At 46.6% G+C, this 70,036-nt stretch overlaps 6 protein-coding genes across 7 annotated transcripts; 2 read left to right on the top strand and 4 right to left on the bottom strand.

Moving 5' to 3' along the window:
• Positions 1-10,908: 10,908 nt before the first annotated feature.
• Positions 10,909-15,973, bottom strand: LOC136477893 (U-box domain-containing protein 33-like). The gene is made up of 8 exons (XM_066476150.1): positions 15,645-15,973; positions 14,301-14,422; positions 14,044-14,165; positions 13,722-13,826; positions 13,044-13,464; positions 12,805-12,951; positions 12,204-12,728; positions 10,909-12,094 (listed from the first exon to the last, which is right to left on the bottom strand). The coding sequence occupies exons 1-8, from the start codon at positions 15,937-15,939 to the stop codon at positions 11,114-11,116; spliced, it is 2,718 nt and encodes a 905-aa protein (XP_066332247.1). The 5' UTR covers positions 15,940-15,973; the 3' UTR covers positions 10,909-11,113.
• Positions 15,974-21,071: 5,098 nt separating this feature from the next.
• Positions 21,072-23,603, bottom strand: LOC136474531 (subtilisin-like protease). Its single transcript, XM_066472103.1, has one exon. It carries the CDS (start codon positions 23,590-23,592, stop codon positions 21,223-21,225), a length of 2,370 nt encoding a protein of 789 aa, XP_066328200.1. The 5' UTR covers positions 23,593-23,603; the 3' UTR covers positions 21,072-21,222.
• Positions 23,604-39,535: 15,932 nt separating this feature from the next.
• On the bottom strand, positions 39,536-40,995 carry LOC136470475 (subtilisin-like protease 1). The gene is made up of 2 exons (XM_066468311.1): positions 40,291-40,995; positions 39,536-40,225 (listed from the first exon to the last, which is right to left on the bottom strand). Exons 1-2 carry the CDS (start codon positions 40,993-40,995, stop codon positions 39,536-39,538), a joined length of 1,395 nt encoding a protein of 464 aa, XP_066324408.1.
• A 959-nt stretch (positions 40,996-41,954) lies between these two features.
• Positions 41,955-46,147, bottom strand: LOC136474530 (mitochondrial aspartate-glutamate transporter AGC1-like). 2 transcript variants are annotated; one of them, XM_066472101.1, is made up of 9 exons: positions 45,912-46,147; positions 44,207-45,464; positions 43,971-44,089; positions 43,743-43,867; positions 43,426-43,525; positions 43,250-43,327; positions 42,946-43,029; positions 42,691-42,776; positions 41,955-42,576 (listed from the first exon to the last, which is right to left on the bottom strand). In XM_066472101.1, the coding sequence occupies exons 2-9, from the start codon at positions 45,396-45,398 to the stop codon at positions 42,453-42,455; spliced, it is 1,908 nt and encodes a 635-aa protein (XP_066328198.1). In that variant the 5' UTR covers positions 45,399-45,464; positions 45,912-46,147; the 3' UTR covers positions 41,955-42,452. The 2 variants fall into 2 exon arrangements, with proteins under 2 accessions (XP_066328198.1, XP_066328199.1); XM_066472102.1 differs by lacking the exon at positions 45,912-46,147 and adding an exon at positions 45,590-45,795.
• A 3,992-nt stretch (positions 46,148-50,139) lies between these two features.
• Positions 50,140-58,653, top strand: LOC136477894 (uncharacterized). The gene is made up of 3 exons (XM_066476151.1): positions 50,140-50,519; positions 50,800-50,854; positions 57,966-58,653. The coding sequence occupies exons 1-3, from the start codon at positions 50,232-50,234 to the stop codon at positions 58,340-58,342; spliced, it is 720 nt and encodes a 239-aa protein (XP_066332248.1). The 5' UTR covers positions 50,140-50,231; the 3' UTR covers positions 58,343-58,653.
• Positions 58,654-63,554: 4,901 nt separating this feature from the next.
• On the top strand, positions 63,555-67,800 carry LOC136474529 (uncharacterized). Its single transcript, XM_066472100.1, has 10 exons — positions 63,555-64,247; positions 64,581-64,649; positions 64,861-65,198; positions 65,285-65,387; positions 65,473-65,547; positions 65,636-65,768; positions 65,941-66,389; positions 66,492-66,562; positions 67,049-67,132; positions 67,385-67,800. The coding sequence occupies exons 2-10, from the start codon at positions 64,620-64,622 to the stop codon at positions 67,488-67,490; spliced, it is 1,389 nt and encodes a 462-aa protein (XP_066328197.1). The 5' UTR covers positions 63,555-64,247; positions 64,581-64,619; the 3' UTR covers positions 67,491-67,800.
• The last annotated feature ends 2,236 nt before the right edge of the window (positions 67,801-70,036 follow it).

The following is a 70,036-nucleotide window of genomic DNA, read 5'->3' as shown; positions in this document are numbered from 1 at the left end:
ATCGGTGCTGGAGTTCAGCCATCCGTGGCCGAGGGCCCTGTGACTAGCGACGATGACTTGGTCGCGGCTGGGCTGTCCCCGGAGCACGACGACGACGGCCGTGACCCCTTTGCGGTGTTTGATGACGCCACCCGTGGGACACAGCCGGTGATCGACGTCGATGCCGTCGATGTAGGGGCAATGGTGACAGGGATGGTGGACTACACCCACTGTGTTAATGGTAATGCTGATGGTAATGGTACTCGTACTCCTTCCTCTGGTGCTGTTTCTGGACTTGGTAAGCGCAAGTCTAAGTGCTGGGGTGACTTTGAGGAGGTTTATGAGAAGATTAATGGTGTCGATGTGCGTGTTAGAGCTATATATAAGATGTGTAGAACTGTGTTGAGTGCTAGATCTGCTGCTGGTACTGGTCACATTCTTAGGCACCAAAAATCTTGCAAACAGAAACTTGATAATGCTTCTAGGGTTCAGTCTCGACTAGCTTTTAATGCTGATGGGTCTTTGCATAATTGGAACTATGATCCTGCTGTTGCTAGAACTGAACTGTGTAGATTGATTGCTAGGCTTGATCTTCCTCTTGGTTTTGGTGACACTGATGCATTTGAGGAATATATTAAAAATTCTCATAACCCAAGATTTGTTAGATCATCTAGAAGAACCACCACTAGAGATCTGGATAAGTTATTTGCTGAACGTCGTGCTATGATTAGGAACTGTGTGCATGCTTTTGCATCTGTTGCTTTGACTTCTGACATATGGTCTGGTAATGCTAAAGAGGATTACATATCTGTTGTTGCTCACTATGTGAATGCTGATTGGGAATTACAAAAGAAGATTGTTGGTCTTAGGTTGATTCAAGTTAAGCATTCTGGTGAAAACATTTCTGCTTCCATTGCATCTGTTGTTGAGGAGTATGGCTTGGTTGATAAAATCTTTTCTATCACTTTAGATAATGCATCTTCTAATGCTAAGGCTATGGAAACTTTGACACCCATGTTTGCTGGTTATCTTGGTTGTGATCCTGCACCTGATGATCCTGCACCTGGTTACAGTCTTGTGCATCAACGCTGTGCTTGTCACATTATTAATCTGATAGTCAAATCTGGACTAAAAAGAATCAAACCTTATATAGAGGATTTTAGAACTGCAATTAATTTCTTGAACTCCTCTAATCAAAGAATTGCTATGTTTAGAAACTACTGTAAAGCTAAAGGTATGAGACCTAGAAAATTTGGCTTAGACATGGATGTTAGATGGAATGCTACTTATCTCATGCTAAAACACTTGGTTCCTTACAGTGAAGTATTTTCTGTGTTCATAAATTCAAATTATGGTTCTACACTGTTGTCTCCAGCCCATTGGCACATGGCTGGGAAAATATTGGAGTTCCTGGAAGTATTTTATGACTCTACTGTTACACTATCTGGTGTTTATTATCCTACCAGTCCTCTTGTGCTGCACCATATTCTGGAGATTGCAACCCATTTGCATGCATGTGAAAGGGATGTTAATCTTAGATCCTTTGTGTACCCTATGCAGCATAAATTTCTTAAGTATTGGAAGGACATTCCTCTCTTATACTCATTTGCATTCATTCTTGACCCTAGAGCTAAGCTCAGAGGTATGCAAATGGTCCTCCATTTACTTACTGAATATACTGGTACTGATTACACTACTTACTATGCTGATTTGAAAACTGAGTTGCATAAAATGTTTGAGAAATATTTGAGAAAGTTTGGTGCAACCAGGTCACAAAGGGTTGCTGGTCCTACCCCACCCACTGGTAAGAGAAAATAGGCTTGGGGGGTAATTTTTGGAGGATCAGGTCTGCCTGGTCCTTCTAGTGGCATTGCCTGTTCTTCTTCTCACTCTACTGCTTCTGAACTTTCAAGCTATTTGGACAGCGACTGCATAACTGCTTATGAGGATGGTTTTGACATTCTTCTGTGGTGGAAGGACTACAAACTAACCTATCCCATCCTAGCTATTATGGCCAGAGATATCATGTCAGTTCCTGTTTCCACTTGTTCTTCAGAGTCTTGTTTCAGCTTAGCAGGGAGGATCCTAGAAGAATAGCGCCGGAGCTTGAAACCAGAACATGTTGAGATGCTGACCTTGTTGAAGGACTAGGAGCTAGGAGAGAAGAGGGAACAACATGAAGCTGCTGATACCAAGGAAATTGAAGATGCATTCGAGAATCTGTTCCTGGATGAACCAGAAGGTGAAGATGATGCATCTGGTGGCTGAGAGTGGCATTGGTTGGCTAGGAGTGTTGGAGTACTTTTGTGTGAGTTGAGAGTGGATGTGTCCCTCACTCACTTGCTTAGTTTTCATTTGAACATTTGAACAATGGTCTATAATAACTATGTAAGATTAAGACATTTGGAGCTGGCTGCACTCTTTTTTCCTACCTAGGGTTTCTCACAAGGGTGAGTTTTACCTAGTTGGTTTTTAATGAGGCAGCATTGCACAAAACAGCTCTTTTTGATATTTAAATGGATTGAGATGTTTATTTGGAGGTGTTTTAGATTTAACGGGCTGTGGGCTGGCATGGCCTGCTATTTTTGCCGTGCCCACGGGCCAGCATGGCACAAAAAATGGCCCATAGGCCCATGCCTGGGCCGAAGGCCAGGCCCGCAGGTCGATGAGGCACGGCCCGCAGGGCACGGCGTGCCTCCTTGGCCCGATAGCCATCGTGCTGTGCCGGCCCATGACCGTGCCGTGCCAGGCCGGGCCAGCCCGATGCCTAGGTATACCAGTCGCTGACAGGCGAGACCCACCTAACAGGGGACCCCACGTGTCAGTGACACAGACCAAGGCAGCGGCGCTGCTTGATACCGTGCGGCCATGGCTCATCGACGGCAAGCTTCACCGGTGATGGCATCTACACATCATGACCCCCACGACCTCCCAGACCTATTGACCTACTTGATCGAGCCTATCGTCGGAGTTAAGCATGGTGGCGGCATTCATGGCAGCACGACGGAGCCAGACAACGGCGTTATGCCGGCGGCGGCCATGGTGACTCAACCTAAAGCTCGGATGAGCATCCACTAACCCTGGCAAACCTAGCGCACAAGATTACACGGAGAAAGGTGGACTGAGGCTCTCCAGCCACGGTGACGGATGCGGCGGTGATGCTCCGGTGAGGTCTGCACGGCGAAACGGCTTACCGAGAGTAGCTAGGGGAAACGATTGCGGGCACGGCGTGACGGCAGGATCACGGAAGAGCTATTACGGTGGCAATTGGCGACGAGGAGCGAGCTTACGCTGGCTATGGCGATGGTGGAGGTGGGGAAGTGCTCGGCTACTGCTGCTGCGGTGCTTCGGTCGGTGAAGGAGGGGGGCAAAAAAGTGAAATGGTGCGCGGGGCTTGAGCGGGCGAGTGTAGGGAGTGATAAGGCGCGCTCTGGCCTGGCTTGGCCGCACGGGGCAGGGCGTCGGCGACACGTGGCGTGCCTTGGCTCCATGTGGCGTGCGAGCTCTGCTAATGTCGGCCACTGAATCGGCGATTCAGATTGTTCAGTCACGCGATGGTAATGCCTGACAGAGTGTTTTTGTGAAGCCCAATCTCTCAAACCGTGTAGCCAAATCGAAAACAGTCAATAACAAACTTGTAGCTCTATGTACCAGCTCCATTTGTTCTTAAAGGATCATGCTCCAACTCTCAACCGAGACCGAGTTGAATCATCCCCAAGGTCAGCTCGTCAGACTGTCTAAAATCTAGACTTAGAAAATTTTTCTAAGTGTAGAAATTCGTGCATTAGTGATTTTTGTGAGCTCCAAAAGACTAAGCTATGCACCTTATCATCACATGACCCAAAAATAAAAGTTGTTCCCCATATCAAATACTACAACTTTGCTTTAGTGACCACCTACATGCAAGGTCTCTAGCACATAGTTCAAACTTGGTCAAACATGCTACATTCAAAGGATGACTTGTACTTGAACTCTGACCTAGTGACCTATTTACCCCTAACCATGAATATCAAAGTTGTTCATAATAATACTCTAAACATATTTAAGCTATTTGCAAGGTCACACAATCATTTCATGCATTGGTCACACATAGGGCTATCCAGGTCAACACATAACAATACTTAAGTGCTTGGTCATGAAAGGTGACCTTCATGAACAATGTTCCATTTGCTAACCTAAGTGTTGCTAATATGTTTTTGTGACTCATATTAACCAATTACATGTTTACACTCATGATCATATGCATGTACACATGGAAACATGAAATAATAAGCAATGTTGCATATGTTTCAATCAAATGTTTCAAGTGTAAATGCTTATATATGAATGCTTGATGCTCATGCTCATGCTATGCAAGTCAATTTATGCAAGGCTAACACCTAGGGTGTTACAATATCAAAGGGCAAGAGACAACCAATTTTCTCCTGAGGTTCACGTACTTGCCAACACTTGGTGGTTCGGTGGCTAAGAGGTGTTGCATGAACCTTGTCCACACAATTGGACACCGCAAGAACCTACCCACAAGTGAGATAACTCAATGACAAGAGCAATCAACTAGAGTTACCTTTTAGCGCTCCCCCGGGGAAGGTACAAATCCCCTCACAATCACCGGAGATAGCCACAAACAATCACTAACTCGTGCCAATCCTCCTCCACTGCTCCAAGCCATCTAGGTGGTGGCAACCACCAAGAGCAACAAGCGAATCCCGCAACAAAACACGAACACCAAGTGCCTCTAGATGCAATCACTCAAGCAATGCACTTGATTCTCTCCTAATCTCACAAAGATGATGAATCAATGATGGAGATGAATGTGAGGGCTTTGACTAAGCTCACAAGGTTGCTATGTCAATGCAAATGGCCAAGAGGGTGAGCTTGAGCCGGCCATGGGGCTTAAATAGAAGCCCCTATGAAATAGAGCCGTTGGCTCCTCAGTCCACTAAAAAGCAGGGCGACCGGACACGCCGGTCAGATCGATCGAACGCTGGACCCCAGCGTCCGATCGTGCGATGTGTGCCACGTGTTCCCTGCTTCAAACGCTGATCACCCAATCTCAATGATCATCAGTACATTTAAGTTGTGATCGGACGCGCTGCTTCAAAGTGACCGGACACAGGATCTCAGCGTCCGGTCGTTTCCAGTAAGCATCCAAAAGCAAAAAATCACGACCGGACGCGTTCGGTCATGCCCAACCGGTCTCACCCAGCGTCCGGTCACTCAACGTCTCCCCTGTGCGCCACATATGTCATCATACATCATACTAACCGGACTCAGGCCTTGAGCATCCGGTCAATTCTCGCGCCAGCGTCCGGTCAAGAGACCAAGGGCGGACTTCACTATGCTACTGACTGGATGCAGGACCCCATCGTCCGGTCCTTGCGCCACCAGCGTCCGATCACTCTGTGAACCCCTGTCTTTTCTGTATGGGGCGTCGGTGGCACCGTCGGACTGTCCGCACTCTACGGGTGGACACTCCGCCGATGAAGTTTCTAACCCTTGCTCAAATGTGCCAACCACCAAGTGTATCACCTTGTGCACATGTGTTAGCATATTTTCACAAATGTTTTCAAGGGTGTTAGCACTCCACTAGATCATAAATGTATATGCAATGAGTTAGAGCATCTAGTGGCACTTTTTGATAACCGCATTTCGATACGAGTTTCATCCCTCTTAATAGTACGACTATCGATCCTAAATGTGATCACACTCGCTAAGTGTCTTGATCACCAAAACAAAATGGCTCCTACAACTTATACCTTTGCCTTGAGCCTTTTGTTTTTCTCTTTCTTCTTTTCAAGTCCAAGCACTTGATCATCACCATGGAATCACCATCATCATGTCATGATCTTCATTTGCTTTACCACTTGGAATAGTGCTACCTATCTCATAATCACTTTGATAAACTAGGTTAGCACTTAGGGTTCCATCAATTAACCAAAACCAAACTAGAGCTTTCACCTGGCTTAGGGCAATATAATGCCCCTCTCATTTCTTATTTTCATGGTGGATTCGTAGAGTAGCCTTGGTTGCTAAGGTTGGAAGGAAAAACTTTATTTGGAAAGAGATGCAAAGTATTTTAGGTAGATCAAATATGTTAAGATAGTTGGGTTTAGTGTGTGCCCTCGATTTTTATGTGTACATGTAGTTGCATTTGCTCTATGTTTAGGTTAGTAAGTTAGTTAGAAATTTTAGTTAGCATGTTTAAGTGTAGGTTAAGTTTGGTTAGTACCTATAGGTTTTAGTTTGTTAGTTATTATGTTTAGGCTACGTTTAAGTTTAGTTAGTTAGTTAGTATGGATTATCTGTCTATATTAATATTAAATGTTTAGATTAGTGATGAAGGCAATTGGATATGTTTTCTTAGTACCCTCCATTTTGATAGATGAACGACATGTGGCGTATGGCAAAGTGGCAAAAACTAGGTCGTCCCAAAGCTTTATATTCCGATGTGTCTTGCAAGGATGCACCTGTCCATACCGAACTACTCATGCCTAACTGTGATTGTGTTAAGCTGGCTTCACATGTATCAACCTAGGCATCCAGATACAGTTGCCCGCGCCTTCTACACATGTGGTGATCAACGTGTAAGTAATTGTTTCTAAATAGTTCATTGTGTCTTTCTTCATATTTGTTATGAAATTACTGGTAAGTTGGTGGCATTGTATTGAATACCATCCCCTAGCTAATGATCCCATTCTAAGGGAAGTATGATGATTTCCTACACATCTGCAGCTCTGTCATAAATAGCCTTATCGATCATGCTAATGTCCTTGTAGTTGGAATGCCACGAAAAGGTACGTTCATTGACCTTAGTGGCTGTGCAAGGCTCTAGGTCCATGTACCGCCGTGTTAAAGTACAAGAGAAAAAAGAGTGGAGAAGATAAAGTAATTTGCGAATAGTCTAGGATTCCCAATGCAAAAATGTCTACTAGTTCTACCTTATGTGACCAAAGCGTCAATTCTAGAATGCAAAATAAATGACAGAAAATTTCAAAAATACCAAACTAAATTTGGTAGGCTTATATTAACTGGATCTACACAATAGAATTCAAAAGTTACATGCCGCATACTTTATATCTCATGTGTAATTTATGATTTCCTTAGCATAGTTTTGAAGGAAGTTTATGTCTTCTATAAACCTTGAGAAAAAATACAGTAAGATCTAATTTTAACCCCAAAGGTAGTGGCAGCGCTCCCTTAGTCATGCTCTCGCCTTTGACCTCCTGATGCACCCGTACAAGTCGTGTATCAGTAGGCGGTGCTACTGCATTCATGGTGTCTCGGCTAGGCGGCTCCCGTACCCCAGACGGCGGCCCTGCATGATATAGTAACGTGGCCATGTGTAGGGTCGAGATGGCGGACTAGAGGGGGGTGAATAGTCCTTTCTAAAACTTAATCGTGCCAGCTAACCGAAACAAATATGGAATTAAAACTATCGGTCTAGCCAAGACTACACCCCTCTATCTAAATTCACAAGCACCTTAAAAAGATCCTAAAGAAGCAACAAAGGTGTCTGGCTAGCTAGAGCTCACCTAATTAATTCTAGACCAAGGTCACATAAACCTATGCACTAGTACTCAAGCAACCGGGGGAGCTCCTACACAACTAGTGATGCAAAAGCATAAAACCACCTAAGCTCACTAGCAATGCTCAATAACAAGGCTACACAAGCCAAATTATAGAGCGCAAATTACTTAGCTATACAAACTAAACAATGTGACTAACAAGGTTACTAAAACCAAATTAGCCATATAACGGAGCTACTTCTATGCTACATAAGCAAGAAGGTAACTAGCAAGCTACTAAAGCTAAACTAGTTACAAGAGCAACTACACAAGCACAATGTAAATAAAAGTAATACAAGCTTGTGTTTCATGGAATGCAAACCATGAGAAGATGATGAAGACAATGTTGACACGGTGATTTTCTCTCAAGTTTCACTTGGTTGCCACCAAGCTACGTCCCCATTGTGTCGACCGCTCACTTGATGGTTCGGCGGCTAATTGGCATCACCTGCTAAGCCCGCACGTCGGGCACCGCAAGAACCTACCCCAAAAGTGAGGGTAGCTCAATGACACGCTCAACTAGAGTTGCTCTTTGCGATCCTCACGAGGTGACCACAATCCCCCACACAAATCCTCCTCTGGAGCTCCGCACAATCTTCTTGCGTGCTTCAACGGAGTCACAAGCCACCAAGCCATCTAGGAGGTGGCAAGTAACAAGCACCACCGGCTTGCAACTCAAACACCTAGTGCCACTCGATGCAACTTCACGATGCAATCGCACTAGAATCGCTCACTCATTCGATTGGATGAACACTATCAAGCTTAAGTGAGTTAGAGGGCTCTCAAGCACCACCACATAAGCCACAAAGGCTCTAGTGTGCTCAACAACCAGCCAAAGGCCGACCAACACTTATATTTATAGCCCCACAGGCTAAACTAGCCGTTACCTCTTCACTGGACATTCTGCGTACTGACCGAACGCGTAGCTCGTGCACACCAAACACGCAGCTCATGCACATGTCTGGTCGCTGTACCGCCTCCACGTGGCACTAGCCGTTTGAAATAGCTATTGCCGCCAACGGCTAACTCGCTCGCGCACCTGACAACATGACCGGACGCACCTCCTCGACATGACCTGACTCCTAATGACGTAGCGTCCGATCGAGTCCAGAGAGCTTCTGAAACCTCTTTTTTGAAACTGGATGCGTCCAGTCCTAGGTGACCAGACTCGCCTCCGCGTCCGAACCCCTTTGGATCAACTCTGCGTGCTACATCAGCATACGTCACCACTGACCGGACGCAGGCCCTGCGTGTCCGGTCACTTTTACCGTGCAGCGTCCGATCGAGTCAGCACTTCTGCCCGCGTCTGGCCAGAATATCGTACGTGTTCGGTATCGATATCGGACGCGTCCGGTCCACATGTCGGACGCGTTCGGTCACCCCGTGACCAACGCTTTCAACTCTTTTTCTTCACCAACTTCTTCTCTTTTGCAAATGTGCCAACACCATCATATGCAAGTGTGTTAGCATTTCATAAATATTTTTCTAAAGGAGTTAGCCACTCAACTTGCCATGACACTCGATCCTAGCAACGATGTAAAGTTAGATCACTCGAGTGGTACTAGATGACCGATATGCAAAAAAGTTTGCCCCTCTTGATAGTACGGCCATCTATCCTAAACCCGGTCTTCAACTTCTCTACACACATATGACCGGTGAAACGAAATGCCCTAGGTTATACCTTTGCCTTGCGTATTCTATTCCATCTCCTACAATGTCGATGCAACACATGCACCAACATGATCAACAATGATATGATCCACTCTATATCATCACGTGACCATATTGGTTCATCGATCTTGACTTCACTTGCTCTTCATCGTTGCTTCGGTCCATCAGTGCCAAGTCATCACTCAACTTGCCCTTCACACTTGCAACCGGTCCGTTGAGCCAAGTCATGTCTTGATCTTCTCCACTTTGATCACATGACTCAATGTCATGTCTCATGTGCAATGAGCTCCTTTATCATCACATATGTGAGCTTTGCAACATCTCCGAGCCATCTTCACCGTCACGACATATGTTACTCACACACATATACTTGTAGACTAATCACCTGTGTATCTCACTCAAACACATATAGGGCATGTTCGCTTGGAGGAATTTAGATGAATCTGGATGAATCTGAAGAAATTTGTGAGAGAGTGAACAGTGATTTTCAGCCTCAAACAGTGAAATCCGGCGGAATTCTTTACCATCCAAACGGCCCCATTAATTCACCTAAGGTTGTCACTTAATTATTAAAACCAAATAAGAACCTTTCACCATGCCAGAGAAATTTTGTAGATTCCAAACAGATGGGCAGGCTACAATATTGTGATCGTTAGCGACCAAGAAGTCAGCCCATATGTGTGCTTGGTGAATCCTGTGATCGGTCAGTCGATCTAGTGCAAAACATCTGGCATCATGTTGTTGTCGAACCCTTAGAGCAACCACAATATCGTAGAAAAGTATTTAATTTTAATAAAAATACTCTTATGTTCAAAAAAAAGAATAAAAATACTCTCTATCAAGTAGCTAAAATATTGTGGAGGTAGTCTAAATAGCTATCCATAGCCATAGATATATTTTCTCTGTGCTCTCTCTCACGCTTTCCAGCCATTGATGTGATTTCTGCTCCCACCGGTCCCACCACTGGTCTGTCTACTCCCACTATCAGATCCAAGAGGATGGACGGATTGGTGTTTTTTTTATTTCTTGTGGGACCCGCTACACAGACTACTTTATGATGTAACATTGCGAAGCTAAAACAATAGCTAGGCGATTGTAAAAAATTTTAACCCAATGAATAATAGCACTTTCGTTTTATTTGGTAAATATTGTCTAATCGTGGACTAACTAAGCTCAAAAGATTCATCTTGTGATTTTTAACTAAACTATACAATTAATTATTTTTTTTACCTACATTTAATGCTCCATGCAAACGGCTAAAAATTGATGTGATGAAGAGAGAGTGAAAAAACTTGGAATTTGGAGGTGATCTAAACAAGGCCATAGATGGATCCAACACCAGTAGTCTTTAGGGTCTTGTTTAGATCACCTCCAAATTCTAAGTTTTTTCACTCTCTCTCCATCACATCAATTTTTGGACGCATGCATAGAGCATTAAATGTAGGTAAAAAAATAACTAATTGTATAATTTGGTTGTAAATCACGAGACGAATCTTTTGGGCCTAATTAGTCTATGATCGGATAAAATTTGTCAAATACAAACGAAACATGCTACAGTGTCCAGATTGCAAAAATTTGCAATCTAAACCAGCCCTATATAGACTGCTTGGTCCGTATACATTGCTCATGTCCTGCCACGCCTGTTTCCGATTGAACTAACAACAATCAAAGAGAGGTAAATGGAAAAAAAATTTCGAGCATGCTGGAGAGCTACATGTCAATACTAAGGTAGGAGAGGTAACATTGGGATTCCTATGTCTAATCTTCCAGAAGACTAAGAATTTTCCCCTTTATTTTTCTTTCAAATTTAAACAAATTTTGACCTATGGAATACAAAGTTACAAACATTATGTGCAGTTGAAATTAGGTTGTTAGCATCAGCACGCTTCGGTAAATGGTTATCTCCGCTGCTGCTGCAACTGCTGCTGCCACTCGAGAATCGCCGAGCGGAGCGCCCTGTTGGGCGTCAGCTCACAGTGCTCGAGCTTCAGATTCGTCATCGGCGACGTGTCGCGCCCGCTGTCGAACCACCCCGTGATCGCCTCGGCCTCGTACGTGAACCCGTCGGCGGCGATGTGGGGATCGCTCATCACCTCCTGGAAGATTGGGCAGACGAAGTAGGATGGCGCGTGCGCGTCATCCAGCGACGACGGCGCGAACGACAGCCGCCCAGCGTCGAGCGAGGCGGCCTTCATGAGGGGCTCCACCACCTTCCACACCTCCCCCACGAGGTCAGGCCGCCGCCGCCGGCTCATCTCCGCGCACCGCAGGCCGATGTGCGCCAGCTGGTTGGCCTGCACGAACGGCCAGTCCCCCGCGGTCGGGTCGAGGACGGTGTGCAGCTCCCCCCGCTCCACCGCGTCCTCCACCACCTCCGCGATGCTCTTGGGCGGCCGCCCCGTCAGGAGCCGCAGGATGATGATGCCGAACGAGTACACGTCGGACCGCGGGGTGAGCTCGCCGGTGGACAGGAACTCCGGGTCCATGTACGCGAAGGTCCCCTTCGGGGTGGTCGTCCTGTGCAGCTTTGTGGTGATGGCCCTGGTGGTGGTGGTGTTGGACTGGCTCAGGAGGCGGCAGATGCCGAAGTCCCCTAGCTTGCTTACGAAGTTGGCGTCCAGGAGGATGTTGCCCGGCTTCAGGTCGCCGTGGACCACCGGGTGCGGCTTGTTCGAGTGGAGGAAGATAAGGGCCGAGCACATCTCGCAGATGATCTTGGTGCGCACCTGCCATGTCAGTGGCAGCGTGTTGTTGGTGCACGCGAGCCGGTCCTCGAGGCTTCCGTTGGGGAGGAACTCGTACACCAGGCCGAATGCCTCCCGGCACGCGCCAATCAGTGTGACAAGGTTTGGATGCCGCACTCTACCGAGAACAGCAACCTACAATGGTGACACGACATTTAAGGGTCAGGTTCAGCCGTTCAGGTATGATAATTGCCTATTTGATTGAATGAAGAGAAAAAGAGAACGATCTGATGAATTGTTTCACCTCTTGGTTGAATTCTGACTGTCCTTGCATACTCTGTGGATTCAGCAGCTTTACAGCTACAGTTGTGTTGCGGAGGAAGCCTTTGTAGACGCTTCCGAAACCACCCTCGCCAATCTTAAGCCTCTCATCAAAACCTTCAGTGGCTTGTTCTAGCTCAAAGTAGGAGAACTCGGTGTTCAGTATTTCAGCTGGCAACGGTGCTGAAATCTTATTGTCATTCTTCTGGCGCAAACCTTCAGCTTCAGTTACAGCTGCGTCGCGCTCTTGTTGCAGCTTCTCATTATCTGTTTGCAGCATTTGGGTGAGGTATTCGTTTGCTGCCATCTTCTCTTCGTAATCTTTGATAGCAGATGCCATCTCTGTTATTTGTTGCTCAAGGACGAGTTTCTGCTCTTTGACATCATGCAATTCGTTGGATGTCACATCATACTGTCTTTTTATTTCTTCAATCTCCTGTTCTTGGCTCGCCAGTGTTTCCTCGATTGTTTTGCGCTGCCTTATCTCTTGCTGATATAACTCGTATAACTGTAAAAGCAGTAGTATGTGACTTTGTTTGGTTCAGTATTTGCAATCTCAATCATGGATAATGGAGAACACTTACATTTCCAAGAGCTGAAGCCATATCTAGTTCAGCTCTTAGGCGTTTGGCTGATTCTTCATGTGCTTCTTTCTTATACCGTTCAGCTTCACTGAGAGCCTCTGTGAGTCTTCTGTATATGTTAGCATTAGCATCAACGCCTGGATTTTCCTGTGTGGCACCAAACTTACTTCAGTCCCCTGTTATACTTCATTTATGATAGTTTTGTTTACCTTGAAGTTATGTCTCTTCATGATACATACCAGCTCATGAGAAGGGGATGAAAAGTTCTCATCATCAGGTTCTTGCATTCCATGCGGCATTGCTAATCCAGAGATAGTGACTGCATCATCATTTCTTGATAGATCGTGCCATGAGTTCTGCGATCTCCTCCCAAATTCATCCCAAGAATCAATAGAACTTCTTGATGTTCTTGTAGGCCTGCCACAGGATTCATATAGCCGAGACGGTGTATTGATAGATTCTAGAGATGGATACAGCCCCACTTCTGTTCTCGATCGTATCAGATCGTGCCTTGGACTTCCGTTTGAGCTTGATGCATCACTCTCTGAATGATGGATTGTCATTGATCTCAGACGGCTACCAACGCTGGTTACTGATGACTCTGATGCAACCGTGAACGCAGGTGATGGTGGTATTGCAGGAACAGTTGTATTTGCCTCCCTGCAGCGTTTAGAGGTATGGTTTAATCTCTTTCTTTGGTATCTTTGCAATGAACTTTACTGACATTAACTCTTTTGCAAAATATCAAGTTGGTTGTAATAGTCGACGTTAAGACTCGAATAAATGAGATGTTACCGCATCTAACTCTAGTGGAACTCAAACCATAGCCACAATTGTTGACCACTTCACTGATACTAATGTCCTAGAAAAATAATATTTATCTTAGGAACGTAATAGCCTTCTTGGCTTAATCATACCTGGTGCATATAAGATGCCCTTTACAAGTAAACCATATCTTACACGATGATGCTGCTGCCTCTGTCAGTCTGAGTGCCGTCTTGGACTTCAGTGATTTCATTTTCCTACGATAGGGGAACACTTATATTAGGTAGAATAACCATTTTTTCCCCTTCTGTTTCCCTTTTTACTTTTAATTCAGTGAGATTTAGCTCCACAATATGGAACTTTGTGTGCTAATATGGAATTATATGCTTTGTTTGATGATGTTTTTTTGTAGCCATAAACTACAACAAATAAAAACGTGAGAAAGACACAAATCGTTAGGTGTGTAATCCATACTTTGAGTGATGTTTGTCTGCAGCTGCACCCATGACAAGCCTGGTGATGCCGTGAAGAGCAATTAGCTCCTCAAGCCCTTTAGCAACATCCTCTTTGTCGATTATGATTTTCTCGCAGCTGACCTATGGAAGGTAATTTGGCAGAAATTTGTCATTTAAGATACATATATGTGTTCACTATATTCTCCAATTCAATATTGAATGGATTATGTGGTTCATTAGTTTTATTCATGGCATGAGAGAGGTGAGGAGGAGCACCTTCTGCCTTATGCATATCTTGACGTATTCATTTAGTTTCTCTTCTGCCTCTGCTCGCACCTTCTTCCTATGATCATTGACCTGTTTTGCATTCACCATAGTGTAATGAACTTTTCCTCCCACTGAAATAACAGAATAATGACAATTCTATGAAGTCTAAACTCATGAGCAGTATATATATCATCATCGAAGATTTTTTTTTACTGCATCTAGTAAAGAAATTATGGTCTTAAAACTGCTGGCAGACTCATAGATTGAGAGCGTTTATGCCAGTTTCTTTCAAGGCATAATACTTGTTTCAAAGAGCCAATAACAAGAGTATGTCCGGCATATATTAATAGAGAAGAAATATTTTATAATTATAATAAATAAAAAAGCAAGCAAAAACAACAGGCAACAACAAAACTACCACGGCAAAATCAGGGGCGGAGCCAGGAAGTTAATTTTTTAAATGTTAGGAGGGGCCAACAGTGTTGAATTTTCAAAATTTATTTGGATTTTAAATTTTTTTGTGGAAAATTCACATTCATAGGGGGGGGGGGGGGGGGGGGGGGGGGGATATACAATAGCAATAATTCTCAGAAACATTGGCTGTCACACGTCACTTACACACCACAGAGAACAAACGATGTAAACTAGGAGGATGAGTAGGTTTTCACAGCTATTCCTCCAAGAAGAAAAATGACATCTGCAGATGCCATCAACGCCGAATGAAAAAACAAGGTTTTTCAACCAGACTCCTGGGTAAGGGGGCTCACGACAATACTACCTCCAACGAGGGGTGTACCACCAAAGGCATCACCATCAATGCATAATACTAGTTCGGCGAGTTTTTTCTGCAAGCAATCATGGTTTTCAGAGGACGGAACCGTGCGACACGAATTCAGAAGATGGAAGCGCCTTTTTGGAACGGTGAAAACAAGTTTAGCACCTCAGCTAACCAAGAATGAGCAGGTAAGCAAGTGAAGGTATGTTAAGAGGACGAGGCTTCGTTTTGCATGATAAAACGTGAAAAATCCCTTTCAGCTGTGCTGTGTGTACAGAGTATATATGAAGCCTTATGATTGCCTGACCCTGACTGCTATCTAGAGTCAGCGAACCATTGCCCTGTTCATTTAGCTGATAAGCCATGACTGAAAGTATTGTCGGCTGATTTATTGTGAGAAAAAAATAATATTCGTTAACTGAAAAAATATGTCTAATAAGCCGAGCGAACAGGGCGACATATCCCTTGTTCCGGGAACAGCAAACCGAAGGAGATGCAGATGGTAGCAGCATTCAGATTCATGGATACAAACTCATCTGAAAATCGTCCAAACGGTGCGGGTATTAAGGAAGTCTTACTCATGGGGATCATCTGCGCGGGGCAGTGGACGTGAGCGATGACGACCCCGGAGCCGGAGCCGTCCTTGGCCAGGTTCTCCAGCGCCCACAGCAGGGTGCTCTTCCCGTGCTTGACGTCCTCCGGGACGGCCACGAAAACTCTGTTCTCCACGGGCGGTGCCGCTCGGCTTGCCTCCATCTCATTCTCATCGCCGCCGGTGATCTCCGCGGCGCTGCTCACGGACGTCCTGAAGCTGTACTGCGACGACGACGACGTGCCCCACCGTCTGTGCGCCGCACTGCCGGCGCCCTCCATCCTTCCGCCCGCTGTTTGCGCTTCTCACGAGATGGTTTGGAGCGGATGAGCAGCATTAGATACCTTTATCGTTGCCATGGCGTGACTTTGTATTTGTTGGTCAACTCTACGCGGATTATTAGTTGGTATAGTTCCTCCTGCCTCTCTTTCAAAATACTCCGTCTGTTTCTGAATAAATATATTTTTAAAGTTGTCTTAAATAAAAAATTTTAAATTTTGACCGAAATTCTAGAGAAAAACATTAAGATTTATAGTATCAAATTAGTATCATTAGATTTATCATAGAATATATTTTCATAAGATGTTTATTTTATTTTATAGATGTAATTACTATTTTCTATAAAATTAATCAAATTTGGCACGAATTCTAGGAATTGATTTATTTAAGGACGGAAGGAGTATATATACCCACGACCTCCTTTGGCTCTGTCCACTAAAAAAAAAAGGTTGATAGCTGAGTGTTGTCTCGTTTCTGGATTTGTAGTATTAGCACATAACGTGCGGTCCGTTGCACGGGCTAATAAACAATGAAAAAAAACACGAACAAAAGTATGGCCTCATTCGGCTTACCCTATTCGGTTTTTTTGGTTTGTTTTTTTCAGTCGGAACAGTGTTTTTCTCTCACAACAATTCAGCCAGAACAGTGTTTTTTAGCCAGTTTCAGTCAAGATTCAGCCAGCGAACGGAGCCAATATGTGAACAGGAACAACAAAGCCAATGGTAATAAACAGCTATTGACATTGATAAACAGGAAAAAATCACTAAGGAAAAATAGTACTAATAGTGGTGCACAATAAAGTGGACAGAGTAATGAAAAATGGTAAAATAGCGACTGAGGCCCTGGATGACTTCCAATTTATTCCTCGTCGAGGGATAAATATACTAATAGTGGTGCACAGTAAAGTGGACAAAGTAATGAAAAATGGTCAAATAGCGACTGAGGCCCTGGATGACTTCCAATTTATTCCTCGTCGAGGGATAATAATAATAACTATCTATCATCTAGAGTAAGTTTAATATAAGCTTATCTTGTAAATAAAGTCACATCAACAGAAGACAAGCCATATAACAGTTGGTTTTTATTTTATTAGGCCATGTTTAGAACTATAGTTAGTTGCTAATAATTAGTTCCTTAGGTCCAAACATGTTAGCTAATTGCTAGCTGAATACACGACCAATAACTATTTCACTAGTTGAACCGAACTAGCTAATAACATCTAATATTAACTATGAAGTATTGGCTATTAGCAGCTAATAGATTCAGACAACGTCTTATTTAGGTTTTATTTTTCAGGGCTCCAACTCTTTGTGCCATGCAACACTATCTAGCGGTTCCAAAGCTGCTTAAAATGAGCTGGCCTATAGTGGGAGCATGTCATGGCACTCTTAATCCACAGACTAAGATAGTTTTTATATTTATTAGATAAGTGAAATGATAATATAACATTAAAATTAAAAAAGAAAGGTGAGGAAATAATTTCTTAAAGAAGAAACTATATCTACACAAGAATCAAGATATGAAGAGATGTGATGAGTAGATGATCGGTAGTGCTAGCGTCCGGACGTCCGGACGGACGCCCGCGTTTGGAAGCCCACGCGCTGCACTCCGTTTCGCGCGTTCCACGTGGGGCCCACGTCGCCCGAGCGACAAGAGGGGAAGGGGCGCGGCGCCTCCGATTCGGAAGGACCCGGCCACGGCGTCGTATGGATGCCCTATCGGCGCCGGGAGGAGGACACATCGAGACGATGCAACAGAAGGTGGGGATGAGAGATGCAACACTAACTTTTGAAACATCCAAATACAACAGTTGCAACATATGTCTGAAGACAGTTGAAATACTTAAAACATGTTTCTGAAACATGTGAAAAAAAACACCTAAAAACACTTGAAAAACCATTGCAACCATACGCAACATCCAAATAAACACACTTGCAACATGCGATCGGAAAACACAGATGAAACATACTTCTGAAACATCTGAAACACACGGAGCATACGCTTGCAATATGCCTCTGAAACAATTGCAACATCCCCCGATCTACTTTTGCAACATCCCTATTAAACAATTGCAACATACATCTAAAACGTCTGAAACACTTGAAACATACATATGCAACATAGGGGAGGAGAAGGCTGGGCCGGTCGATTCCGGTCATCGGGGTTGGAGATGGCGGCGAGCGGCTGCGCGCAAACACCAGCGCCACTGGCGCCACCAGTGTGGGGCTTGGCTCAGCGGCGATGGTGTGGGATAGGGGGCGAGGAGCGTCATGGCCGCCGGGGTGGAGGGAGGTCGGTCGTTGGCGTGAGAGAGGGCGCCACACTAGGGTGGAGGAGAGCCACCCACTCCCTGCAACACCGCCGCGCTACCTCCATGGATCTCGCTCGTGCTCCATGGATCTCGCCGGGGTGGGGGGAGGAGCCGCCGGGGTGGAGGGAGGAGGACGCCGGGGTGGAGGAGGGCACGCGCCGGGGTGGGTGAGGGTCGGCGGCGGCGGCGGCCAGGGAGGCAGCCATGGCTACACGTCGGGGTAGGGCATGTCATGAACGCCGAAGGAAGGAGGAAGCGAGGGATAAAAATTTTTGGGTGCGGGAGTGAGGAGAGTGAGACGTCCGTCCGTCCGCGACGCCTTAATTGGAGCATTATCGGTAGATGATGTAGAGAGAAGATATGATAAAAAATATTTTATAAAAACTACTCATTAGAAATATAGTTTTTATATATAGTGGACCTGTTCGTTTCGCTAAAATTTGGCCGTTACTGATGCTTAATTGTTGTGGGAGGAAAACACCGTTGCTTCGCTGAAAAGTACTACTGAAGTAGTGCTGAAAAATAGAGCGAGTCTATGGTTTGACAAGTACATGGACTATCTTATAAAAAGAGCAAAATGCACCATAGATCTTTTGAACTTTTTATGAATCTTACTTAGGTTCTCCAACTAAAAAATGACACTATATATTTATAATGTACCCAGGATTTTCACCTAGGTCATCCAGGTAAAAAAATAATCATTTGGGGTCTCCGGAGGCTGAGCTCGAGCAGAGTTGGGTTATACACAAGTTCCAAATAATTGTATCCCAAACGCGTGAGTAGTGACGCATGACTGCATGAGCACATCTGCGCATGCATCTGGTACCAAAAGCCGTTCAGGAACTTCAGGGGCCAACGAAACAACGGGCCATTGGCGCATAGCAATTCGCAAGCTGTAGGCTGTAGCAGCTCAGGGCGTGTATCAAGCTTTGCCAAGCACAAAACTCGGTAGTATAGAAGAGTTTTCAGAAGAACTGAAGAAGCGACGTTACGTCTAAGAAAGCGGGCCATCGTTGTCCTCCAATTGCGGCGAGACATTCTGGTCGCTCGGCTTATAAGCCGTATTTTTTCAGTCAACGAACAATATTTTTTTATCATAATAAATCAGCAAACAGTACTTTCAGTCATGACTTATCAACCAAACGAACAGGGCATCTGATGTTGAAGATCGCTTGTTGAAGAAGCTGCCAAGTGGTGGAAGGCATGCATACGCATGATCAACTTTATGGCCTCGTTCGGCTTACCTTATAATCCATACTATTTAGCTTGTTTTTTTAGCCGGAACAGTATTCTTCTCTCACAACAATTCAGCCAGAACAGTGTTTTTCAGCCAATTCAACCAAGTTTCAGCAAGCCGAACAGGACCTATAGAAAAAGAACGCAATTATTAAGTTACAGAAGAATCATCCTTAATACTCCCTCCGTTCAAATTAGCAAAATAGATGTATCAAAAAGTTAAAACGGCTTAGAATTTGGACGGATGGAGTAGTAAGAAAACATATATGATATAAATGTAACATAGAGTAGTAGGATGGGAACAATATATATATGAGACTGATTTCAGAATATGCTGCGTTGCGCGTTACTTGTCGGAGAGACTTTGACCAGTCCAACAATTAAAGTCAACTGCGATTTTGGCCCATTTGGTGTTAATGAATTCAGCTGGGCCATCTATGGTGTGCCCCACGTCTTCTGCACCAGTATCGTCCTCGGGGCCTCCTGCCTGCAACTGCAATGAAATTAAAGAGAACTGTAGCTCAATTTAAAATTGTACTACTACTATATGCCGAGGCAACTAAAATCAGAGCGCGGAGACTTTGACCAGTCTTTTGTGTCAGGGACCAAGCGCGTTTTTGCCCTGGTAGTCTGGTAGTACGATTGTAAAAGAAGCACAGGTCATGCCTGGTCAACGTGCGCGGGCATACGGAGACTTTGACGAGTCTTTTGTGTCAGGGACCAAGCGCGTTTCTGCCCTGGTAGTCTGGTAGTACGATTGTAAAAGAAGCGCAGGTCATGCCTGGTCAACGTGCGCGGGCATACCTGTTCGCTTGAACTATTTTTTGGCAAATAAACAGTTAAATTAGCAAAAACATCATCATAAGCCAAATTCAGGATAAGGTACCTGGTGACTTTATTTTGCGTTGTGCTCTCCATGCCTCCTCCATTTCGCCTCTAGGTCTAGGAGATTCCACAGAATCTTCATGTTAAGTATTATAACCTTCTTTGACATTCTTACATTTAAATATTACACCGATGTGATGTTCTCCATTCTCGATTTCTTTTTTTTTTCTGTTTAGGTCCCTTTTCGTCTTTTGCTTACTATATTCCAAAATGTAGGTCATTTTAAATCATAAGTGAAAGTTCTTTAAATTTTATCAAGTTATTAAAATACATCAACATTTCTAAATTATCCACCACAAATGTGTCTTCTTGTCTCGTCCATAGAAGTTGGCCCCACCCACCGCCCACAAGTAAATTTAGAGCAAAGGGACAAGGCAAAGGACCCCATGATGCAAATTACAGAATGATCATAGGAGGAACAGAATTGGTAGAATAGTTAAAGCCTAGTTAATAATTAGTTGTTATATTAGCTGGGCGTTCTAGATAATTTTGCCGGCTATAGAACAACCCATATGTGCGCCGTCTCGACGAGTTTCTTCGAGAGACATTTTTTGGTTTTCGCCACGACTGACCTGTAAAAGTCTGCTAGGTTGGGTTTCTAGCTCTACTGCGAATTCGATCCTATCTTCGGATCTTGTTTGGATGTTTCGATTCACCTCATGTAACTGCATTAAAACAAGGCCCGGAGTGGTCCGTGCAATCCTTGTACGATCCGGTCGTACTAGCCCTTTGCTGTGTGACCGAGGGTCAACAGTTCAACGCACAGCCAAGAGACGGTATAGCTGAAGATGATATTACATCAATGTAATCAACCTCTGGTTTCTAGTCTGCTGGTCTTCAGGAGCTATAATAATCAATGTCTAAGATGAGCTGCGGTGGAGTTATCCTTGACGAACTTCTTGAACGACACGAGGATCGGGGTGCGCACCACGTTTTTGGGCGAGACCCACGCGAGCTGCCCCTCGGCGATCCCCTCCTGGATACTTGTGTCCATAGACCTGATGGTGACCGTGAACCTCTGCGCCTCGTTCACCTTCTTGAACAGGAGCATCTCCGGAGTCACCGTCACCGACACCGTGCTCGGCACCTCCACCTTGGCGACGTACACGGAGATGGCGCGCCCAACGTTGGTCACGACGCGGGTGACATTAACGACGTAGGGCTCCTGGTCCAGGAACGCCGTGATGGACGGGTAGTTGAGGTCCTTCTGCTCCACGACGGCCATCTGCGCGCACGACACCGGCGGCAGCGGGTGGATGATCGAGTTGATCTCTTGGTCCGTGTACCTGAGCCCGCACAGGTAGGGGATGTAGTCGAACACCGTCAGGTTGTACACGAGCCCCGGATTCAGGGCCTTCATGGGGTCGACGAACCCGGCGCCCAGCGTGAGCAGGTTGGCAGGGTACCCGTCATGGGCCGCTATCGGCTTCCCGCGGCGGTCCTTCGGGTCGGCCGTCGTTATAATGGCCGATTTGATCGCCGCCGGCGTCCATGTCGGGTGTGCTTTCTTGAGCACCGCGGCGATCCCGCTGAGGTGCGGCGTGGCCATGGACGTGCCGGACAGGACGTCGAACTTGGCCGCCAGTGGATTGGGTGGCGTCATGAGCCCCGCCGGCTTGGGGACTCCGGCGATGATGTTCACTCCAGGGCCGGTGATGTCGGGCTTGAGGATCCCCTGGTTTTGCTTGCTTGGCCCCCGCGACGAGAACGCCGCCACCACCGGCGAGTCGCGGTTGCCGATCACGGTTCCTTTGAAGATCAGCTCGCCCGTCGGGATGTCTGTGGAATTCATGTATGCCCTGATCTTCTGCCCTATCGAGTAAGTCACCTGCGACGCCGGGAGGGCATGCGCCTTGGGTTGGATCACCGAGCCGAATTCCTCGATGGTGATGACAACCATACCGGCTGCGCCGCCTTCGCGTAGGGCGGCGCCCATCTCGAGGGAGGTGAAGTTGCCACCGGCGTCGCAGACGACTATCTTTCCTCCGACGTGCTCCGGCGTAAGGACCTTCTCGTCGGAACATGTGCCGTCGCTGAGGTCTCTTACCAGCGGGCGCGGCACGCTCAGGAAACCCGCTGGCTGGAACAACGACTCGCCGTCGAGCTCGACTCCATTGCCAAGCCTTACGGAGGCGACGAACCTCCGGTCAGTTGTCGCTGCTGCCACGGTGAGCAGCCACGGCGCCTCGTTGGCGACCGTCGCCGGGTCCGGGCCCATGTTCCCACCCGCGGCGCTGACGAAGATGCCTTTCATGATGGCGGTGTAGCCCCCGAGCGCGATGGGGTCGTAGGCGAAGTCACCGGCCTCGTCGTCGCCGAGCGAGAGCGAGAGCACGTCGACGCCCTCGTCGACGGCGTCGTCGAGCGCTGCCAGTATGTCGTCGCGGTCGCATCCCTTGTCCTCGAAGCACACCTGGTAGAGCGCGATGTGCGCGCGGGGGGCCATGCCGGCGGCCGTTCCGATCCCATTGCCCATGACGTTCGCGCCGGGCACGAACGCGCCGGCCGCCGTGCTCGACGTGTGCGTCCCGTGCGAGCCCTTGCTAACGGGCAGCACCGGGTCGTCGACCCCTTGAAACTTCCACTTGGCCGACTCGTAGAACGACCGCGCGCCGATAAGCTTGTTGTTGCACACGGAGCTGTTGAAGTCGCACCGGCCCTTCCACTTGGCCGGCGGCGGCGGGACGCCCGTCCCGTCGAACGACGGATGCCCGGGGCTGATGCCGTCGTCGAGGACGCCGACGATGATCCCTTCGCCCATGTTGCTCTTGTTCCACAGGCCGCCGTGGGAGCCTTTGCTGTTGAGCCCGAGCATCTGCGGCGTGTGGGTGGTCATCAACCTGTACGTCTTCTCCGGAATGGCCTTGACGAACCAGTCCTTGCCGGCCATCTCGCGGATCTCCTCGACGGTGAGGCGGGCTGAGAAGCCATTCACGACGTGCCGGTAGGAGTAGATGAGGCGCGCCATGGCGGCCGGATCCTTGTCGAGCTCCTCCTCGGCCATGTCGCACACGGACGCGAGCAGGGACGCGTGCCAGTCCGACACGTCCTTGAACATGCTCCGATCGTACTCGTACGGCGTGCGCACGATGATGAGGTAGTTCTTGTGCACGCCGTGGTCATTGTGGGCGACGGCGGGGTTCACCAGAAGCAAGGCGAGGAAGAAGACGGCAGCACGGAGGGAGACAAGTGCCGCTAAGCGCATTGGATTTGGAGGATCCATTGAAGAACAAACTAAACCAAGGAGAACTGATGATGGCCAGCTACATGCTCGGAGATTCCTGATTTGTATCCTAAAAATGGCATTGTGCCTAATGGGAATGATGGATGAACAAGCTTAATATAGCAATGGCAAGCAGGATTGAGGTTGCTTGCTTGCGGCCACAAGCTCAGTTGTGCTTCATTTGAGCTCCAAACGTGGAGGAAATGGAAGAGGCTTCTGCACCTCACATTTCTGCACGGTTGTGTGCAGATGCCAGTCTAAATTCAGTCTTCTCTTCATTCTTGATACGTACCCAACCGACATCTCGATTCCTACCTACAACGAAGGTTTCAATGCGTCGGCAGGAATCATATAGATCGCTAGAAAACTCAGCGCGGCTTTGCCACGCCCTCCTTGGAGTTAACCAGCGTAGCATTTTTTTTTTTTTTTTTTTGCAAAAAAAAAAAAAGGTTTAGCACTTGAGCTACCAGATTAGATATACGATGATGATGATTTTGAAGTTGAACTAAGTTGTTGTTACTGGAGAAGAATACAACAACATCTTGCATTATAACATTACTGAGAAGACCTGATCATCAAATTAGTGATTCAATTCAGATTTCTTAGTATGGATTCATATGCATTGCTCTCACTAAATCGTGCAACTCCACAGCTGTATGCCAACTCTACAATAGTTATGCTAAAAGAACACTATGTCCAAGGGAAAAATTGCATGGCATTTCTCTATGAAATGTAACATCCTTGCACTCCCAAATATCTACAGGCAGAGTTTCATTTCAAGAGCCTACATGGAAACAAAGAATACATGATGATGTATGAGAATGGGAGTGATGTAGAGATATGTTTACACCAAAATTTGAGAGAAAGAACGCGGGAACTCGTAGGCTTTCAAGGTTGTGCCAGTCAAGAAAGATCGATGTCAGCCGATTCAAATACAACTCTGGAATCGGAAATATTAGGGTGACGACAGCAGACAGCAATGATGAACTACGGTTGGCACCGGAAAATTACATATCGGACTCTAAAAAAGGGAAAGATTAGAGTCCAAGTTATCTTAAATTAGGAATGTTTTCATTGTACCAAAGATTGTATTGAGTCGTACTCGAGTAAGGTTCATTTTTAGGCTCCGGGTATAAATACCAAACCCCGGCTATTGTAAGGAACAACCAATCAATCAAATATAAGTCAATTACTTTTTTCGGCTCTGGACACCCCTTAGGAGTAGGAGTAGAGTAGATCTCGGCGAGTTCTTCGGTAAGTACGGCTGCATCGATCCGGTCGACATCCACTGCTTGTTGTAAGTACCGTCATGATTTATACCTCTGTTCGTATGGCTGCATCGATCCGATCGACCCCCACTGCGGCTCTGGTATAAGCTAGTTATCGACTCTTGCCTAATTCAAGTATGGCCTGTGTGATTCTGCCTCACACCCCGCTGTTTGAATTAGATCAAGGTCAAGTTATCGGCTCTACCTTAGTATGGCAGTCTTTGGTAGATTCATTAAGTTACCGATATTGCTTATTGCTTTTATTGTTTATCTAATTACAGCAATATCACTCTACCCGATTGAGATTGATCTAGATCGGCCTTATATCGTGTTTAACTCATCGTTTGCTAATCTAGAACTGATCTAATCTGCATCTTAAGCGATGAGTTATGTTTTTATCGGCTGTTTTGCGTCAATCTTAATCGTGCATAGCGTGCGGTTAAGGCATGTTCGATCTTGAGTAGATCTATCGGTTAGCGAGAACCGTTTCATGGCCCGTCATCACGGCCTATGGGATTCTGCCTCTCACCCCACTGTTGGCACCATGGAGTGGGGATCGTTAGTTGATAGACCCGTTACTGAGAAGACACAACCTTAACTGTGCGCTATGCCTGAATCGGCTGTTTAGCCGATATCGAATGCTTTCACGAACAGTTCATATCACGAGATCGTTGAAGTAGGGATAAGTTGAAAGATGTGTTAGCCCCATGATCTTGTTATTATATTACGGCCTGTATGATTCTGCCTCATGCCCTACTGATATTAGTAATGAGTTAGAGTCGTCGAGTCTATTGTTGTTTCTACGGCCTGCATGATTCTGCCTCATGCCCCACTGGTCATGGTAATAGATGAGATCTAACATGTTCATTAGATTTATCTTTATTAAACGATTAAGTGATGTTGAATTATTTCTTTATATAAGAAAGAGTTCGGTTACTCGTAATCATTGGCTCAGTATGGATCGATCATCGTTAATATCTTATTGCCATTGATTAATATTCATTTAAATGATGTTTATCCTGAATGATAATCAATTCTCTTCACACGACCCCATGAGTTCTAACTGGCTTATTCTCATGAATATACTAGAATCGACTATTTAGCCGATTTCCTTTCATATCGGCTCTCACAGCCGTACATTCGGAACTGTCTGGCAACACCGGCAAGTTTCACCCTTAATTACTGATGAACTTTCTTTCCTTGTCAATTGCAGGGTCAAATTGACTGGCACGCCTCGGGAGGATTGCGCAGGATCGACCACCCCTGCACTAAAACTAGGCAGATCTGCTCCATCGAGCGGACCCTTCTGGCTTGCTGCGTGTGTCCTCGGCACGGGACGAAATTTTGTGTCGACAAGATACAATGAAGAAACATTTAATTTAGCATATCTAACTTTTGGAATAGGTGAGCCCTACAAAAGGAAATAAATTTCTTCTAATAGAATAAAACTTGATAGAACACTCATATTTATAAATGGGTGGATTACTAATGATGATTTACATTTTAGAGTCCAGAACAGGTATGTAGCTGACCTTGTTCTTAGCGTCATAGGTAAATGTGATCGATAATATACTTTCTTAATCTGTTTAGATCTTCTTGAGATGTGCCTGTGAATTAATCATCTGCGGTGCACATAGAACACAAATAACCACATTTTGTTGTAAGATCAGTGCTTACATAATATAATTATGCTAAATATAATAATGTTTGCAGGTGAGCTAGTAGCCTGGTACATAAGGTTGGATCTTGTAAAAAATTTAGACCGGCTATAGTACATGGATGTAATTTAAAAAATGATAGCCTTACATTTTTAGAATCACAAAAGCAGTATATGATGCTGGATTGAATTAATTACCATCTACATCGTAAGCAACATAGAAGACATGATCATCAGATACCATATCAGAAATTTTTCAGCCCTGCAAAATTGCCGGTGAGTAAAAGAAATAAGAGTTGATGCCTTTAGCCATTTCATTGAACACCTGGTATGCATACAATACGTACAATACGTGCTTCAGTTCCTGTGCTACATGATTGAGTCCTCCTCCCTCGCAGCTCCACATTTTGCAAGCGCCCAGCTTCCAATGGACGGGCAAGACATGATCGTGTGGGGCAAAGAGAGGCTTGGCCAGCTCGTGTAGAATTTGGTGTTTGTGCAGTGGATAGCAAGACAATCAATATATCAGGAAGTCTAGCCATTGGCGTTGTGCGAGACTAATTCAATAGCATAGTTCACGTCTACTAGAGGCAACTGAATTTCAGGTCTCTCGAATTTGCTCTTTGAGGCAATATAATGTTTTGTTCATTAACAGAGAAGAGGGGGTGGTTCAGATAATATTTTCCCCTTTCTAGCACATGAATTTTGTAAAGTTGCTTGACCTCTAGAACTGAAGCCATCAAAGTATAGTAATTGATAGCTAGCAAGAACATATGTAGGGGATAAGTGCAGTTATGTAAATGGGCCCTGTTCAATTTTCTTGCTCAATGTATTTTCAATAAACAAATGTGGTTAGATTTTACTATTCAACGGTGAGGGGAGATTGTTAAAAGACCTAAGGAGCATAGGAAGGAACTATTAGTGAAAAAAAGCTTTTACACCCGATATTTTCTTTACTATCTTCAAATACTTCAAGATAAGACATGTCCACTTTTTGAATAATCCCTTTATCCTACCTAGGAATTCTTTGAAGATGTGTCACCATTTCTCTACTGCAGATTTCCCATTCACTGCAAAGTAGTATATAATATGTAACTGAAATTACTTAATGTGTAAAATATTTTATGAAGGTAATATTAAATTTTGTGCCAGCAGAAGATATGGAGCATCGTAGGTTGATAGAGATTTCTGCAATGATATGTAATGTAGGCATAGCCCTTCTCACAAGCTTGCTATAAAAAAAGTTCGAGAAAGAAAGATGCGCATAGAACCTCTATGGGTACCACTGGACATGGTTACAAATCCGCTAATTACTACAAATGAGATAAGATGTAATTTTATAAAAAACTAATGACATAGTAGTTTCTCCAGGAACTATGCAGAACTTGTAGTCAGTTTAGAGCTTTCACACAGAGACTTGAAATATGATGATTTTAAGGAAAAAAACATTGTTCCGGTCTTCCAAACATAAATCGGTCATCCTCATAAACTACTGACTGAGTCTAGTGTCAACTAAACCACATATCACAGTTGCATTATTTTATTTCAGCACATACTAACAAGAGAACAGTAATTTCACCTGTTGTGTGAGGTTATGAATCTCGTTTGGTTGGATAAGATCTGCAAACTCGAATTTCAGCAGCACATGAGAAAATTAATAGTATGGCATCCCTAATACTATTTGTACTTCAATAGGTTTTCTAGTGCCATTTTCTTTGATCTAACACTCAGTTAAACGGAGAAACTTGTAAAGCTTCAAAGGGTTGTTATATTAATAATAATAGTTCAACATAGTCTGTTAAGTGGAATTAGTAAGCTATCAGCAGATTAAACATTTGAATAATGTTACTGATCTGTTTGGTGGGAAAAATATTTGGGACTCAACCTGAATAACATTTTTGCTCCTTCACCAGCATCTCCTTCAGTTAAAACACACAAGGCGCAGGGAAGATGGGTATGGTGTTTGGTACTGTGCTTCTGTCGACGCTGCTAGTGCTTCAAGGCGATCTTCTTTGCATCTTTGATTTGGTTGAGTTTGAGAAGCTGCTTCTGTGTTCATGCCGGCTCCCAGGCCTACGTTGAAATTAGATTGGGAAAAAAATCTACATAGAAAATTTCAAATTGAGGACACAAGAAAGACATGGCCAAGGATAAAGTTGCCACCTCGTTCTAGGCCTCTCGGGTCGAGGACGTCTGGGCCTGGTGCTGGTTTGGTGAGCGGCTTGCCTTGGAGTCATTTCGTCAAAAAGCTGCTGGGCGTCGTGGATGGCGTCAGCTACTCCGGCTGCTGGAGCGCTGGCCCATCCGCTATGCGCGGTGGCAGGTCACACAGGGGCGCGGGGAGCTACAGAGCGTCGGCGCGGAGGAGGTCCCGGAGGAGGGCCGTGGCGAAGGCAAGCGCGGGCTACGAGGCGTACCAAGTGAAGAAGCCGGTGAGAGACGCGGCTGGTTGGAGCATGCTCGTCGTCGCAGCCAACCCTTGCAGCGGAGGTTGCTCGCGCCGAGGACGAGGCTGAGCGGACGCGGCATGGCTGGTTGGCGCATGCTGTGAGGAGAGGGGGCGCTGCTGCAGGGGGAGAGGCGTCTCGAGAGGGGCTGCAGCGCTCGAGCCCCACGCCCGCTCCGGGGTGGCCGCCGTGCCAACGCCCGCCGCCCGCTTCGGGGTGGCCGCAGCCGCCGCGCCACAAACCGCCTACGCCGTGGTCGCCGGGGCCGCTGGGGATCCACCCGCGCCGGGAACGCCAAGCCTGCACCCCGCCCGCGCCGTGAGGAGGAGGGAGGTGCCAGGGCGGCAGAGGGCAGCCGGAGGATTGGAGGATAGAAATGCGCCGCGGAGAGGGCTCGCGAGCGGGTTCGCGAGGATTCGCGACTGTCCGGGTTGATGGCTTAACGGGAGAGAGACCCGCTACGTCCCCGATCGGACAGTCCATATCACGCGTTTGCCGGATCCTACGGTTATTAGGCTAACGGGTTACTTGGCTTAATCGGATGCCTGAGTATGAACTCTGGATTCGAAAGTCTGGCATTCCAGCATGCAAATGCAGTGGTCACCCTATAGAGCGTTTACTTTTGAATGCAAGACGTATGATGAAATAATTATGATGAATCCATCGTACTCGATAGCTAATGCTCAGAAGTAACATGTATGGAAGCCTTGTTATATTGTACGACATGGAAACAGAATTGAAGCCTATCCACGCACGTTGAGTTATTATTAAGGGCGTCCCCGATGGTCATCGAGGTCGCTGGTTGAATAGGTTCGGATGCAGGCTCGGAATGACGTGGAGGAGAGAGAACAAGCAAAAGGTGAATCACTATCAATTTGTTCGGAGCTAAACGATGCCGGCGGAAGCCAATACGTGATGGACGCATACAGCTTTTTTACTCTAGCGTGTCCATGTGTTGCAAGGAGACAACAAGATTTTTTTTACTAAAAACACACAGATCACACAATAAATAACAATACTGTTTATTAAAGGTACTTTCGATTATCATGGAAAAAGTATTAACAGGCAATATTATCTTGTCTATAGAGCTAGAACCTCTTTATAAATGATATTCATTGGAAATATTATCATTTAACAGTTTCTTCCCCTTGTTCATGTTCTTCTCGACAATTAACACCGCCAAGATCCTGATATTAGATCTTGCTATGGATATAGGTAGCGCTACGTACAATTAGCTATGTAAAAACACTGGTAAGATGAAGAAACCTAGGTCTATGCCCGTTGCAACGAAACAACATATACACAAGAGTTTGACTTGTTCTCGGTAAGGCGAGACCAGCAAGCAGCCACAACAAGCACATTGCGACACGAGGGACACATGGCGAGTTACGTACACAAGGGGCACATGGCAAGTTACATGCCTACTAACCCATCTCCCCTCTCTAATATTGCAGCACGAACTTGTGGCTCCAATGATATTTCAAACCTTGTCTAATATTTTTAAACATCAAATATTTGCAAACCAGAGGGAGTACGACGAAAACTTATTGCAACAGAAAACTTGGATGACATAAATACAATCGGAACCTTTGTATAAAGTTAGTAAGGTTCATAACAAAAACTATCAAAAACTATTAAGACACTCAAAATAGATATTGTCTACTGCAAAGTCTTTAAACCAGACTCTCCATTTTTTGAAGTATCTGTGTCAGCACTAATTAACCGGAAATGGAAACGTGAAGCAGATCACTAAGCACTGCCACCTTATCGAGAAGATCGTGAGCTTGTGAATGCTGCCGGTGAAGAGGGACGTCATCTCCTATGCGGTTTGCTGGTCAATCTCCTCAAGGTTGCCAACATCTTGAGCGCGTCCAAGGCAGAGCTGGTAAGGAGGGTAGGATGGCAGCTCGAGGAGGCCATCGTTGCAGACCTGTTGATTCCATCGTTGTCCTACAACCAATTCAAATGTAATCAGACATGCTGCAATCAATTGTTTCATAGCACCCTTATGTCCAACCAAAGGAAAACCAATAACACTCTTCAGTCAGCTAGTGCAACTTGCAAGAAAATCTTAACCTGATGCGCTGCATATTCAGACTCTTGCACATATCGGTCTTTTTTTAGTTAGACAACATGGTGGTTTTAGTGTTTGACCATTCAATTTATCACAAGTAATACTCCTTTCTAACAGGCCACTATTTCAATTAATTAAGCTTGCAAATAGTTCAAGTACCGCTCAAGGTTACTAAACTTGCAGTTCAGTAACTGGGATACTATTTCATTTGTAAAATCTTTTGATAGGTACAAGGTTAATGAACCGAGATTTCTAACCATGCAAATATTACAAGTAACAAATAAAATCAAAGTTAGCATACAAGAGCATACTAATCTGAAAAAGAGCAGATGATGTAGGGAATTAGAAATTCATGAATGAAAAAACAGATTGAGTTTACTACCAAACTTGATCAAACAAGGCACTATTTAGACCACAATGCTAATATCAAAGCTTTCATAAACCAAATGAATTAACAAGACCTCACTGGAAGACATCTTGGGGACAAGAGACTCATGCATTTACCTAAAACAATACATTATTCAGACGGCGCTGCACGGGCACAAGATCAACTCCTGGCAGGCATAGGGGACATGGTTGAGTAGGAATTCAGACTATCTTTTGTACCACTTTAATTATAATAGGATCAACTCATATTAAAAGTGTTTATGCAACACCAATAATCCAAAGATATGACTGTTTCAAGATCTCAATTTCAGAAACATATAATAATCCAAAAGCAAAAGGAATGCACAATGTTTTCTACCATGAAAAAATTAGAAAAAAAAATTCGGCATTGCAGGCTCAAAGAAGATAAGTTCATAATCACATATTTGAACCTGCACAGAGCAACACAAGTTCAAAATCATATATCATTGACTCCACTTGATTAATAAAATGATATGGATAAAACCAGGGTGAATCATCCCTGCTGATACTAATTTATCCTGTCACCACAACACTAACACAGTCCACTTCAACTCACACGGTCAATCTGCAACATTCAGTTTCAGAGACACAAAACCAATGGACAAAAGACCTGAGCACATTCGCGAGCAATCCAAGAAGGGGGGAGAGGGGGATCAATCTCAGGTGGGTGGGAAGAAACCAAACTGAGAGGTGGTCCCCATGATTTCCTCGTCCTGCCTGTTCCAGACCAGGTCCTCATGTGGAATCAAAACCTGCAAATCATTCTTCATAGTGAAAGTAATTATTTTTGTTTGACTAAACATGCTGAAATTCATCCATGTTTGCTGGTTAAATGGGTTAATTAGTATTCGTGCAGAGTTGCATACTAAAATTATTAGTCGTATGCACGAAGAGTCATATCCACATAGTCACGTACTAAAATTTTCAACTTGCAAGCCTTACATTTTAGTAATAACAAGAATATTATGTTTCATTATTAAGCATAGAACTTTGCATCGAAACTATCCAGAAAAGAAACACCATGTTGTGATGTCAACAGAGAAATCATCTCTAACACCAAACCTGCAAGCTCTCAGATAACATTAACTTAAATTACCAACTCAAGGTGATATACCTACAATTTTCCAAGAAGACACAGCAAAGAATAATCTGAGAGCCTGCGAAGAAGACACGACAATGTTGAATGAGCAAAAGTTGTAAAAATATGTCATGCCAGTTCACATATATACACATCATTGGAAATAAATCCCTACTACTACTAAGACAGATGGTTGTCTTTCTTTAAATTGTCAAAGTACTTTACTCATAGGCTCAGATCTAGCCTTTTACTTTTAATTGTATATTAATAACAATCTGGTACACTGATGTAGCAACAACAAAAGTTCCCTAGTATGCAATTTGATTAAATTGGTTTCAATCGTCCGTTCAAAACTTTGATGTAACAATATAGCTTCAAATCTTCTAGATCCTATTCAACCTTTCAAAATGGTCTTGTAGTTCTAGGATAAAAAATGTCATATTCAAATAAATTGTTATCTATGCATCGAACTCTCTCAACAAAGAAAATTCGTTAAAAATATTGAACAGGCTCTCTAGCAACTTAACCAAAAATTCAAATAAATTATTTATCATTATTTATATGGAAAACCCATTTATTATGAAAACCTAAAACTCATGTATATTTAATTTAAGGGAAAACAAACTACAAATGGCTAGTTTGATGATAACACACATCAATATCATATTAATTGTCTTATTCTGCATGCAACATATAGTACAGATAAAGTTGGATGGCTCTTTGCACATTTGGTTATTATAATTTGGAGCGTTGGGGTAGTGAGCATACACAAATATAACAGTTATGTTTTAAAAGCATATAATCCAGTGTACGGGTCATGCTTAGCGTCACAACATTCACATGTCACTGGCAATTGAGCTTTAACTTTTGCATCAATTGTAAGATAAAACAAAGTTACCTATATGCCTTTTCTATCAAGGGACTGAAGCATTGTATGATGATCTATGTTAGAAAATGATCAACCAATTATTGTTCTCCTTCAATCTACAACTTTTCACTTTTGTTTTTGATCAGATTGCTCCCCTTCACTTTTCTTCTCCTCCAATCTACGAAATAGAGTTACTGTAATATATGTATTGGCCCGTGCATTGCTACAAGCACAAAAATTCATATTTTTAACCAAAAAAATCATAAGCATGGATCGAGGAACACCACTGAGTGGTCCTAAGATACCTGCAATAGTACAAATGATACAACTGGCACACATCTCTTTTTATATATTAGAGGATCACATGGTTCTATGTTGTTTAAGATCTATCTTATTTTGAGTTAAATACTCTGACTCTTTTTAGATAAGCCAAAAAAATTAGCATATCAGTTAGCACTGATTTCTCTCTTTATACCGAACAAAATCACTGTTTTGGAAAGATAAATTTATTCCGTAGTAAAATGAAGAAGTGAAATCATCGATTTTGTTTAATTTCCATGGAGTAGTTAAAAAATATTTTGGATACCACCTCAACCACCCATATGGCATCCAAAAACTGATTATAAATGACACACGGTCTCAATTGTCTATTGTTCACTGCTTATCTAAAAAAAGAGACAACTACACATTAATAATACTTGGAGTCACATAGCACATGAAAACACTCTCTGTGGTAATAGCTTACGGGCTTTTCAACAATCTGTTATTTAAAAAAGATAATAAAGCATTAGGAAGTCTACCTTTACAAAGCATTAGGAAGACAACGAGGATTCCATACCATGCAATGTTTTACCTCCTGCAGAGTAGAAAATTGATTCACACTGTATTGTGGGCACACCAAAAAATACACATCACAATTAACACAACTTTTTTTCATCATTTTTTGACCATATAGTAAGAGAAACCGACCTTGCTAAAACAACAACTGTAATTTGAGGACACTATTTTCTAAGAATTTTTTTATCTACATAACTTTAACAAGTAGATAAGAGCATACAGTTTGACACACTTTAGAAGCTCTACTAAGGCATGACATATTGGCATGAGCATGAGAGGAAAGCAGGAAAGCATTGCGATATCCTACTTCTCAGTGACCACCACTGTAAATTGTTCATATGCATCTTGCTTTTCTAATGCCTTTTCAAAAACACATGACCACTAGTGAAAATAGAGAGAATTCATCCATGCATCTGCAAAGTTCCCATTTAATATATATAGGTAGGTTTCATCCACTAATTATGTGCAAAGAATAGCTCTTTTATCTATTTGTCAACAAAAGATGCTCGGCAGTCCACCGAAGGGTATCCCACAATGGTAGATTTATCGTAGAGGTGAGCGAGATCAGAAGCGAGATGGTAATACAAGCACCAAGATACAAGATTTAGACAGGTTCGGCCGTCAGTATGACGTAATACCTACATCATGTGTTCTGATGTATTGCATTAAGATGTATAAATCGTGTCCACTAGGGGACCCTTGCCTCTCCTTATATAGTCTAGAGGGGCAGGGTTATAAGGAAATTATCCTATTTGGTAGTATACAATAGCTTGCGGTGCACGTCGATCAGCGCCGTGCACGCCTTGATCTTGTGGGTTGGGCCACCTCTGATGGTGTGGCCCATGTCTTGTCTTGTGGATACCGGGGGCCGTACCCCCACAGCTAGTCCCCGAGCCTGACAGTAGGTGACATAGTCACGTGGTGCTAGGGTCAGAAAGTAGAAGACCAGCCGAGCAGGCAGCCAGTCCCTAGGCGTAGCCTCGAGATGAGAACAAGCACATTCACCGTAAGGTGAAGTGTGCCCACTTAGTCCCCGAGCCTGCTAGAAGATGAAGAATGAATCTTGTAGCTGGGTCAAAGAAAAAGAAGTCTAAAAGCTTTGCCGACGTCATTCGACATGCGCATATCAAGACCCCAGACGTGCTGCCCAAGATTAGCACCCTGATCCAAACAGCATGCAGCAGCTTGATAGCACACCGATAAGACGTAGCAAGATCTGACCACCAAGGGAGCACCAAGGAGTCCCCGGTGTCGCTAGCGATATCCGAGCACCAAGGAGCGAGGAGTCCCCGACGTTGCTGGCAATATCCGAGCACCGAGGAGCGAGGAGTCATCGGCGTCACTGGCGATGACCGAGCACCGAGGAGCGAGGAGTCCTCGGCGTCGCTAATGATGACCGAGCAACGAAGAGCGAGGAGTCACCGGCGTCGCTGGCGATGACCGAGCACCGAGGAGCAAGGAGTCCCAGCGTCGCTGGCGATATCTGAGCACCGAGGAGCGAGGAGTCCCCGGCGTCGCTGGCGATGTTCGAGCACCGAGGAGCGAGGAGTCCCCGGCGTCGCTGGCGATGTTCGAGCATCGAGGAGCGAGGAGTCCTCGGCGTCGCTGGCGATGTCTGAGCACCGAGGAGCGAGTGGTGATGTCCGAGCACCGAGGAGCGAGTGGCGATGTCCGAGCACCGAGGAGCGAGGAATCCCCGGCGTCGCTGGCGATGTCCGAGCATCGAAGAGCGAGGAGCCCCCGGCGTCACTGGTGATGTCCGAGCACCGAGGAGTGAGGAGTCCCCGACGTCGCTAGCGATGACCGAGCATCGAGGAGCGAGGAGTCCCCGGCGTCGCTGGCGATGACCGAGCACCGAGGAGCGAGGAGTCCCCGACGTCGCTGGCGATGACCGAGCACCGAGGAGCGAGGAGTCCCCGGTGTCGCTGGCGATGTTCGAGCACCGAGGAGCAAGGAGTCCCTAGCGTCGCTGGCGATGTTCGAGCACCGAGGAGTCCCCGGCGTAGCTGGCGATGTCTGAGCACTGAGGAGTTCCCGACGAAGCTGGCGAGGTCCGAGCATCGGCGTAGCTAGCGACGTCCGTGCGGTGAAGTGTGCCCACTTAGTCCTCGAGCACGAAGAAACTGAGCGCCGAGGAGTAACCAGCATAGCTGGCGATGAAGCACGAGCGACGAACAGTCTGGTCAACTGGTTGGTGGCGAAGTGAGCATTGAGTAGAAGCAACTGGCGAATAGTCCGATCAACTGGTCGGCGCCGAAGTCCATGAACCTAGCGGTCCGACCAGTTGATCGGTGGAGAAGTCCGAGCACCAGGTGGTCTGATCACCTGGACGATGATCCTACAATACAAACATATAGAACATGTAGTACATGATGTAAAAATATATGAACTCCGGAGAAAAAATAACGTATGTAGATTGGCGATCAGTTGGAGCGAAGATGTATTTAATATAAACCGTCTGAACAGTTAGTGTGTAGCTGAGTCTCCAGCCCTAGCTAGCCAGTTAACCATAACGCGGAGCGTGGAGCCCGTGCACGTGTAGGAGGAACAAGTGTCGTTAAGGAGCCGCTGCCGACCACCCATAATGCAGAGGGCAGACGCTCGTGCATGTGTAGGGAGGAGCCGGAGACAGGGTCATCTCTGGAGGCGTCCGAGCATCAACATGACTGTTCGGAGGTTCAGAAAATCATTTGGAGAGCAAATATGAAGAAAACAACTTGGAGAAACATCATGGCGATTAACGAAGATTGAAGAATATTTAGAAAAATATTAAAGCGTGACTTAGCTTTAGACAGAACGTCTGGTCGGCGGCGTATGACGCTATCTGGTCGGTGAGAGGATGGACGTCTTCAACCTGGTCGACGAATCTGCCCCTCAGGGCATGTTGGTAAGCGACGGCGGCGTTGGTGAACCCGAAGGGTAGGGTCGTAACCCCTAGAGTTTTCTGAGCAGCCTCCGATAGATCTAGATCAGAGGGTGGTCGGCGCTAAACTAGAGTGTCCAGAGCCGATTCAGCAATGGAGAGGCAATCGGCGAGCTTCAGACCGACCCGATCGATGGACACGATCAGATCGTCGTTGTTGATCTGCCTCCTCTGGTAGCGAGGAAGCGGACGACGAGTTGTTGATGAAGGTGACCTCAGAGGTGGTTTCGAGATCGGATCTGTAGTCGCGGGGGCTGATGTAGCCAGCGATGAATTGTCATCATGGACCGGCATGGATCTCCATGAGATTGATGATGAGAACGCGCTGTTGATTTGAGGTCCATCTGGCTCACCATGGATCAAGCGCACACCCCTACCTGGCGTGCCAACTATCGATAAAAGATGCTCGGCAGTCCACCGAGGGGTATCCCACGATGGTAGATTTGTCGTAGAGGTGAGCGAGATCAGGAACCGGATGGTAATATACCTACATCCTGTGTTCTGATGTATTGCATTGAGATGTATGGATTGTGTCCACTAGGGGACCCCTGCCTCTCCTTATATAGTCTGGAGGGGCAGGGTTACAAGAAAAGTATCATATTTGGTAGTATACAATAGCTTGCGGTGCACGTTGAGCAGCGCCGTGCACGCCTTGATCTTGAGGGCTGGGCCACCTCTGATGGTACGGTCTATGTCTTGTCTTGTGGATACCGGGGGCCATACCCCCACACTATTGCAAGAAAAGCCTGGCAACCTGTAGCAGGGCAAAGCATATCAAGCAATTCATCCAAAAAGATGTGACATATGAAAAGGCCTTCTTGATTTGGAAGGGCAAGTTAACTCCCATACTGGTTGGTGGCTATAGATGGATCGGAAGATGCAAGCACTGACCTAGGCATGTGGTGTTGTCAGATTTGCTAAAGTAACGCAAGGCTCGGGTGGATTCGTGGAGGAGGCGGTCCACGTACCTGAACATGCTTTTCTTGGCCAGCGCTGAATGCTCTTGTCCTCGTTTTTTTCCATTCCGATCACTGTCGCTGCCACTTCTAGCCGACGTGTCCATGAAGCTCGGCAACAAATGGTTCTCGGAACAACACAAACAAATCACCATCAAAACCACAATCAACACGGACCAAAACAAAAAACCAATGAGAATGGGGAAGAGACGGTCAAATCGAATCGTACCTAGAGTCGAGAGTCGCAACTGCTGGATCAATGTGGGCTGTTCCAAATCTCGGACTCCAGGCAGCGACGGTGCCAGCCATCTTCCGTCACGCGTTGAGGCCATGGTTGCACCCGCCCCCTTGGCCACTGTGTCTCCAGGCGACGGCACGCCCCTAGGCCGCCCGCGTGCTGAGGCCACAGCAGCGGCACTAACCCCTACGTCGAGTCCCGTGCATCGAGGTGGGAGTGGGACTGCAACTTCCCCTCCGATGCAGACCTGAAGGAGGAAGGCAGGGTAGGCTGCAAGTGGAACGCTCAGTCCACGATGGCGGAGGCTGGCGAGTCTACGGGCTCCTCGTCCTCCATGGCCACACCGCCGTCGCGAGCTCCTCTAGCGTGAGGCCACGCAGGGCTGGCGGCAGCGGCCGTGTCCTCCCCCATGGGCGGAGATGCGGTCGGCAGGTAGAGCGACGTATTTTTTTTAAAGAAAAGAAAATAGGGCGCGGGGCATGGGAATCGACCCCTGGCTGCCCGAGAACGTGGTGCGGGACCGCAGGCTTGGCAGAGCGTGGGGCGTGGGATTGCAAGAGGCAGGACGATGGACCCACGGTGAAATGTCGCACCAAAAAGTATCCACACTTTGTTTTTTAGTTATATAGGAGATAGTGGCTAACCAGAAGCTGCTGGTGGAGAAAATTGCTTTGATTAATTAATTCTGATGTTTAGGCCCTTAGCTGGTCATGTCCATCTCAGCCGTCGAAATCGACGGCACCACTGCAGATGCCCGCCAGCCTGTTCGCTTGCTCGTAAACGATCGTAAATTTTCAGCCGGGAACAGTGTTTTTCTCTCACACCAAACCAGCCAGCAGTAAATAATCCACGATCGTTTACGGCCTCCCGAACAGGCTGTTAAGGGCTTGTTTGGTTGTGAGCCCGTCAAACCTGGTCCAAGCAACCAATTTTGGCATGGTCCAATCAAACAGTCCCTAATAAAATCATAATATGCAGTTAATCAGGGCACGTGCTTCAAAAAGAAAGACTGTCAGATCTCGCTAGCCTTGTGTCATGTATTTCTCCACTATAAATTATAATTCACACTAACATTTTTTAAGTCAAATTTCTCTAATTTTGATCACATTTATTAAAAAAAATACATCAATACATATAATTTCTCTAATTTTGATCACATTTAACTACTCGATTGAAGCGTACATCAGAACTAAGCAGAGATGGATATCGGACTACGCACGACATGTGCTCTATTCGCTAGGTTGGCTGTGGAGACCCCCTCCGGTGCACTCACGTCCACCCGGTACACCGACCTGGCCGCTCCGACGTTGGTCACCTTCCGTATAACCGTCACGGCCGGCCCGTCCACCGTCAGCGCGACCATGATCGACGGGGCGTTGAGATCTTTCGCCTCGGTGTTCTCCATCTCGGCGCAATGGACCGCTGGTGCAGGGTAGATGATGAGGTTCACTTGCTCGTCGGTGTAGCCCAGCCCGCAGAGGTAAGGGATGTACTCTTCCGGCGAGGTGTCGTACACTAGGCCCGGGTCGATGGCTTTGGCCGCGTCGACGAGGCCGGCGCCCATGGCGAAGTAGCTCGCCGGCGTGCCTGTCGCGTCCGTGAGCGACGCGTCGGCCGTGGTCATTATCGCGGACTTGATGGCCGCGGGGGACCAGGTTGGGTGGGCGCGTTTTATCAGCGCCGCGACCCCGCTGAGATGCGGCGCCGCCATGGACGTGCCGGAGAGCGACGCGAAGCTCGGGCCGCGCGCCGACCCTGGCACCGCCGCGAGGATGTCGACGACGGGACCCACGATGTCCGGCTTCAGCACGCTGCCGTTGTTGCGGCTCGGCCCCCGCGAGGAGAACGCCGGGATGGTGGCGGAATGAGGAGTGCCGCCCTGCTGTGAGTCTGTGACTGTGAGCTTGCGCCGACCGTGAGTATCCACGGCGCGTCGTTTGCGACCGACCCAGGCGTGCGTCCCTTGTTGCCCGCCGCGGCGCAGACGAAGACGCCCCTCACGACAGCCGAGAACGTGGCCGCAGCTACCGGGTCCTCGTGGAAGCCGAGGCCGTCGTCGTCCCCGAGCGACAGCGAGAGCACGTTGACGCCGTCGGCAAGCGCCGCCTCGACGGCGTGCACGACCGAGCCCCTGGAGCACCCGCGCGCCGCGCCCGCGCACACCTGGTAGAACGCGAGGTGCGCGCGCGGCGCCACGCCGGACACCACCACCACGGGGGCCCCAGGCGCTCCGCCGCCGCCCGGTCGGCGCACGAACGCGCCGGCCGCAACGCTGGACGCGTGCGTCCCGTGCGTGCCCGCCCTGGGCGCCGTGCCGGGTCGACGCAGGTGCCGCGTGAAGTCCCTCGCGCCGACGAGCTTGTTGTTGCGCGACGCGACGCCCGCGTGCTTGCACCGGCCCCGCCACCTGGCGGGCGGCGGCGGCATCCCCTCGTCGCCGAACGACGGGTGCCCCGCGTCGATGCCGTCGTCGAGCACCCCGATGACGACCCCTTCTCCCATGTTGCTCGTGTTCCACACCGCTTCGTGCTGGCCGCCTGGCAGCCGCGGCAGCGTCAGGGTGTCGTCGTCGTCGTGGTGCAACGCGGTTGCCGCGAGCAGCAGTTTGGAGGAGAGCACGAGCAGGAGAGCGATTCTTGAGGAATCCATTTGAGATGGAGAGTGTGCAATTCACAATGTCGCTGGAATGGACGTGGAGATTCATGTGGGGAAGGGAGGAGGAGGAGCAGAGATATATACGTGCCGGGGCAGTTCGGTGGCGAACAAGCGTTGCCACTCCTGGGCTAAAACTGAGCTGGTCAAGCAGTTGAGCTCGTACGTTGTTCAGTTGAAGAAGTTTGACTGTTTGTGCAGGTAGGTCCAGTTCATCTGTAGCCCGCTGAAGCCCAGCTGAAACTCTGCTTCAACGTTCTGTGCGGTTGGCAGTTGCAACTGGACTGGGCCATTTTTGGAAACGGCGTAATCAGACGAACTCGTGCCGCCGTAACCGATTAAGCAGGTAGGAATGCCTCTCTCGTGGAAATGTTTTTCGTGTCTCCAGAAATAAGGGGAGAAAAAACCATCCATTTCACGCTTGTGCTCTTCTGAAACACCAATGCGCGCGGCGGCACAAATGTTACATCATGAATCGAGATAAAAAAAAAAGCAATTCTGCGTCTATGTTGTAGTGCGCCGAAGAATTTGATGTGGTTCTGCGTGGAGTCCATGACGGCTGAGCACCCTTGTAGCAGTAGCTGGGCTCTCATTGCAACGATCCCTCTGCGCGAAACGAGCACGGGCCACATGCCCGGCACGGCACAGTCGCACAGATCTCTCCCACACACAGGAGCCACGCCACGCGACGGACGGCCCAACGCTGGCATCTCCCTGGCGGGCGCGAGGACTGGTAGCCGGCGACGCTGTATAATTTTAACTCAAAGTAAGTACACATGTACCTACACCTACACGGCTACACGAAGTATGTACCTACTAACCTACTACACGAAGTACCATCATAAGACTAAACTATCGCCTACATATAAATACAAAACTGCCTCCCAAGTTGCTTAGTGCCAGATTCCCCGGGCCATGCATGCATATACAATGTGGATACTGAGCAAACAGGATACAAAACTGGCCATTGTTTCTATATATAAATATAAACGAAACTAAAATACAAAACTAGGTTCACCGAAGCCCGAAGGGAAACCAATCACCTTCACCTTTTTACTGATAGTACAAAATTTTCTATCGCCTAGCTCGATCTGAGATTACCCAAAAGATGTACTGCATTCTGCAATACACAACTTCGTTAACAGCACCCAAAAATTGGATTCTGCGGTAACTTCAACTAAACCCCTCAAAACCAAGCTCCCCGAAGCCCGAAGGGAAGTACCAATCACCTATATCTTTGCTGATAGTACAAAATTTTCTATCGCCTAGCTCGATCTGAGATTACCGAAAAGATGTATTATGCAATCCTAATGCACAACTTTGTTAACAGCACCCAAAAATTGGATTGTGCGGTAACTTCAACTAAACCCCTCACAAGTCAGACTATCCCAGATCCGCATACCGATACCAGTTCTGTACTTGCAGTGTTGCTGCGCTATCTTCTCATTTCACGATCAAAAGCTCCTCGCAGGAACCTCCTTTTCGGGTTCAGGAAACATCAATGTATTGAGAAACTCATAGGACGTAAAGAATATAGCACCTTGAGACATATACATAGCCAGCCTTGGAGTCAAACCCCTGTGAGAAAACATGTCACTTGATAATTTGTACTTACAATAGGGTCTTTTTCAGACAGGAATGAATAATAATTGAAATTAACTAGCTTGGTATGCCTCTGGCAAATCTTTGTACCTGTAAAGACCACACAAGCCTTCATGCCGAAAAATTTCTTTTAGTGCATGAACCACCCCATCATACTTGCTAACAGGGCTGAGTGCCTGGTTATTAACAGAAAGAAAGCTGAAGTATTAGCTCTGTTGGGAACATTAGTCTATTGTTGAACTTACGCTAGTTGTCCATGATTATAATTCTATTATAAAATAGTCAACAATATACGATAAATGTCACCATTAAAAGTCAATAAGGCATATGCACGTATCACAGTACCTGTAATTGCACTCGTGTCTTGACAACATCAAATGGAGTTGTACAGAGAGCAGCAGTTGACCCAGCAAAACCTCCGCATAAAAGCTGCAATGAACCAAAGGGGTGCAAGGTTGGTTTTATCTGTTGTATTTGAGATGCAGATGCTAAGGAGAGGTTAATCATCATTTTTTTTCTGTTCGAAGCATTGGCAAACAATGCAGGATAGTATTAGAAGTGCCCATGGGTTCTACACTTCTACTTCAGGTCATGGGTATAAGAATGAATGAATGATGCTTTAACAAGGTACTAAGGTTCAAAAACTAACCGTTTGGCCAGAATTGAGTTTGGCACTATCAGGTGCTGATTTCAACAGAGACTGCTTCAGACTCTCATAGGCATAAAACTACAAAATTCAAAAAAGGGATCATGTTCTTTAAACACCAAAAATTAAAGAAAATTTTGAATTATTGGACTTGAATGCAAGTACTTCAATTTTGGTACCTTTACTATGGAATGTGGGATATTTCTGCAAAGAACAGCACCCCATCCAGCATATAATGAAGCAATGCCACCCTTTTTGAGGCATCCTACTAAAGCATTCCTGATGGCATGAAACTCTTATTAGAGGATGATGAAAAGACGACATCCTACTGAAGCATTCGTTTGAAGATATCCTACTCAAGCATTAGTCATGCCATGAAACTAGTAGATTCGTGTCTATCTTGCTATTTGTTATGCTAGAAAATGAAGCTTTTAAATACAGGAAATAAACGAATGAACAACCCAAAAAGAGGCAAGGAAAATCCGAAATTGAATACCAGCAGTTCTGATAATGGGAACCCACTTGCATTTGTTGTTTTATGCATTCACTGGGTGTAAAAACAAAGGATGTTGCAATACTAGAACAGCCACCGGCAGCACAATGCGCAATTGAATGATATTCCTGTAGAGATCTCAATCACTCAATGTAACAGCACATAGAAGACTGAAGGATATACCATGTAACGACGACAAAAATTTCAGCATAAAAACCAAACTGAAATTACCTTTGGAAAAACAGGCAGAAGAGCCCCTTTGACTGTTTCGTAAGTTAAAGTATAAATTGCAGAAATTGGCGCAGAACAAGCAAGTTTGCTAGCAAGTCCTCCATATAGCCCCAGAACGCCTTTGCAAATCATCAAGCACTAAATTAATATAGGAAATTATAGTTCTCAAAGGGTAACGATACATGGAAATTGGAAAGAAAATTTAAGTTGTGGAAATTGCTCTTATAGAGCATTACCTCTCTCAACAAGGGTGCGCCTTAGTGTATGGTAGACTGAACTTTGTCCACAACTGTTAGCCTGAATTATCGTTTTCACAGTATCAATTGGATGCAAAGAAACACTGACTGCTGTCCCAGCTAATGCTCCTGCCACAGCATGCCTGTTTACGGTAACAGCACCATCAAATCGATGCTGAAAAGTTGGTTGGAGCTCTTGTGAACACTTGTCTACAGAAAGCTGCAGACACACATCATCTCTACAAGCACGTTCATCTGCATTTTCTGAATTGAGGACAACAGTATCACCCACCAGACAAGACATGTGTTTCGATTCGTCAAGCTGAACATCTGTGCATGCCTTACTGAAAATCTGATTTCCTGGCATTATCCTCGTGTCTTTGCCAATTTCCATTTCGTGCACTGGGCAAGCTAAAAAAATATTTTCTTCTTGGAAAATTTCTAGATTACATTCAGTATTGTGTTGAGAACTTTCCCGATCATGTGTACTGCTAGCTTCTTCATTTGAGATAGTAAATAGCTCGTCAGGCGTGCTTCTTGTTTGATTCAAATAGCTATCGTCCCTAATGTCCATATTGGTGGAACAAGCATAAGTTTCCTCACACATGCTTCTTTTGCTACTCTGAGAAGTCCCAATCTTTTCAGTTAGCATAGAGTATATATTTCCACAGTGCAAATGATGAGCACCTCCAACCTTATTTGTGGACATATGCCTCCATGTGGATGATGCACCAATGACGCTATTGAATGGTGTCAGCATCAACATCTTCTTTACCGAAATAAGATCCTCATAAATTTTTTTAGGTGTAGACAAACAGTTTTGAGATCTCAGACCACTTGAGCTTTCCACATAGCAAGGTGTCAGTATATTTCCTTGTTGATCCCTGCTAAAGCACACATGGTCTTCCCTACTCGAAGTCCCATGAATCTCAGATCTTTGAGTTGTGCCAGATGATTCAGGCTGGCCAACAAGATTCCAGATTCCAGCCAATGCAGATACAAACTGGGGAGTGGTCAATCTTCTGCAAGCATATGTTCTGCAAGATTGAGAACTTTGGCTTGATTGATGATTGGCATCTCGCTCCTTAGTAATCAAAGCATCTGGCTCAAATAAGTGGTGCTCATCTAATGAAAACCTGTGGTAATTGATTGTTGACTTTGCCGCTTTTGAAGCTCGGCGTGTCGAGTTCATCTTTTACTAGATTGCAAGGTAGTAATAAGTATATAAAAAAAGTCCAACTAATCGGCTGCTTGAGATCTGCAGGAAGCAATAATGAACAGAGTATTTAGCTCACTGAAGTAATTCTCTAGAAGCTGAGTCATTTCAGTGGCTACCAAACAGAGAATATAGCTAGCACGTAGTATCCGACAGTAGCACCCTACCCTAGTAAGACCGAATCTCATGAGCATCAGCAATCTACAAAAACAGCCGAGCAAGCAGAAGCAATCCAGTTGCTGGAATAGGATGACCAGGATCTGAAGGCTCAGATAAATAGAGAAAAATTCACGGAAAGTCCGAATGCCAGCTACTCTGCTATACGGGGCATTTCTCCGAACACCACGTGTGCGCGAAACGAAGAGCAAGCTCCCAGTCCCTGAGCGCCTCATCCCCCAGCATACGCGAGCTACCAATATCATCCGATTCGATACGAGTGGGCACTCGGACGCGTGCGACCATTCGAGTTGGGATCGGAGGGTGCTTTACCTCGAGATGACAGCGAGCGAGCTCCTGTCGGTCGCGGGCCGCGCTTCACGTGGAGCGAGGAGGAGAAGGTCCGCGCTCTGCTTCTCCTCCTCCCCCCTCCTACTCTAATGGCAGAGAGGTTTATGACGTCGTGGGAGCCTGGTCTCGCGTCCGCAGCATCTCCATCTCCGTGTCTCTTCTTGCTTTGCTGTTCTCCAGCTCTTTCGAGGAATCGAGGCCGGCGGCGCAGTCGGTGGGTCAGGGTCCCTTCATCTGTGTTAAGTGTTCGGTTCTTCCCTGCACGTCCCAGCACGTGCTTGCCGTAACATCGGACGGAACAGCAAACACCTAAAATACATAAAATACAAGGCTCATTCTAACCTTATCATCAAAGAATTCAATACTCATTGGACATCATTTTCAACGACAGAACCTAAAAGAAAATCTTTTCTGTTAATGGTTTCCAAGAGAAAATATTCATATTTGGATCGCTCAGACAACCTAAAATAGACCTTCTGTCCTTTAGTAGAGGCTGATTTTGAATCTTCTATTACTTATTTTTAATTTAGATGTCCATATAGATTAGCGATCGAAGACAGTCGTAAATAGTAGAGAAATGCTATCCAACCTGGGATTTTGGAACACTCTTTCTCTTTTTTTTTTTTGTCTCCCTCTTTTCTTCTCCATCTCCGACGGTTTAGAAGAATTTTTTTGAGGCAGCCAGACCAGACGGAAGAGATGGCAGAGGAAAAAGCTACAAAGAAAACAATCGGGTGTCAGGAGACCCAATTTCATTTCCGAGGTCGTTCGCGCGATTTGACCACAGCGAATGAGACCGCGTCTACATGGACTCATAACATTCCCTTTTTGTCCATTTTCTTTTCTGTCCTTTCCTTTACTCATTCTCAAATATATTACCCCCGTGACATGCGGCTGTGTACCGGTCAGCATGGCAAGGCGACACCTACACGAACATTTCTTTGTTTTCTTTCTTTTTTCCTTTCTACCATTTTTTATTTTTGTACGTATTTGTAAATTATACTACATAGTTATTTTCGTACATAGTTTCATATTTCTGCTAATGTGTTGTGATATTAATTTCTACATCTAAGTTTTTAATATAACTTTTATGTTAAACTTTACATCCAAGCCATTCATCAAGTTATATATCTAAATTATACAAATAAATTATTATAATAGAAGTTATTGATATTGACTTGCACATATAAGCTTATTAATCTAACTTATAAGTTATACAAACAAGTTATTATAATATAACTTATCAATGTTGACCTGTATATGTAAGTTTATTTATCTAACTTATACGTTTATACAAACAAGTTATTATAATATAAGTTATCAATGCTAACTTGTACATATAATTTTGTTCATCTAACTTATAAGTTATATAAATAAGTTATTATAATATAAGTTATTAATGTTGGCTTGTAATATAAGTTTTCATCTGACTTTTACATGCATGTCATCTAACTTATAAAAATATATTTTATTTAATTACCACCACCCAAATGGGCACGTAATAAAAAGGAAGCAAATCAACGAAGCACGTGCATGCGTAAAAGGAGCAAACCAATGTAAACAAACCTACTCCATGTTTACGTTCCTTTCCGCGTGCGAAAACGAAAAGAGGTGGGGAATTCCTTTTTCTGGAAAAGGAAACTGGTGCACATGTCAGATTTGATCGCTGGAAACGAATTGGGTGATCGTTCACGATTTAGCGCTCTAGTGTTGTATAGACAGTTTCCAATTGTTACCCCGTTCGTTTGAGTTTGTTTGGTTTATAAGCCGTACTTTTTCAGCCAACGAACAATATTTTTCTCTTATACCAAATCAGTCAACAGTACTTTCAGCCATGTCTTATCAGCCAAACAAACCCAAGCAAACAGGGCGACATGTATCGTAAATCGTAAATTTGTAATAGCGCAAGAAGAGGTATTTTTTACCGTTCCACCCAGAGAGATGTTTCAGAAATCAAATAGATCCATTCCCCCATGCCTGATTACTGAATGAGATTAGCAGCAGCTATTATTCCTCTCTTATTTTTGCTGAATGAATTTCTTTCTTTTATTTTGTGTATGTACACATGTTTTTGTATCTGTGCTGCATCCTGTCAAATGAACAAGACACGCGTACAGATTTTCCCAAGAAAACAAAAAACGTTAATCCTCTGTATTGAAGCCAACCTTTTTGGTACACTTTGATGGCACCAGACTAAAGCATTTGTCAGCCCTATTAACAAATCCAAAAATCGCATTGACCCACAGTTCAATCTGGCACCGCCACCAACAAATGCGAGACCACCCGCCACCATAAGCAAACGCGCAGCGTCATAACTTTTGCAACTTCACGGCATGCTATGCCACAACACCTGACGAACATCTATCTCCGTGTCTCACAGCGCCGGGTTTTCAGTCTTCACACCTCTTTCTCGGCGCTTGTCCATGGTTCCAGGCCCAGCGACTGCAGAAGAAGAAGAGCCTCCTCCACGGGATGCTCGGCAGCGCGAAGTTGAGAAACAGCCCGTACCCGGCGGCGCTCGTCTGCTTCGTCGTCGGCGCAGGGCACCGCACGCAGTCTCTCGACTGCTCCAGGCTAACCTGCATTTTATTTGTCGCGATGGACGAGTTCAGGTGCCGTATCACATCGATGGGGGTGAGCAACTGAAAGTCAAACGAGTGTACTCATCGTGTGCGTGCGTGCTTACGCTGGAGATGAACTTGAGGCCCAGCTTGAGCACGCCCTTGTACGTGCCGTCCTCGAGCACGATGTTGTACGCCGCCGGCTTCATCTGCAGGAACTCCAGCTCGCTGCCCTCGCTGATGATCTCGCCGACGTACACCCTGCAAATTAAGCGTCAACGTGTTCCTGAGCGATGTTTATGTATATGCAGTTGTTGCAAGCGGTCGAGAATTCCGAGCTCGTCGTCGTGATAGCTGTGTGCTCGGCGTACCTGGTTTCGCCGACAGCGGTGTCTTCTGTGAATTTGTCCATCTCCATGATCGTCAGCGTCACCTTCTCCAGCTCCTTGCGTTCGGCGTCTGTCAGTGCGAACCTGAACTTCTCGTTCCACCAAATCTTTTTACCCCTACCTGCCGCAAATCAGTAAATCACCATTGCCAGCTCTAAGAGAACTCATCGGCCACTCAACTGATCATTTTTGGCAAGTAAAATATCAACTAGAATTAACGCACCTATTATATGTTAGTATCATCAAAATGGTTCATACCTTGTGTGATTTTGCTCGTCACAATTTTGTCCCCGCACTCAATGGTCACGTAATGTCTTTTTGATCCTGGAAACAAGAAGATCAGCTGCGCGATGAGTCTAATCATAATGTGCTCATAAGAAATTCAACTTCTGAATCTGAAAACTGCAGGGTGGTTGTTGTCACAGACGTCACGGGCGATGATGAGCATGCTTGAGGCCCTCGGCGCTGACCAACAGGAGTTCCAAGACGCCTTCCCTAGGCTCCATGGAGAAGAGAAGGGGCCAGAGAACAGAATGGTATGGAACAAGTTGAAATTTATAGTTGCGCGCTCAGGAGAGTTACTCCTGAAACTCCTACTCCTACGAGCAATCAAACACGTTTAACAGCGCCAGAAGTTTCAACAACGTGAAACTCTTTATTAGTCATTACTCATTAACGTACTAAACCTCAGCTGTGTAGGTCGTCAAACGATGTAGAGACTGAAAGCTTGTTCCATTATCTAAAAAAAGTTAACGTACTAAACCTATTAATTTTGTGGCGCTAATATTATGCATTTTATTTTAGAAGTTTTGGATCGACTCAATAACCTAGAAGTGTCTACCCCATCGGTACTGGCCAATACAAGACCACCACTTTCTTCCTTCCATCAAAGTCTACGATCGTGCTATAGATGAAGGTCATGAGAAAAATTTGGACTTTTTTTTTTGCGTCCGAGAAAATTTTGGACTCGAAGAAGAGGAAAAGCTCCCCTAGATATTAAGTTATTAGGTATAAAAAAATAGATATTAAGTTATTTTTCCAAAATTTTGGATGCAACCCTTTGCATTGAATTTTTTTTCTACCGCGCGTTTTTAAAAAGTGGAATTCCTTTGAATTTTTGAAGTGAACTTGTGTTCATATTGTTTTATTTTAGGTAGAGAGATACTAGAGAGGAAGGGAATTTGTTTTTTTTTTAGAAACATGAAGGGAATTTGATGCGTGCCAATGTGCCAATCGGCCTTTACTGGTGTGTCCGGAGTCGCAAAACCTGTCTTCCTCGGAGCCCAAGCCCACCGTCAGAACTCAGAAAGCTTGCACTCGCTCATTTCCCAACGCGCACGGCGCACCCGAACATGGCCGCTCCGACCACCGCCGTCGACACCACCGCCCCGCCTCCTCCTCCCTCGGCAGAGCCCACGGCTGCACCCGCACCGGATCAAAAGGTCTCTCCTCCTACTCCTCATGCCCCTCAGTCAGATGCGCCTGCGCCCGCAGTGGCCGCGCCCGCGCCAGCCCCGGCTCCTGCGCCCGTGCCCGCGCCAGCGCCGAGGAAGCGGAAGCTCGAGGAAGCGGGGTTCCACACCTCCGAATACTATAAGATCCGTGCCGTCGTCGCCGACCTGCGTGTCCGCTTCGTCCAGGTTCACACTCAATATCTTTTATTTCTTTGTCTAAGAATCCCCCCTAATTTTCACTAAGGCTAGTTGTGTACTCTTGTGGAGAAGGCAGAGTTTGTCACTTTAGCTAAAGCTTCTGGAAATCTGGGGCTGGGGCAAAATCCACTAATCCAGGCTACATGATAATAGAACAATATTTTAGTGAATTCGAGTATCTTTTACCTGCTACTGCTATGCAGTGTAGTTTCTCCTGTTATGGAACACTATAAATCTATTCTGAATTGTCGTATACCTTTTTGTGAAGGTTTACCAAGCTACTGATTTCCGCAACACGGATGCAGCTCGTGAGATTTTGAAAGGTATATAAATGAAATCTAATTTTCTGTCTTGTTAGGATGACAATTGTTGTCCAGTTGAAGGGATTTGACCCAAATCTTAGGTTTAGTACAATAGTACTGAAAATGAATAGCCTTTAGTGGATCATAATCCAGAGCTCGCGATTTGCATAACTTGACTGTAACACCTGAGATGAAGAGTGCCTCTCAATGTCAAGTGGATCCATGAGCCATGGGACCCAGGTGGAGAGCCACACCAAGTCTACAAGTGCCAAGGGCAAGAAAAAAGAGCCAGAACATAAAATATTTCAGAAACACGAAAAGAGATCAGGAAGACGATCTTCCTCCTGGTTACTGGAGATCCCCTCCTCTGATTCCCTCCTGTGGTTGCTCACGCCATTGGTTTGACCTTGCCGGCGGCCACAGGTGTGACATTGACCCAGTGTCCTTGGTGCTGATTGAAAGAATAGATGGCTCGGGAAAACTTAGTAGATTGATTATGGAGGTACCAAATGAGTACAATATATAGGCAAGGACTGTTAAGGGTTTATAGAAACACCCAATCAACGGTGATCCTTGCCTAAACCAAGATCATCTACCATAAAACCCCAAGGGGCGTCTACAGCCCAAGCCCAGGGCCTAACAGCCCATACGGCAATGCTAAAAGCCCATAATATAGCAGTCTAACACGCCCCCGCAGTCTGATCGTCGCCACCGCGCACGTTCAGGCTGGACCTGAACTCTGTGAAGACCGAAGATGGAAGACCTTTGGTGAAGATGTCTGCATATTGGGATGAGGTTGGCACATGCAGGACATGAACATGACCAGCGGCAACCTTCTCCCGAACGAAATGGAGGTCAATCTCGATGTGCTTGGTGCGCTGATGCTGAACTGGGTTGGAAGACATGTAGACGGCGCTAATGTTGTCACAATAGACCAAAGTAGCTCGCCTAAGGGGGGCATGGAGCTCAAGCAGAAGCTGACGCAGCCAAGAGGCCTCAGCAACACCATTGGCCACCGCGCGGTACTCAGCTTCAGCACTGGATCTGGAGACTGTATTCTGACGCTTGGAGGACCAGGAGACAAGATTATCACCGAGGAACACGGCGTAGCCCGAGGTGGACTTGCGCGTGTCAGGGCAACCAGCCCAATCAGCGTCAGTGTAGACCACAAGATCAGTGGCAGGAGATGGCCGCAATAGTAGACCCAAGTGTAGAGTGCCCCGAACATAGCGAAGGATGCGCTTGAGTGCTGCCAAGTGTGGTGCCCGTGGGTCATGCATGTGAAGGCAGACTTGCTGGACAGCATAGGCAATGTCAGGCCGTGTGAAGGTCAGATACTGTAATGCGCCTGCAAGACTTCGATAATCTGTTGCATCAGCCACAGGAGGACCATCAGCAGCTGCAACCTTGGGGTTTGTGTCGACTGGAGTAGAGCACGGCTTACACTCAGCCATCCCAGCACGGTCCAAGATATCTAGCATATACTGCCGCTGTGAAAGGAAGAGACCGTCACCACACTGCTGAACATGCATACCGAGAAAGTGATGCAGTTTGCCAAGATCTTTCATCGAGAACTCTTGTTGGAGGGCCGAAATGATCCGCCGAAGGAGACCCGAGGAGGAGGCTGTGAGGACGATGTCATCCACATACAGAAGGAGGTAGGCAATATCTGAGCCGCGCCTGTAGACGAAGAGCGAGGTGTCTAACTTGGCTTCGACAAACCCGAGAGACAACAGAAAAGTGGCGAACCGACTGTACCAAGCGCGAGGAGCCTGCTTCAACCCATACAAGGACTTGTTGAGCTGACACACGAAGTCCGGGTGGGTGGGATCCTCAAAACCAGACGGCTGTACACAATACACTGTCTCTGACAAGGTGCCATGTAGGAAGGCATTCTTTACATCGAGCTGATGCACGGGCCACTGGTTAGACAAGGCCAGAGAAAGCACGGTGCGAAAAGTGGCAGGCTTCACAACTGGACTGAAAGTCTCTGAAAAATCCACGCCAGGCCGCTGAGTGAAGCCACGAAGGACCCAGCGTGCCTTGTACCGCTCAAGTGACCCGTCGGCGTTGAACTTGTGCTTGAAAATCCACTTCCCGGTGACCACATTAGCCCGAGGGGGGCGGGGAACAAGAGCCCATGTGTGGTTTTGGAGAAGAGCAGCATGTTCTTCCTCCATAGCAGCCCGCCAATTCGGATCGGCGAGGGCGCTGCGGAAGGTCTTGGGCAGTGGAGACAGTGGCGTAGCATGGTAAAGAGCAGGAATCCAGAAGCCGGTCTTCGCGCGCGTGGCCATGGGGTGCTGGTTGATCACTGGGGGCACAACAACAGCACCCTTAGGCAGTGGCGCAGGTGCAGCAGCTGACTGAACAGCAGCTGGTCGCTCAGCAGCGGGCCGGACAACAACTGGGATCTCCCGGCGCGGCATAGGGGCAGCAGCCGGCTGAACAGCGGCTAACTGAATGGCAGCAGCAGGTGGAAGGACAGCAGCTGGGTGCTCCCGGCGCGTGTAGACATGACGGACTTTGGGCACCGGGAAGACGGGCAGCGGTGGGAAACCGGGCGGAGGTCCGCGCGGCTCGACCAAAGCTGCAGGAGACGGTGAGGTCGAAGAAGGCTGTGCCGCACGTGGCCGTGCAGGCGATGGTGACATCGTGGCCGCACGTGGCTGTGCGGGCGAAGGCGAGGCAGGGGCCGCACGTGGCTGTGCGGGCAGGGGGGCAGGCGCAACTGGGGAACTGGCTGGGAGCGCATCAAGCGCTGCTGAACCAGCCAGGTCATCATCGGTGTCAGCCGTAGCCGCACGTGGCTGTGCGAGTGTCGAAGGATCAGTGCCTGCAGAAAGAAACTTATGTACTGGTCCGATGGGAGCCGGCACATAGTTAGTACTGTCCAAAAATTCAAAGTCCGCGGGTGATGGAGTGGGGGCACGCTCAGCATAGGGGAATGCTGTCTCGTCAAAGACGACGTGACGAGAGATGATAACTCTATTAGAAGAGAGATCAAGGCAGCGGTATCCTTTATGATGAGCTGAATATCCCAGGAAGACACACAAGGTGGATCGAGGGGAAAGTTTGTGGGGAGCTGTGGCGGACAAGTTGGGATAACAAGTGCAGCCAAAAACGCGTAGGTGATCATAGGAGGGCGCTGTGCCGAAGAGGGCAAAGTGCGGGGTGGATGAGCTCAGCGTTTTGGTGGGCAATATGTTAATGAGATATGTGGTTGTCTGCATAGCTTCGACCCAGAATGAGTCTGCATAGCTTCGACCCAGAATGAGGGTGGGAGGGAAGCCTAGAACAGTAGGGAGCGAGTCACATTGTTAATGGAACGAATGATACGCTCGGCCTTACCATTCTGGGCGGAAGTGTATGGGCATGACATGCGGAGGCAAACACCATGGGTAAGGAAGAATGTGCGGGAGCTGGAGTTGTCAAACTCACGACCGTTGTCGCACTAAACTGCCTTGATGGTGGTGCCGAACTGAGTGGACACAAGGTCAAAAAAAATGAGCGATTGTCGGAAAAACGTCAGATTTCAACTTCAGAGGAAACGTCCATAAATAATGTGAACAGTCATCAAGAATAGCCAAGTAATATTTATAGCCCGAGACACGATGTCCACAGATCACAATGTATCAGATCAAATTTATTTGACGCTCTTGAAGTTGACAAATGAAATGGAAGACGCACATGACGACCTAACTGACATGCATGATAGACAGTAGTAGTATCATGACAAGTAGGAAGACTCGACGCAAGCTTGGAGAGGGCCTCGTGTCCAGGATGACTGAGGCGGCGATGCCAAAGTGAAGACTCGGTGGCGGCGACCAACGATTGAGCAGCTGGCAGCCGGAGAGGGTACAACGGTCCGGAGCTATTGCACCTGACGATCACGTTCCGAGACAGAAGATCCTTCACAGAACACCCAGTCGGATCAAACTCAACAGTACAATTGTTATCAATAGTGAACTGGCGAACAGAAATTAGATTCTTAATAAGTTGTGGGGAAACCAACACATTATTAAGACGTAAAAATGGTGAAATGACTGTAGAGCCAGTGGATGTAACGGGAAGTAAGGATCCGTTACTGACGACAATGGACGATGGAGTAGGATACCGCGAGGAATTAGTATGTGAAAGCGAATTGGAATGTGATGACATGTGAGAGGTTGCACCTGAATCGAAGTACCAGTCATTGTTGTTTTGTGGCTGCTGCAACGTCGTGGTGCTGAATGTCGATGCCAGAGAGGGCTGATCCCATGTAGGAAGTCCAGCATGCGGCTGGTAGTAGCCGGAGGGTGGTGCAGTCCAAGATCCGGCGTTTTCCAAGACCGGAGCAGGCACAGCATGCTGTTGAAGAGGCTGCTGGGCCAGCAGAGCATGCTGAGGGGTGCCGGGCAGTGCCGCAAGTGGAGGCCGCTGCCCAGGCTTGTGGTCCCGGCCACATTTGAATGGCCCCGGCCCACGGGCGGTAGAAGGAGGGCCATGGCGCGCCCTATCCACCAAAGGGCGTGCTGGACTGGGCACCTGGCTGCGTGCCAGTGGGCGCCGGTTTGCCACCAGGGCCATCTCGCTGGCCGCCGCGTTTTCCGCGGCGGTTCTTGGAGGGAGCAGAGCCACCACCGGAACCTGCGCTGGAGGCTGCAGGCTGCCTAACAGCAGGGGGACGCGACGGGGCTGACGTAGTGGTGGAAGCGGTGAGTGCTGTCGATTGAGACAACGACGTGTTCTCCATCGTCAGCTCTTCCAGGAGGAGGTCAGCCTTTGCGTCCAGGAACGTGGGGAAGGGGCGTCCTCGCCGGAGATGCATGCCGACAGTCTTGAAGTGTTCATTCAGACCGCGAATGAGGTTGAGGACGAGGGTGCGGTCGGTGACGACTTCACCTAAGTCACCAAGCGTGTCCGCCATGCGCTTGAGCTCCTTGCAGTAATCGGTGATGGACAGATCACCTTGAACGAAGTTGCGGAGCTTGGCGTCGAGGAGGAGGGCGCGTGTCTCGCGGTTATTGAAGAACTGGGACTCCACGGCGCGCCAAGTGTCGCGGGCAGTGGAGTTACGCGCTGAGATCGTCGCAGCGAGGTCGTCGGAGATGGTGCAAAGGATCCATGACTTGACAACGCAATCCATGCGCTGCCAGTCAGGGAAACCAGGCGTCGGTAAATCCTGCAGGACATGGTGTTGAAGGGAATACTTCCCAACGATGAGGAGGAACTGATCGCGCCACCGATTGAAATTGCCGGCATTGAGGTCGAGAACAACCGTGACAAGATTGCGGATGTTCTGGACAGCAACAGCCTGGGAGTGGAGGTTGGCGATTGCAGCAGCCTCTTGCCGAAGAAGGGCTTGATGCAGATCGGTGTTGTCGTTGTGGTCGGAGGTGTGATCGGAGAGGTCGTCCTCATCGTTCCCATCCGCGGGGGCGCCAGCGTTTGCGCGTTCCTGCTCGGCGCGTGCCAGGGCGTCGCGAGCGCGGGCGGCGGCGGCATCGCGCTCCAAAGCGGCGTCCTGGGCTTCCTTCTTAGCAGCGGCGGCGCGCGTGAGGGCGGCATCGCGCGCAGCCTTCCGATTGGCTGCGCGCAGGCGCGCAGCGGCATCCGCATTGGCAGCAGCCGTGGCCTGGGCATCGGAGTCCAGGCTCTTGGAGGCGGCGGCGGCTGCCGTTGTGGGAGAGGGGGGAGGAGTCCCAGGCATCGCAGCAGGGGAGCCCGCGCAGATGGGTGGGAGGAGGGCAGCCGAGAGGGGCGCGCTGGGGACAAGCGCAGCCGAGGGGAGGAGGCGCGCTAGGGCAGCGGAGGTAGAATCGGGAATACCCAGACTCGTGATACCATGAAAGAATAGATGGCTCGGGAAAACTTAGTAGATTGATTATGGAGGTACCAAATGAGTACAATATATAGGCAAGGACTGTTAAGGGTTTATAGAAACACCCAATCAACGGTGATCCTTGCCTAAACCAAGATCATCTACCATAAAAGCCCAAGGGGCGTCTACAACCCAAGCCCAGGGCCTAACAGCCCATACGACAATGCTAAAAGCCCATAATATAGCAGTCTAACACTGATCCTCATGCCATTGCTGGTGAGGCTGTTGTTGTGGAGGTTATTTAGGTTTTTTTTGAAACAAAGGCAGGAGCTCTGCCGCTCAATTAAGCCGAAAGAATATTATGTACAAGAAGGTTAGCCGGACGAGATACCAGAAAGACACCCGAGGGGCTAACCACCCCACGCGACGCAGTTGAGCACAAACACGACACACTGTCATGGGTCATCGTTGTCGAGCATGGAAGCCAAGCTGCCAGCAGCTCTGACTTCCCATGGCAGGCCACCCACTAGTCACCCCCCGACGGGTCTGGAGCTAACGGCCGCCACCGGTCATCATTGCCAAGCTCAAACACCGAAGAGCAACTCCGACTTCCAAACGCAAACCATCGCCCCGCATCGAAACCGCGACAATAATCCAAATGCGACGCCTTCAGGAAGGGAGTGACGCCAATGGCGTCACCGTCGCACGTCCAAAGTGGACTGGGTTTTCACCCTTGGAAGACATGCTAGTGGGGAAATACGACGCCCCCAACAGGGAAGCGGCGCCCAACGGCGTCGCCGTCGCCAAGGCTTTCGCCCAAGAATCCTCTAGCACAATCGCCGAGTCGCGAAGCCGGACCCGTGCCTTCTTTAACAACATTGTGCTTCAAATGATGTAACCCATTCGCATCTCTACTTCTTATGACTTGACTTTCATAACTTTCCATATGACATACAAAATCTTACATGCAAAAACATGATTTACACACATGGTACATCCTTCTTCCCTATTTTCTATTTATTTTAAATAAAATAAAATTTATAGTGCCGTCACTAGAAAAATCAATTGTGTGTTTTATCCTTTTAAATGGTCAGCATTGTTTCAAATATATACTCCACAGAACTGCTAAGCATACGATAGATGTTCTTTACCTATATTTTCAGTAGGTAATTTCATTATCTCTCAATTTAGTAATGATGTTTGTCAAACTTTGTAATTCATTGTGAGAATAAGCAACCTGAAGTCTCATGTTCAGTTTAATATGTACTATGCACTATTCTCAGTTGACATGGCTTGATCTTATACACCTATGCTTGTCATGTGTTTTAGAAATAAATGTGGTCATGGATCTATCCAAGAAAATGAGTCTCAAGCTTGGTGCTACTTCTGAGCCTGTGAAACCATTGGAGAAACCTTCAGCTGGATTTGTGAAGGATGAGCTTGTGAAACCATCAGAGAAGCCTTCAGCTGGACCTGTGACAGAAGAGCCTGTGAAACCACCAGAGAAGCCTTCAGCTGGACCTGTGAAGGACGAGCCTGTGAAACCATCGGAGAAGCCTTCTGCTGAACCTGTGAAAAATGAACCCACTGAGCCAGCTCCAGCTGGAGAAAACAATCAAGCTCCCGGGGTAAGCCAGACTACAATTTCTCCAAATAATGCAGGTGTTGGTGCACCAGTAGTCAAGCATCATAAGGCGCAGAAGTGAAGACGATAGAGGAAACCCAAAGCACGATCCATTGAGATGGCATATCATGCAAATCTGCTCGACAAAAATGCAGTGACCGGTTGATCCCCTAGGGGCTCAGATTTTATTGCCTCTCCTTGGAGGTAAAATTGTTTGCTTTGGGCTAATCGACGAAGAGTGGTGGGCATATCAAGATCCAAATTAGATGGTGTTCAGTTGTTCACATTCATTCATTCTGTACTGTGTTGCTAATTGCCCATGGATAATTTAATCTTCAAATAGTTACTCTGTAACTGGATCATTCTATACATCACATTGCCCTGTTGTACGAAGTATTAGCCAGTCAATTTCAAGTCGTGCTTGAGAACATGTGATGGAATGTTCAGTGTGTCATCAGGATTTTATCGGTATCACTTATTATGTCTGTTGCATGTACCGTTGCGACCAACCAGCTGATACATAGCCCTGTTCTGCTGCACTACATCACCAATACTTTTCAACGAACTAACGGTGTTTTCCTCTCATAGCATTTCCTCTCGCAGCATTTCAGCAAAAGCATCAGCATAAGTTAAATTTCAGCGAAACGAACATGTCCTGTGGAATTTCACTACGATCTTTTGCAGTATTTTCTCATGACACGTCTGAAAATGCAAAATTGCTGACACACGGAATGTACATTCAAGCTGATCAGTAGCAGAAATGGATCCACCAAGTACTTAGCATCTGATCGTGTATCGTATTCGTTTGGCTCAACCAGGGACCAGCAGAGGGCCTGGATGCAGCTGGCCAGCAAGTAGGTGCGTGAGGAGAGGAGGGCGCATTTTTTTCACACGCATATATGTCATAAACGTACACTTAACGTCTTAACCTCACCCATTTGAATCTAGACATACAAACTCTACTCCTATGAGCCTTTGTGATACACCGGTCCTATCTTGGAATTGTGTGAAGAATAATAACACCTAAATGTTGGGGTCTATCCTTGAGTCAAAGCTCAAACATAAATGAAATGATTCTACCACAAGGCCGGGAGCCAACCATTTCCTTGACACAAAACACGACTGGTTAGCATAGATGAGGACGATGTGTTTGCCAAATCTCGGTGGCGGATCTAGAAACATACGCTAGGAGGGGCACTCTTATTTTCTACATTTAGTGACTACAAACATATCGCAAGAGCTTAGGAGGGGCTCCATACATCCAGCGGCGATAGCAGGGCTCGAGCCCCGGCTGATGCCGTGCTAGATCCGGCCCTGCCAAATCTCCCGCAGAGCCGCGCAACTGTGCAGGTGGTGGATCGTCTCTTTGCACATGAGATGCGTACTTTGTGGTTGGCCAGGATAAGCAAAGCCTACATCATCTAGGACTTGCCATTGAAAATAAACCTTTCTATTCGGTCATCAACAGCTCGGGCCCATTTAGCTTCGGTGACCAGATAGATCCATCATCTTCGAGGAGGAAACATAAGTCCAATACGCGTTATGGAAGACTAGGGATTGCTAATCCGCCCACGCGGGAAGCCTTCTCCCTCTCAAACGAAACGAATGTGGCTTTCGTGATAAGGCAAATCCTTATTTCGGTACAATCAACATATTGAATCTACGCTCGCTCGGCTCGGTGCTGAATGAACTCCTTCATTGATTCTGGGAAGTCCAGGGTTGGTACCGCTTCTTAGTGAAAGGTAGGTTGTTAATGATACCGCTTAGTCAATATAGGTTAAATGCAACGACCAATTGACATATAGTATTGTGCTTAATTAAGTTAAGTTCGCTATTCTAGTGCGATGTTCAGTTCACTGTCTCCACTCCGAGGAGCTGTTGCTATATCTCGGGGTGGTGGGGGGTTTGAGCCGGTGATCTTTCGTCCACCCGGTTGGATGATAACTTATGACACTCACTCTCGAGTCTTAACTTAATTATTTCTCTTTTATCGACCAGTACTATTATTGGCCCAATAGGCCCAACAAATACTCCCATATATGCCGGACGAGCCTAATTTTTATGGTGTTTATTTAGCGATATACAGGCTAGAGTCATTTCCGCAGGAGAATATTATTTTCTTCGAGATGTGGTTTAGCCCATTCATCCAATGGTAGGATAAACTCATCCTGTTTTGGACATGGTGTGTGTGTGTGAGAGAGAGAGAGAGAGAGAGAGAGAGAAGTGTGAACCCACAAGTCAGGTGTCTCATTCTACTCCTACCGTCTCTATTCCTACAACCAAACAACAAATAAGGATATAATGAGATTAGACGGTCTCCGTACCAAACATGTGGTAAAAAGTTGGAGAAGCAGCTCCACGCCTCGATCTCAGCTAGATTATTATAATCTAGATTATGTATATGATTATTATAATTACGATTACAAATTTATAATAATATATAAGTGTATGGGTCCCTAGATTACTGTTGATTAAAGTGAGAAATTCCTATCTTATTCTTTAGTTAGCAAGTTGGACAATCAATTGAGGGATAAGTTAGACTTCAGCATCCGTGATCCTGTAAAGTACTCATCTATATTTTGTCCACCAACTGCAAAAAGAGAATGCTGCTACTCATTGCTATTTGGATGTGGTGGGTGGGAGGAACAATATCAGATCAGGGGGAAAACGAAGATGTGCAGCTGCAATCGCCCACGCAGTGCAAGTGTATGCAACAGAACTGTCAAAGACTGATGATGGCACAAGACCTTCCCAACGTAAAGAAAAAAGAAGATGGTTAAAACCACCAGAGGGCAAGCTGAAAGTGAATTGTGATGCTTCTTTCTCTCCGAATTCATCATGTGACGGTGGGTGGGGATATGTCATTCGTGATTCAGATGGCGATGTGGTGTGTGCGGGGCGTGGAAGAGTAGAGTTTCTTCTGGCTGCTGTAAACGCAGGGATCTCCAATCTTATTCTGGAGACAGATGTTACGTTGGTGCAACAAGTGATCAACTCTGGAGACTACAGAGCGTCGATGGCTGGGAGTCTCCTGGAGGAACTGGATAGTTTGGTGTCTGCCAATTTTAATTCGTTTGTTTGCTTAGCAGTTCCTAGAGATTGTAACAAGGTTGCTACGAGTCAGCAATCCTTGGGTGTGCATGTACTGAGGGATCTGAGCCAGTTTTGAGCTCTCCTGGTCTCACTTAGATTATGGGATTATGGTAATAAGGAGTTTTGATCATAATAATTCACCATATATAATCAATAATCATGTTTAGATCAAAATTTGATGACGCGTGACATGCATCGGTGCTAGGTCTGCACGGAGGCCTCCGTGGAGGGAGTCTGCACTGAATTTTCTTCCCCCCGACAGCGTGCATCTATTTGTGACATGGACGCGAGAGAAAGCATCACCGACACGACAGCATGCGCCCTTGCCCCCGCGCCATCGCCCGCGCTCATCCCTGCTGCTCCGGCGCAGGCCGCCACCCCCACGAGCTGTGCAACACTTGCTGCACGCCACCCCCGACAAGCACCCACATCTACCCCGTACCCCCATCCGCCTGCTCTGGCTCAGCACCATCGCACGCTCTTGCCTTCATGCGGCCGCCGCGGACGACACGGTCACGGCGATGATGCGAGCGCGGGAGGCCACCGCGAGGTCGCAGGAGGCTAGAACCCGCTGTGCCCATTCACTCGTGCCACGCCCATGTGATTCGGCTTCGGCGTCACTGTGTAGGGCACCCACGAGCGCGGCGGCCGCGGCGGCGAGGAACGCTTCCAGTAGCGTGCAGGGGTCATCGTCAGGTCAGGCGCCATACCGCTAGCGACGGATCCATGAAATATTTCACGGAGCTGAACAACACCGCTGCTCGATCTTAAGTCTCAGCCCCCCTGCATTATAGAACTTTGTCTAAAAATTCATGGGGGCTCCACAGAAGGTTCCACTGCTCCGGTATGCGTAGGGGGGCTCGAGCCCCGCCCCACCGTTGGATCCACCCCTGCATGCCGCCATCTGAGTCGCACACGCACCGCACCTTGATGGACCTATCGAGGCTGTCTCTGTACACGACCCACCGGCGGGGGGCGCCGTCGGCATCGTCGGATCGTCCTGCTCGTCCATGGCGACACACTTGACGGGTCACCTGTGGTCCGTCACCGTCAGCACGGTGAGGCACGAGTGATCGGCATCAGTCGGAGGAGCCCCGGCGCCACTGCCAGTGCGTGACGACGCCGTCAGAGGAGCTGACGTACACCATGCGGGCCTCCACGGACACCGTGACGGCAGTGATTGCGCTGTCGCCCTCTCGCAGCACGCGCTCCATGGTGTGTCACGTGTCCCTGAGTCCCGACCCTTCTTCCCCAGAGCTGTGTTCTACTTGCGCAGTTGAAGGAACACTGGACCGAGCTGTTCACTTGCGTCGTCGAAGGAAGCCAACGGTGAACAACCAGTCAGCTCGACCATGTGAAGCGGAGCATCAAGAGAGCGAAGGATGAGGCCAAGTGCCTGCGCGTCGCTATCGCTCTCGTGAGCGGCAGCCGGCATGCACGGGGGCATGGACGCGCGCACACCGGCACGCGGATGACGGCGTGGGGGCAGGGGCGTGCACAGTCGGCGTGCGGCGCTGGTGACCATGCTACTTCTCTCACATCCATGACTTGCTCGAAGAAATGCCTCATTTGGGAGTTGTCCAGTCAGCATGCCATGCACACGTGGACTAGTTTGGACATGTGGTGAACGACTTAGAAAGTTTATGGATCCAGAAATCAACTTTCAGAGTTGAGATGGACCTAACCAAAACCCGTGCATAAGTTAATGGACATCCGGTGCATTTAACTCTAAATCTAATTATTATAATCACATGTCTTCAAACAGGGCTAGCACATTTTAACACTGATAATGATCGCAATTAATTTTCTAATCAGCTCCCTAGAGCTAGACATATATCTCTTTGAATTCTTGCATAATCTGCAGTTTATATATGGTCCAAACTAAAGTGTGCGGTGTTTTTTAAATTTCTGGATTTATTTGAACCCTTCTCCAAGGATTTCTTGAGGTTTCGCGCCTCGACCGGAGCACCGAGCACGCAACGAGTGCCAGCATTCACGGCATGTGTGAGCTATGAATGGCCGTGAGTTTTTTATGCATATCACCCCTTTCCTAAATAAAGAGCGTTTGAAACTTTCCAAAACGAATATCCACACGCCGCCGGGTTTCACGCTAACGGCATCGAATCCGTTACTATTTTTCCAATCCAATTAATAAAAATCACCAGGATAAGTTCGTGAGGCAGTTTCCTAACAAAAAAAAATCGGGAGACAGATCCATCCGATCTCGCCACCCTGCAGCCAGCTTTGATTTCATGATCACAATCTGCGACTTCCTCCTTCCAAATAATCTCCGATGTCCCCAAACCATGGCGCTAGGCTACCCATGATTCACCGGCCGCCTCGGACTCCGGGCTCCAGACGCGTCCGTCCACGCGCGCGCGTCGTCATGTGGCGCGGGTGGAAGCAGCTACAAAGACGCGACGCGCCCGAGGGCAAGCTGGGCAGGGAGCGCGCAGTTTGCGCCGCACCGTGCCGTGCCTTCCGCGGGCGTCCCTGCTAGTACGTGATCGCGAGGGCTTTGTGATATGATCCCCGCGCGCGCGTCTCCAGCAGCCGCCGCGCAACGGGGCGGACGAGCAGGCGGATCGATCCGCTTATAGCCGGGCGGGCGGGGGGAGAAACGGAGATGAGAGAGGCCGCGGAAGGAGAAGGATTAGGGCTCGCGCGTGGAAGACGCGGCCGGCTATATATACCCGGAGGGCTCGCACCTCCGCCCACGCGCGCACCCTCGTTGTTTTCTTTTCCCCAGATCGACGAACCCACGAAGCCGCGGGCTCCGTCTCGTCGCGAGTCGACGAGGACGACGCTTGCCGATCGGCACCGCATCGTCGACTTCGTAACAAGATCTTTGCAGGGCGCGCCGGCATTATCGCGATCGATCTCGTGATCGTGAGGTGAGTCGCCTTTCCATGCTCTTACCCTGATAAAAGTCGCCCGGCCGCCGGTTCACCGGCCCACGTACGGCGCCGTTCGCTAGGCATTGTTAGGGCTAGAGATTTCCGCCGAGATAGTTTCGTTTTCGAATCATTAACCTTTTCTTTTCATATTCTTCTGTCCAAACTAAAATTGTTACACAGTATTTTCTTTTTGCCAAAAAAAAAGATTGATTTTGATCTGTGCTCGAACTCTTTGCTTAATTCCTTGGTATATATCTTCTCGTGTGCCATTGAATCATTGATCGAATTTGTTGATCTGAATTCTTACAAGTTGTATCAAATTTATTTTAGGCATTCTGAAGTTAGTACGCTCAGTTGGATCGTGAACAGATGGCGAGCAAGTTCGACAACGAAACCAATGTAAGTTAAGATATATCACTTGGGTATAAATAATTTCAAGCACGATTCGTTAAAAAAAATAATTCATGATCGTATTCGTATCATAAGTTCAGTTCATCACAAAGATTATTGTAAATAAGAGCAGGTGCCGCCATTACAACTCATAGATAGCAATTTAACGTCACATTTTTTTTCCTAATCAATGCTATTGATTTCCAATGGATCCTGCCAGGAGCAATTGGTGGACGAATATTGTGACCAAGATGAGGACGACCTAGGTGACTTCATTGTGTATAGCGACGACGAGGAGTCATTGAAGCACAAGCAGGAGTTGGATGATGAGCACCAGCAGGAGTTGGAGGATGAGGTGGAAGAGGAAGTGGAAGAAGAGGAAGAGGAAGAGGTTGAGGAGGAAGAAGAGGAGGCACCGGTTGGGCAGCAAGAGATCCTTACCCTGAGAGAGCAATTAAAGGAGGAAATCAGGAGGAAGAACGCAGCAATGGCTACCGGCGCTCGCAAACCTAATTTATCATCATCCAAGAACCAGACGATGCCACCTGTCAAGGACGGGTAAGATTTCTATGCCCTTGCTGACGTGTTATAGTCTTATTTGGTTCCGATTTTAGTTCCAGTTGTTAATAGCAAAACTTTTGTAGATACGGCACCTTCTTTGGGCCATCAAAGCCAGTGCTTGCTCGCCGAGTCATCGAAGAAGGGTGTTCAACGATCATGAAAGATCTACAGAATGTACCCTCCAAAGTATGTGTTAACATTCTATATGTGTTTTGGTTTTTTTTTTGTAACATTGAACTTTGCATTCATCATATGATCATATTTCGTGCAGAAAGATGCTTCCTTGGCTTCGAAGATGCGACAAGGCGCAGTTGAGAAAATGCAGAAACTGAAGTTTGTTAGTGAGGTAATAACAAGAAATTAACACCTGACCATGCTATTTACTGTATGGTGCTCTGGAGCAAATTGATTTATAAACTTGTTACAATACGCAGGAGAAGAGAAAGGTTGATACACTTCGAAAGAATCGAGATTACTCATGTCTGTTCTCAGATGATGCTGATACTCAACCCCCTACTAAAGATCATCCTGAGAGTAGTAGGGCCCCTCTTCTTGTTCCGAAATCTGGTATGGACATTACTTTTTTGTTGAACAAAATATACTTATTTCCCTTTGCACTAGTTTGTTTCGGCTGGTTTTGGCTGATTCAATAATGTTATGTGAGAGAGAATAAGCTGAAACAAGCCGAGCCGAACACGCCCAATGTAATGAACAAAATACTTATATACTTGATGTGTAGAGACTCAAGATGCTGGGCAGGTGAATTCTGCCAGGAAAAGCAGAGTGTTCACATGCCAACCTGCCACATTATCATCAACAGACAATGGATTGAAGAAGGGTTCTGGGTCTCTGGGAAAGAAGGCTCATGCAGAAAGAAAAGGCGCTATAGCTGCTGGTAGAAACGGGTCCAACCTACCTAACTTGAAGAAGAAATCTCCAGGGCTGCTATCATCCTCGAAAGGCCAAGAGCTGCAGCCGTCACTCCATAACAAGAGGCCGCAGGCGTCGATTCCAGGACAGAAGCTGCGGCAGCAGCCGCAGAGTCAGAGGCCGCAAGGCAATGGCCGTGAGCCACCGTTGCAAGGTCGAAGTCTACAAGGTCAGCTTATTGGACAGAATAGATCGGCTGCGCAAAATGGGAGATTAAAATCAGCACAAAAGCAGCTCATTCCTAACTCAAAATTCAAGGTAACAAATCGTCCACTGCACAAAAAACATTGTTTTTCTCTTATTATTACAGGACACCAATTAACAAGGACTTTTTGTTTTTTCGACGTTGAGCATTTGCAGGCATCTCATGGAGTAGAAAAGCGTATAGTAAAAAGAAGGAAATCCAATGATGACAGACAAATAATGCATAAGTACGATTCTCATTGTTGTTCTTGGTATTATTACTATATTTGTATCAGTGCTCTTGCGTTTGCATTCACATGGGTTCCGGGCATACTACTACCTCCGTTGGGTTTTAGTAGGCATATTAGGATTTCACAAAAAAAAAACGTTTAAAGGGAATACTTTGACCACAAATTCTCACAATATATCATTATTTGCTACCATAATATTAACGTTGTTAAAAAATATTATTATATGGATTTATTTATACACCCTTTATAAACACAAAACAAAACATGCTTATATTTTGACTAAATTGATTGTCTCATGAAGTTTAGTATTTTTGTGAAGTAGTAATACATCTACTAAGAGTAAACAGAGGGGAACGCTATGTTATATGCCAATTGTACATCACTACATCTAGGGGCCGTAGATTGTTTTTGAACTGTGGGGTCGTAGATTGTACAGTTAAGTTTGTACTTACTTTGATTTGGTGTTTGACTTTATGTGCGCAGATATGACGAATTTGCTATCAGCGATGAAGACGAGAGTGATATGGAAGCTGATTTTGCTAGCATACAAAGGGAAGAGAGAAGAAGGTAAACTTTCAGCTCCATTCACACGTGAAGACCCTTTTTTTGTCTGAGGTTGCTTAAGTCAAATCTTAGAAATATATATGGACGTAATCATCCACCAAATTAATGGTTTCGAACCCACAATAGATAGCCTCTTTTAACAAGATATATAAAATGGTTCCTTCAACCAAACATTTTAGAACGTGCGCATTTGTACCAAGTTAGTTTTAATTTGCTGAATGTGTACTGATTAAATCTTATGCATTGGTCGTTCAGCGCGGCACTTGCAAGGAAAGAGGACCAGGAGCAGCTCCGGTTGATCAAGGAAGAAGAGAGGCGCGAACGCGCAATGAAGAGGAAAAGGGCAGCACAAAAGGAATAATAAGCGGTTAGCGCAGAACAGCCTTCCAAGTGTGAAAGTAGAAGTTAGTTAGAAGCGGCCAGTTCTTGAAATCCTGTATTATACAGGGAACGGTTTGGCCAAAGGGTTAGGTTATTGATATGGTAATCTATCATCATGTAGTTATTCTCTGTGCAAGAAAAATCTACGTACGCAAGCATGCAGCAAGGCCTCAGTTTCGAAGCTAATCTAAGGCCTATGTAGGAGAACACAGTTCCAAGCCTATATCGATTTTTTTTTATGAAACAAAGCTACATATGAAAAAAATGGCCAATAAGGCCTATGTAGGAGACCTCAGTTCCAAAGCCTATATCGATTTTTTATGAAAAGCTACATATGAAAAAATTGTATGCAAGTTAGCTAGGTGAGGACAACGTATATGGATGAAGTAGTAGGCCAGACCGACGACTCTAAATAAATATATGTGGCCAACTGCTCCTCCTGTTCTCAAATATAAGGTATTGAGGCATTCAAAATTTGTCCTAAATCATAAAGTATTCTATGTGAATTAACTCTCCAAAAGTTTCATCCTGTCATTAGTACCACCAGGACCAAGCTTAAATGGTAAGCACAAAGTCCCTCTATAGTTAAAAAAGCTCAACTATCGTTTATGAAAAAAAAACTCCTATAGGCAAAAAAAAAAAGTGAGGATATTCCTCACCTGTTTTGATTGACAAAGGTGAGGGTAGTCCCAACCTATTTTGATTGATGACAGTGTCCATACATGCGCCGGTCCTCTTGAATTTATGCAATATACACATCTGCTACTAATTGCTCCTGAATTTATGCAATTAATGGCCCTAGATTTACGCAGTTAGAGCATCTTCGTCAAGAGACTATATCATTCCTAAATGCTAGGAATAGAGATTTTGATGAAAAACTAACTCTCAACAGCTTCTCTAAATGGTTATCCAAATAAAACATTCTTTTATTCCGGGTTTTTCGCTACCAAAGATAGAAGACGAGAATGGATCTCTAGAGTGCGCATGAGATATAAAAAACTGTTGGAGGATGAAAAGATATATAAAGCTATTTCTGTGCAAATGACTCTTCAAATGATGATTTAGAGAGTCAGATTTAGAAAGGCTCTTAAAAATGCTCTTAGATGCTTGCGTGGTAGTCTCATGATGGCCAAGCGAGAATTGTCCCCATCTAATCCCCCTCTCTTCACATACATGCCCCTTGACATAGCCCATCTCTTTTCTCCCTCGTTCCAACTAGCTTTCCTCACCTACATCCAAGCACTAGGAGCTTTGTTTGACTTCTTTCTAGTCCTAGCCAAATTGATATTTAAGCATTAAAACCTCTGAAGTGCTTTGTTTGACTTCTCTTCTAGTCCTAGCCCAATTGATATTTAAGCATTAAAACCTCAATAGACTATATTATTTTTTATAAGCTATCCTTGTCTGTTATATATCCACATACTTTAATGTCTACTTGTGTGATAATTTTGTAATTACAAAAACATTGATAAAGAAAAATGGCTACTTTTACCAACCATTTTTATTTGAATTTCTTCACTTGACCTATCATTTTATTAAATATTATCCATTATAATTTAGCTCACTTCGATATTGGAGATTATTACAATTGTACTTTGATTTTATTTCACTTTGGTTATCGATGAACTTAGTAGTAAAATTCTATTCATGTATGTTGAATCTAGGCAAAATTGGCCACCAGACACTGAAAGTGGCATCTCTTTGCTAGTGGACATGCAAAATGAAGCAGTTTGCTGGTGGACACCAACGTTGTTGTCAAATTTGCTCCTGGACACCGCGTCGAATAAAATATTCATTTCTGGCTAAAGAGGAAGAGAACAGGTGCGAAATGTCCTTTTTTTGCCCCTGGCTCTTTCTTCTTCCCCATCTCCTTCTCTGCTTAGGCCAAGCCCCGCCGCCTCCATGGCCGAGCTCGCCTCCTCCGTGTCCGCCTCCGGGAGAAGCTGAGCGCGGAGCAGCAGGACAGGTCAAGGTTGAAGGACGGGCCCTTGTCCTCCTCCTCACCGTATAACCCGTACGCGCCGCAGCCGCCACGAGGGGTCACCGGCGCTGCTGGGGGCGGCTCGGCCACCCAGGCCGCCGCGGCTGGGGGCGGCGCGGCCACCTAGGGACGAGGTCGCCGGGGATGGGGGCGAGCTTGCTGCGGACGGGGACGAGGTCGCCGGGGATGGGGACGAGCTCGCCGCGGACGGGGACGAGGTTGCCAAGGATGGGTATGAGCTCGCCCATGGAGGAGGCGGACACAGAGGAGGCGAGCTCGGCCATGGAGGCGGCGGGGCTTGGTCTGAGTAGAGAAGGAGATGGGGAAGAAGAAAGAGCCAGGGGCAAAAAGGACATTTCGAGCCTATTCTCTCTCCTTATCTAGAAATGAATATTTTATTCAGCATGGTGTACAGGAGCAAATTTGACAACAACGTTGGTGTCTACCAGCAAACTGCTCCATTTTGCATGTCCGCTAGCAAAGAGAGGCCACTTTCAGTGTCTGGTGGCCAATTTTGCCTTGAATCTAACAATATGCACTTTGAG

Source organism: Miscanthus floridulus, chromosome 8 (assembly GCF_019320115.1).
Source record: "Miscanthus floridulus cultivar M001 chromosome 8, ASM1932011v1, whole genome shotgun sequence".
NCBI classification, from domain to species: Eukaryota; Viridiplantae; Streptophyta; class Magnoliopsida; order Poales; family Poaceae; genus Miscanthus; species Miscanthus floridulus.
The sequence above is the reverse complement of the archived record's forward strand: the minus strand, read 5'-3'. Positions and strand labels throughout refer to the sequence as shown.

What these genes read in the sequence shown, in the direction of transcription:
- LOC136477893 (XM_066476150.1), bottom strand. Translation starts at nt 15,939, where the DNA reads ATGGAGGGCGCCGGCAGTGCGGCGCACAGACGGTGGGGCACGTCGTCG. An exon ending in GCAGACAAACATCACTCAAA is followed by an intron (nt 13,827 to 14,043) that starts GTATGGATTACA and finishes CCCCTATCGTAG; the next exon opens with GAAAATGAAATCACTGAAGT. An exon ending in TGGCTTCAGCTCTTGGAAAT is followed by an intron (nt 12,729 to 12,804) that starts GTAAGTGTTCTC and finishes CTGCTTTTACAG; the next exon opens with TTATACGAGTTATATCAGCA.
- LOC136477894 (XM_066476151.1), top strand. Translation starts at nt 50,232, where the DNA reads ATGGCCGCTCCGACCACCGCCGTCGACACCACCGCCCCGCCTCCTCCT. An exon ending in TGCGTGTCCGCTTCGTCCAG is followed by an intron (nt 50,520 to 50,799) that starts GTTCACACTCAA and finishes CTTTTTGTGAAG; the next exon opens with GTTTACCAAGCTACTGATTT. An exon ending in AGCTCGTGAGATTTTGAAAG is followed by an intron (nt 50,855 to 57,965) that starts GTATATAAATGA and finishes CATGTGTTTTAG; the next exon opens with AAATAAATGTGGTCATGGAT.
- LOC136470475 (XM_066468311.1), bottom strand. Translation starts at nt 40,995, where the DNA reads ATGGATTCCTCAAGAATCGCTCTCCTGCTCGTGCTCTCCTCCAAACTG. An exon ending in AGGGACGCACGCCTGGGTCG is followed by an intron (nt 40,226 to 40,290) that starts GTCGCAAACGAC and finishes GACTCACAGCAG; the next exon opens with GGCGGCACTCCTCATTCCGC.
- LOC136474531 (XM_066472103.1), bottom strand. Translation starts at nt 23,592, where the DNA reads ATGGATCCTCCAAATCCAATGCGCTTAGCGGCACTTGTCTCCCTCCGT.
- LOC136474530 (XM_066472101.1), bottom strand. Translation starts at nt 45,398, where the DNA reads ATGAACTCGACACGCCGAGCTTCAAAAGCGGCAAAGTCAACAATCAAT. An exon ending in GCGCACCCTTGTTGAGAGAG is followed by an intron (nt 44,090 to 44,206) that starts GTAATGCTCTAT and finishes TGATTTGCAAAG; the next exon opens with GCGTTCTGGGGCTATATGGA. An exon ending in GGCTTGTGTGGTCTTTACAG is followed by an intron (nt 42,577 to 42,690) that starts GTACAAAGATTT and finishes GTTTTCTCACAG; the next exon opens with GGGTTTGACTCCAAGGCTGG.
- LOC136474529 (XM_066472100.1), top strand. Translation starts at nt 64,620, where the DNA reads ATGGCGAGCAAGTTCGACAACGAAACCAAT. An exon ending in TACAGAATGTACCCTCCAAA is followed by an intron (nt 65,388 to 65,472) that starts GTATGTGTTAAC and finishes TATTTCGTGCAG; the next exon opens with AAAGATGCTTCCTTGGCTTC. An exon ending in TCTTCTTGTTCCGAAATCTG is followed by an intron (nt 65,769 to 65,940) that starts GTATGGACATTA and finishes CTTGATGTGTAG; the next exon opens with AGACTCAAGATGCTGGGCAG.